Source organism: Emydura macquarii, unplaced genomic scaffold, assembly GCF_026122565.2.
Source record: "Emydura macquarii macquarii isolate MOO-44397 ecotype Brisbane River unplaced genomic scaffold, CSIRO-AGI_Emac_v2 contig_729, whole genome shotgun sequence".
Classification (NCBI taxonomy): domain Eukaryota; kingdom Metazoa; phylum Chordata; order Testudines; family Chelidae; genus Emydura; species Emydura macquarii.
The window spans coordinates 508,288-578,411 of NW_027130866.1; the positions used below are offsets into that span (position 1 = coordinate 508,288).

The window sequence follows — 70,124 nt, forward strand, 5'->3', positions numbered from 1 at the left end:
CCAGCCCAGGTACACAGTGTCACTCCTGTCTTACTTGTGAACTCAGTCCCGCTTGGCCTGCCGATAGGTATATTTGTTAATCACAGTCACTCAGATCCTGGTATGTCCATGTGTACTGACTGATTGTTTAACTCTCCCGTTACTTTGTAAGGTCCCACGTGCTTCCCTGGTGTACAGTACACAGTGGGTACCTCCTCCTCTGCCTCGTCTTCCCCCTCCAGGAGAAAGGCTGTCTGCTTCCATCCTTCTCTGTAATTAGGGGATTTAACTGCCTACCTTTGATACGCAGGTTGGTTGCCCCCTCTTCATTTCCTGGGTAAGTGTCCAACCTCGAGGCATTCATGACACTGGCCCATTGTATATTTACCAATTGATGCCAAATGAGCTCCCCCACAGCGGAAGCACCTGTCAGGAGCTTGAACCCCCTTTTGCTGCTTTGTGTTTTGTTTACAGAATCAGTTTGATTATCCTTGTCATCTTAATATAACTCCTGTGACCATTTCACTGCTACTTACATAACTGGTGCCAGTTCTACCGCTTTGGGCAGGTCACATTCCCTTCTGCTAGTAACTGCCTTTGCCTTTTTTCATCGTTAACACTGCAGACAAATCTGTCTCGCAGCATGTCCTCCAGGACGTTTTCAGATGAACAAGCTTCAGTTAGCTTTTTAACCTCTCGCCACGCACAGGGATACAGAGTCACCTGGCCTCCTCATCCGACTATGGAACTGCAATGTCCCAGAGCAATAGCGCTCAGTTACGATCCGTTGCAGTGCAGCTCTTCTAAACGGTCCTGTCCCGGTTTCTGAGGCTGTGACAAACTCCTTACAAGACAGCAGGATTCACTGCCGCAGTCACTGAGGGAAACCCAGAAAGCAACATTTCTCGTCTCTGATCCTCATTGGCGACACATTGCTGCCCACCCCCATTTTCAATGTTCCCATCAGCTGCCGTTCTACATGTTCTCCTCTTGGACGGCTGCGTGTCCCTTATCCTAGCAGTGAAACAAGATGTGGGCCCTCACGCTGGTGCCGGCTGCGTTGCTGCGGTCCAGAAACGGCTGCGGTGCATGGATTCACTGACCCAGGGCGCACAGAGCAGTGCTGACACGCTGCAGCAGCACATGGCTGGAGACAGGCCTGTCGCCCCTGAACACAGCGCCGTTCTAGCGCAGAAGGGGCTGGGCAGCCTGACCTTTTTTGGCAACGTAGCCTACTATTTGGATGAGTCGGGGCCACCACGGCCCGCCTTGGAGTAAGGCAGGATCCACGAATTCACAGCTCTGCCCCTGTAGCATGGACCGGGAAGGGAGCCAGACGTGCCATGAGCAGGGCAATTTATTGGCTTGTTGGGCTCCCTTTGGCGGGACTGGCTGTGGGCCCCGTTCAGTCTGAATCCCCACCCCCCCCCCCCCCCACACACACACACGCACTGCACCAACCCTCTGGGGCGCTGGGAAGGGGAGTCTGGCCAAGAAGCACACGGAGCACGGGAAACAAGCTCTGACTCTTCTGGGACCCTGCAAGCAGGACCTGGCGAGTCCCAGACATCAAAAAGCTGGAGGAAAGATCCTTCAGGGCAGCTCAGCCGGCCAGGAGGATGCAGCCTGCCCGGGAGGTGCGTAAGGAACGGAGAGAGAGAGAATCTGCCGCTCCCCAGCATGTGGAGAAGCGGAAACTCTGCAGTCCCAAATGGCAAACACCGGCTCTGCGCACATCTCCCAGCCCCACACAATGCACACAAAGGCAGGCCTGCCAGGAAGGTAAATAACCACCCCACCCCCCTTAGATGGGCTGATGGCCTTCCCAGAGGACAATGCCTTCTCAAGCCAGTGGGGGCCATTCCTGGGGGAGAGGAGATGGGTGTTTCCCCGGTGACGAAGCCTGCTATGGGGTGGGGGGAGGTTGTATTTACCCCAAGAGTGAGGATGTAAACACCTTTCTCCCCTAGCACAAAAGGGGTCTTTGCTGTAGTGTGGTCAGCTGGTAAAGCAAACAGGGGGGCCCTTCTCCTTCCCCGGCCTTGAAACAGCTTCCCCTCCTTTAGCCTGGAGATGCTGTGTGCTCCGACACCCTGCCCCTGAAACATGCAGCTCTCTGCTGCCTGGGACCCCTTCCCGTCAGTGCAACAGCTGCCCAGCACCTGCTGCTTCTTCCTCTTCCTCCGCGCACTCAGCCCCACCCTCGCTTCCCGTGCAAGCCTTGGCACCAGCAGCCCGGCCGCCGGGCCGGAGAGACGTTTCAGCAGCGCTTCCTCTGACGGGTGGGACAGGGCGACCCGGCCCCTGTGGCCCCGGCGCTGCCCTCGCTCCAGCTGGCATCAGACTCTGGAATGGGGAGTGCCTGGCTCCCAGCTGCTGCCGCACAGCCTCTGCCAGGGCAGCCAGGCGAGGCGGGCGAGCCGCTGATGCGGCGGATGACTCAGGCTGCACTGGGCACCAAGCCAAAGGTGCTTTTCTCGGTGGTGCCCCCCAGCATTCCCTCTCTAGCGCCCCTTTCCGCCGAGTTTGCAGGGGCCTTCCTGTCGCCAGGAGAGGGATCCCTCTCTAATCAACCCACACGCGTCCCCTCGAGGGCCCGGCAGTGTCTCCCCAGGCATTCACAGGAGGGGTCACACCGCTCTCCTTCCACCGCCTGCGCTCCCCAGCTCTGTGCAGCGGGGAGCAGAGGTGGCCGAGGCCCACACCCAGCCTCAGGTCTCTACATGGCCATAGGGGGTGTCTGGGCCCAGGGGCCTGGGCTGGCCATTGTGGGGAGAGAGGCCCAGCCACCCATCACACCCTGGGGTCAGGCGCGGCTCTCCCACGCTCGGGGCTGTCTGGGGCAGGCCCAAGCGACCCAAATTGCGTTGGAGCACAAGGCCCTGACGTCCTGCCCCCTCCAACTCCCCAGCTAACGGTGCTGCTGGTGCCCCCCGTCCTTGCAGCCATGCGCCCCCCACCCCCACCTGGCTGCAGCCCTGACTCCTGGCTCTGAGCGCTTGGGCTGGCCACACTGTATATTGGAAGCATTATCGTCAAAGGATGGGAGGGCTCATTGGATTGCGAACCGTGGTGTTCCCATGTCAAATAACGATGCGGTTTGTGTAAAACGTGCCTGTTACACACAGACCTTGGGAACAACACTCCCAGCTAGGGAACAAGAGAGCACACTTCCGCCTGCCGACACACTTAGAAAAGCCTACAAATACCACAACAGGCACATGGCTCCTGTGCTCTTAAGAGTTGGGGCGTTTCCTCAGCCCCTCTTGAGCCAGCACATCATCAGCGACTTCAATCTCCATCTCACCCGCCTGCACAAAGCTCGCAGTTTGCCCTGTCGCACTGGGGCTTGTTTTAAAATGCACCCTGGCCCTATGGCCTGGCTGAGTAGAAAAAACAGCAACTGTAAACAAAATCCCAACCTTCTCCTCTTCTGTTTGGCTAGCTCTCAGCGTCTGCCTTGCTCGAGCAATTTCATTGACTTCCTGCGATGGCTGGAAATATGTGACAAGCCAATTTTGCTTTATGCTAAAGAACAATAGCACCGTTGCTAAACCGAGCAGATCTCCTGTTCCGATTCAGAGCAATACGAAGCTGTAAGTGCTTCAGTGATCTCCGGAAAAGTAAATGTGATTTGCTGGGAATAAACCTTCTTTGTTTAGTTTTTCACTTAGTGGGGGAAGGCGCCTTAAGGGCCTGGAGGAGGTGATGACAGACGTGGAGAATAACTCCACTTCTGCGCCTCTCACAGCTGATGATTTGGTGTCTTCTGCTGGTGGCAAATTGGTTTTTCACTTTTAACAACAAAACAGCGACTTGTTGATAAAGGGCCAGCTGCAGCATAGACTAAGTGAGGATGAGGCAGCTGCCTAGGGACATAATATAATAAACTAAAATCATTTAAATGTGTCTTTGTAGAGCTCAGTCCTGGCCCATTAAAGTCAGTGGAAGTTTCATAACAGACCTCACTGGGCAGAGGTCATGGAACAGCAGCTTGCACTGTGAGTTGTGTCTAGCAGGGATGTACCTATTGCAACAGACCCATGGCCCCTCGGATTTCACTGTTGTCACTATGCTGCAATGCTTTGGCCACTGGGAACTTCCTGGCGACAGTAGGGCTAGAACCCAGACCGCTCATGCTCTGATAGTGCAGGCCCATAGCACTTGAGCTGTTAGCAGCATATCGTATAGCTAGAACCATGGCTATAGCTCTGTCCAGCAGAGAGCATGAGTGCACATCACACCAGCCAACACTACAAAGTCAACACAGACAATCATAAGTGACTTGCCCAAGTCCACCCAGAGAGTCTGTGGCAGAGCAAGTTCTGAACTCCAAGGCTCCTCACTTCCAGTCCTGTGCCCTAACCACCAGACCATCCTTTTCCTTAACACCCCAGAGTCAGCAGAGACTGGAAAGCAGGCAGGGTAGGCAGCAGCCTACCTACCCTGTTCTGAATCAGGTACAAACAGGTCTTTTTCCACTGCTGGTAGGGTTCTGAATGAACCTCCATCACATATATACAGACCGAGCACACAGTGTCCTTCAGCAGCAAACCACTGAGCCAGAGCCGCTGCTCCCAGCGCGGACACTGACTGGAGCACACTGCACTGCAACTAGAGCAACGCTCAGTCAGCACAGGGCCCTAGTGTTCCCATAGCATTCCTAGCCAGCCCCGGAGAAAGCCCAGTCTAGCAATGTAGACGTTTACTGTATGCTTCTGAGGTGCATATCCGAACAGAGCCTTTGGAGGCTGACAAACACTGTGATTCTGCCATGCATAGAACCGCTGCAGTCTTATGGGCGCTCATCAGGAGACCCTGTTAGAAAATATCTTCTCTGCTTCTCACTCGAGCTGGTCACATTTTTAAAACAATGGATTCCTGGATCCTTTTGCTAACCAGAGCACCGAGTTCTGCTCACTGTGAATACGGTGTGCTGCTTCAAGTCCAGACCGAGATGTCAGTAGAGGTGGTTTTGGAACAAAGTGTTAAATTAAACAGTAATAGGTCACTGGGACCAGATGAGATTCACCCAGTCGTTCTGAAGGAGCTCAGATACGAAATGGCAGAGCTACCAACTGTGGTATGTAACCTATCACCTAAATCAGCCTCTGCACCAGATGACTGGAGGGTAGCTAATGTAACGCCAATTTTTAAAAAAGGCTCCAGAGGCGATCCCAGCAATGACAGGTTGGTAAACCTAACGTCAGTACCTGGAAAACTGGGAGAAACTACTCTAAAAAAGAATTATCAGACATAGATAAACACAATATGTTGCGGAAGAATCAACACAGCTTTTGTGAAGGGAAATCATGCCTCACCAATCAGTCAGAATTCTTTGAGGGTGTCAACAAGGATGTGGACAAGGTGATCCAGTGGATGTAGTGTACTTGGGCTTTCAGAAAGCCTTTGACAAGGTTCCTCACCAAAGGCTCTTTAGCAAAGTAAGCAGTCATGAGAAGAGGGAAGCTCTTCTCCTGGCTCAGTAACTGGTTAAAAGACGAGAAACAAATGGAAGGAATAAATGGTCAGTTTTCACATTGGAGCGGTAAATTGGGATCCCCCAGGGGTCTGTACTGGGACCAGTGCTGTTCAACATATTCATAAATGATCTGGACAAGGGGGTGAACAGTGAGGTGGCAAAATTTGCAGAGGATAAAAAATTAAAATAGTTAAGTCCAAAGCTGATTGCAAAGGATCTCACAAAACTGGGCGACTGGGCAACAAAAATGGCAGATGAAATTCAATGATGATAAACACAAAGTAATGCATGTCAGAAAACATAATCCCATCTATACATATCAAATGGTGGGGATTAAATTAGCTGTTACCGCTCAGAAAAGAGATTGTGGAGTCATTGGGGACAGTTCTCTGAAAACATCCACTCAATGTGCAGTGGCAGTCAAAAAAGCTACCAGAATGTTAGGAATCATTAGGAAAGGGATAGATAATAGGACAGAAAATATCATAATACCACGATATACATCCATGGTACGGTGACACCTTGAATACTGCCTGCAGTTCTAGTCAGCTCATCTCAAAAAGATATTTTAGAATTGGAAAAAGTACAGAGAAGGGCAACAAAAATGCTTAGGGTTATGAAAACAGATTAAAAAGACTGGGACTGTTCGTCTTAGAAAAGAGATGACTAAGCGGGCGGGATATGGCAGAGGTCTATAAAATCATGGCTGGGGTGGAAAGTGACTAAGGAAGTGTTATTTACCCCTTCACATAACACATGAACCAGGGGGAAGTATTTCTTCATACAACACACAATCTGCCTGTCGAACTTATTGCCAGGGATGTTGTGAAAGCCAAAAATATAGCAGGGTTCACAAAAGTGCTAGATAAGTTCATGGAGAATAGGTCCATCAATGACAATTATCCAAGCTGGTTAGGGATGCAACCCCATGCTGGGGGGTCCTTGTACCTCTGACGGCGAGAAGGCGGAACTGGACGACAGGGGATGGATCACTGGATAACTGCCTGCTCTGACGCACTGGGTGCTGGCCACTCGGCAGACAGGATACTGGGCTAGCTGGTCAACTGGTCTGACCCCGAGTGGCCGTTGTCAAGTCCAGTCCCACACAGTCGATACTGCAGGCTGGTGGCGCTTTGGTGGCCTCAGTCCAGTCCCCAGCCGACAGAGGCTCACATCACACACCCTGCCGGCTCCCAGCTGGGGGCTGCCCGAACCCTCTCAGCCCTGGAGGCAGGAAGGGGCGGCAACTGTGCACGATGCCCAGCGGTGTCGGGGAGGGGGGACGCTGGCATTCCCGGGGCTGAGGGTGAATGGACAACTCTGTCCCCAGGGCTCCTCACCCTGAACCTTTCATCACAAGCACAAGATTCAAGCCTTCCCCGTCGCTGCCGGAGCCTGAGCCGCCTGCTCCCCGGGCGCGAGGCCGATCCCGCGCCCCCGGCAGCGACATCTCTCCACAGCGGCCTGTTTACCGCCCAGCTGGCTGATAACAAGGAATTAGATGTCAGATGAGAAGCAAGGCAGGGCAGGCAGCCAGCCATTCCTCACCCGCGCCAGCTGACAGAGGCAGGGCCCCCTCGCAGGCCTGCCCTGACCCGACCCTGTCAGTCAGCACACCCCCACCCCGCACAGGACCCCCTTCCCCCCCGCAGGCCAGACTGCACTCAGGGGCCCGCCCTGAGCAACGTGACACTTCCTGGCTGGGGCAGAAGGCCGGGGAGACACCGTGGCGCTGCCCTGGCTCAGCTCTCTCTGGGCAGGTCCAGCTCGGAGAGCTGGGGCAGCCCGACGGGTGAAATTACAGACAGGCCCGAACCAACCGTCCCAGCGCCTCACGGCTGAAGTAGGTGGGAGATTCCTGAAAGCTGAAGCCAGAATTCGATCCCGTGCTGCCAAATGCTCTCTATTTATAAAGGCCTGAGCCATGTGCCCTTTACCTTCAGGGCTTTGGGTCCTGGGCCCAGGTTTTACTGCCTTGAGCTGATCGCTAAGCGAAATGTCTTAGGGGGAAAGTACAGTTTTTCATTTGAAAAAGAGGAGTTAAGGAAGAGCAGGACAAGCTCTATGCACTCGAAAACATTCCCTGCAACGGAAATAAAAAGAATCCCTGTGAACGTGAAGTGTTCAGCGGCGCAGCCGGGGGGAAAAGAACTCAGCCCGGGAATGTTCCTTGTGACCTTCCCGCGGAATGCCACGTCCAGCAAACCTGCAGGCCAGCACACCCCAGTCTGGCATGGCTGGGCTGGGAGGGTGGGTCCTATCGGGCACTTTCACACACTCGAGTGAACTTACCATGACCGACAAGCCCCCCGGAGACGCAGGCAGACACGTTTGGAGCCATGTTGCTGATGTAGGTTAGGCACTTTCCTAAACGAAAACATGGCCAGCTAATAATGCCAAGCATGTCAGCCTGCATCTTAATGGGGCTTTTCAGTCGGGTCAGACTGAGGGACTGAAAACACCCCACCAAGACAGGTTCTGCTAGTGAGAGCGCGAGGCATCAATCCACAGCACGGCTCCAAACACTTCCGAGTGTTCAAAACCCACATCGGAGCCCTGCAACTTGATATGTCCGTGGGGCTCTCGGTCAGTCCAATCTCCACAGAGCCGCCTTCCATCCCTGTCGGCCTAAGGCAGCGCCCTTGGCCCCTCTGGGAGAGCTGCTGCCTAGCGACTGCGGCGGAGAGGAAATATTCGCTCAAAAATATTTTACAATGGCAAAATGGATTTTTGATGACAACTTTTTTTTCAAGACAGTATCTGCTTTCCACAGAAAGCACTCAGCTTTCATTTAAAGCTTTTTGCCCAACAACCAGACACTTCTGGGTTTTGGCAAAAAATATACATTTTTTTTTTTTTTTTTTTAAACAAAAGTGGAAATTTTCTACAGAAAATTTTGAAGAAAACAATTTTTTTCTCCATTTACATTGAAATTTTCTGCAGGAAAAAGCCCACCATTTTCCAAACAGCCCTCGTGGGCTGGGGGAGTGTCTGGGAAGCAGAGTGGTGTGCAGGACACACACCAGAGTTCTGCTGGTGTCTGGCCACTGCATAGCTGGCTGACACAACATTTGGCTTTGATATGTTCCCTTGAAAATAAACCCACATCCTCACCACCCGCCCCAACCAGCTGGCAGACACGACACCGTCAGCTGACTGGTCCTGGCAGGAACTATTATTTTGGCACACGGGTTTGAAGCAGAGCTGGGTCTGAGCCCCAAAACCTGGGGAAGGGTTGCTTGGTTCTGAGCCTTTAGCTCACCGCATCCGAGGGCAAGAAAGAGAGCTCCCAGGCAGGATGTTCGACTCAGGATCCGAACTTTCTCAAAGTCCCGGGGAGCTGCTTCCAGCTCATCTGTAGATTTAAAGCCTTTTTTTTTTCGGGTCTAACTTTTGTCTGTCTAGCTCAGAAATGGCAGGAAGTGAGATAACGTTACAGGTGCCAACAAAGCCCCCTGCAGAAGGTGCCCTGGAGTCATGGCTTCCCCTCCCTTGGCCAAGCAGAGCACACAGGGCCCCCTAGCCCATGGCTTCACACCCCCAGGACGACTTGCCCCATGGCATTTCTTTAAGAAGAACCGCTCCTCAAAGGGTCATTAAGAGCCGAAAGGCCAGTCCAGTGTCCAACGGAGGCCCCTAACCAAGCAGCCTGGAGCTTTTGGGCTGCTGCAAGAGAAGCAGTTTTGGACGTGTCCTTTCCCACTTCCTGAGTCTGAGAGCGCACATCCGACCAAGACACAGTCCCTTAGAACCGATGGGGGGCAGGGGGTGTCTCATCCTGCCCCGTTCAGGCAGGGGGTTGTTGGCACCAAGGCGCGGGGTTTGCCTGGTGAAGAAGAACGGAGAGACGATCTGAGCACGGCAGTGTTAATTCCGCTGCGCTCCAGTAAACGGCGGGGCCCTTTTCTCTCTTGAAATCTGTTGCTGCTTTTCCAAGCCAGGAGAAACAAACATTTAAATGAGAAAAATCTGCGGGCTGTGGGCAGCGGCGTGGCAGGGCCTGTTTCCCCCAGCAGAGGAGTAATCACTGCCTCTGGTTTCACAATGTCCTAAATGTCAAGTGGAGGAAGAGATTTTCTGAGCCGGGATTGCTGCAGCAGCAGCAGCAGCGTCTGGTCCTCGCAGAATCCCCAGCGTGGCATTTTGAGCTGTGCCGAGGTCTGCCAGCTGCCACGAGCGCGGTGGAAGATGCTGTGCACTTCCCCCCTTTAACCTATGGGCTTGCTTCAGATCTGTTGGCAGCCTCCTCCCAGGAGGGGCATGGCGGCAGGGGTTTATTTATTCAAATAGGAGGTTTGGGTCAAACAGTGTCATGTTCCTGGCTCCCAGTGTCTACGACAGGAAGCGACAGGCGAAGGCACACGTCATCCTACTCCCTCCCCACTAGACCTCTGGGCGCAGGCACACGTGGTATGTGACCTGTGGCACATCACCCCACGTTACAGGTGTGCGAAGCATTGAGCTGGGTTCAGGTTCTCCGCAATACCACCTTGGGCAGGTGTACGGCTGAAGGAAACCCCCTCCACACTGAAATTCTGGTGTGGAGCCAGATGCTTGCAAGCAGAGTCTCAGAAATAGGCTCCTAAGTGGGGCCCACAACATATTCAGTAACGGGGGGGTGAGGGGAAGGAGGGTACGACACTATATGGAAGCCACTGACCTCCCCTGGCTGGGACCAGAACTGTGCAGCTGTGTCTCATCGGCCCCAGGCAGATGCCAGGACTCTGTGCCGTGGGGCAGGAGCCGTTCTCACTCTGCTCTCTCTCGGCTATGCCAGGTGGCAGCGGACAGGTAACCAGAGAGGTGCTTTTCGAAACCTACATACATCAATCGATGGTGCACGCAAAGGAAAAGGCAGTTTTCTGCGTAGTGGCCATGGGTATCCGGGGGGATGAGTAACAGAAAACCCAGGCTGGAAATGTCACTGACCGTGAGTTTGCTGTTATTATTTATGCAGCGTCCTGTGGGTGCATAGTGCTTTGCTGGCACATAGAGGAAGCACAGCTCTCAGTCCTGATCTCGCTCCCCGGGAAATCCAAGCCAAACTCCCATCGACTTCAGTGGAAATAGGGTTGGGCCCACCCCCAGGTCCGTCAGAGTGCAGACCAGTCTCCCCCGTGCACAGTGGAAATCCCAGTGGCTGACTGGCACTGTGAGGATCTGTACTGCCTGGGGACAAGCCAGCAGGCCTCCTGTCTGTGCGATGGATGATACCCTGGTCAGTCCCTTTTTTCCATAGCGTAGCGTAAAGAAGGGGCTTGGTTTTCTAATCCAGCTGCCGGTTTGAAAAGGTTTCCCTAGGCTGCAGAGAGCGCTGTAAAGCCCCTGGAACTGGGGCTGTCCAGCGGGGCAGAGAATGAGCTCGGGCAGCCTGGCTCAGCGCAGTACAGCTGGTAGTACGGGCTGAATGGGCTGGGGCCCGAGCTGGCGTGGAGCTGCGCCGAGGCACGGCAGCTGAGGGTCTGGCTTGTGTGATGAACAGGGTCCCACGCTGAAATTCAGCCTGGTCTCCTCTGCCTGCCGGGCCTCTTGCCCTGTCAAACACGCTTCGCACCTGTGTCGCATGTCACACGGACAAGCCGTAACTGAGTCAGGAAGCAGCTGCTTGGCTCTGCCCCTGAGGAATTCCCCCGCTTCCCGGAGACCCTGCAGTCAGGAGGAGGAGACGCAGGTCACTGGGACCACAGCCACCTCTGGGGGAGAGCAGAGCCCACTTACCCTTTTCACCACCTCTGCAGCCCCCGCTGTGTCAGAGGGGCAGCTGCCAGCGGTGCCAGTGTGATCAGGGGGACAGGGGAGCCCCGCCCTGGTTTGCCGAGGGAGCTATGGAAGGAAGGACTTGGAACAGACCCTAGCAAAGTCCTTTTCTTCCTCCAGGGAACACCCGCCACTTGCCCGCCCAGAACGCGGGATGAGGGCCAGATGCAGAGCCACTCTGAGTGAGGCCCCCCCAGAACAAGAACCAGGGGCTAGTTAAGCAGGTGCCACTCCCTTGACTTCAGAGGAGTTGGACTTGTTCACCCTGAGCCTGAATTTGGCCCTTTCTAGTGCAGTTTGCTTAGGGCTACAGCACAGCACGTCACTGGGGACATGGCTGCATAGACACCGGCCTGATCCCGGGGCTGGGGTCTGAGGGAGGCCAAGTCCGGAGAAAAGGAGTCAATGGAAACCGGGATCCTGCAGTCGGGAAGGGGCAAAGAGCAGGATGTATCGCGAGGAGCAGCGACCGCTCCACATGCAGCCTGCGACCGGCAGCAGCCCATGCTCGCTGCAGGAGGAGCAGACGTGCCCATGACAAGAGCCAGCATCAGGCGGCAGTGCGAGGAGTGGAAGAGGCGCTCAGAGAAGGAGGACACACGCCCGCCCCCAGGCCCGAGCAGGACGTGCTGGAAAAGCTTAGACCATGCTGCTGGTTCTGATTAAACTGTCCCAATGGACCCCACTAGTCTGACGCCAGTTGCAGACTCTCAGTGCCTCTGTGAGTGTTGGTGGTTTTGACACCGTGGCACAAGGTCTCTAGCTGTTGTGGGACAGACTTGGAATGTGTTGCGGACTGCTTGTTTCAGACAGCGGAGGAAGCAGCCGGGCGGACAGCCCTTTTAGACTTGACTGTGACCAACGGGGAGGACGTGGTTGCAAATCCAAAGGTGGAAGGGAAGTTGGGTGACAGGGCGCATGAAATGGTAGATTTTGTGATGCTAAGGAAAGGAAGGAGCGAGAGCAGCAGCACTTTGGAGGACAGGATTAGAATTCAAAACAACCCTGGCAAATTGGAGAAGAGGTCTGAAATCAACTCGATGACATTCAATGAAGACAAGTGCAAAGTACTTCAGGTAGGAAGGAAAAATCGAACGCACAACGACAAAATGGGGAATAAGCGGCGAGGTGACCGTAGCGCTGGAAAGGACCCGGGTCTGCTGCTGGATCCCATATTAAATACGAGTCAACGAATGTGATGCAGCTGCAAAATCATTCTGGGGGGTTGTTATGGGGTCCACTCGCCCCAGGGCACCTCCTTCCGGCTGCAGTGGGGATTAGCTCCCTCCGGGTGCTGCACCCTCTTCTGGCAATGTCTCCACGCATCGTCGTCTTTCACCCTGCGGCCCCCCTCTCACTCCAGGAGCTGCAGCTTCCTCTTCGTGACTTGGCCCTCCAAGCCAGGTCATTATAGTCTTCCCCATCCTTTGGGGTATCAAAGTCTTTTGGGGTGAAGTGTCCCAGGCAGCCCGCTCTCCACTGCCTGGTCTGCACCACTTCCCCAGCAGCTGGTAGGAGAACCCGGGCGCATCCTGTACTCCAGATTCCAGCGCAAGGACCCGCTCGTCAGCAGCCAGTGTCCGCATTACCCCATAAGTTGCTGCTTTTCCCCAGAGCCTTTCCAATCTTTCTGGCTCTCTGGGTTTGCCAGACCAAACTCCCTCCTCCCAGGACATAACTGTAGGCTACCCTCTATAATCCCAAACACATCTCCATTCTCCCAGGGAGTGACCAGCTGTTCTCAGCTACTGGGCTTTAGACAGGCCTCTCCTGTTCCCATCCAGCTGAGCCTTGTCTAATTAATCCCTGCTCCCTGGCTCCTCCTCCAGGTGCAGCCAGGGCAGTTAATTAGTCCCGTTAACCACATTAACCCCTTCAGGGCTTGTGTGGGGTGGATACCCCATCACGGGTGTATTAACAGCAGTGTCGTATGTAAGTCACAGGAGGTCACTGCCCTCCCTACCCGGCACTGCTGAGGCCTTTGTTCAGTTCTGGGCACCCCACTGCAGAAAAGCTGTGGACAAATTGAAGAGTGTCCAGAGGAGGTTTCTCTCCCCAGTTACATGGCGCAGCTACACCCAGAGAGAGAGCCGACCTTTGCAGCAATAGTCATCGGCCAGTCTGGGAACAAACCTGCTGCACCGATGGCGACTCACCAGCACCAACGAAGAGTCGTCTATTCCCAGCAATACTCCTGCGGGGGGCAAGCAGAGACTAAAAACAGCAATGAAGGGAGTGGTCCCACGTGGCTACTGTCCATGGTGCCTGCCCTGTAGAAAGACCAGCCTGACTTCAAAAAGGCACCACCGATATCCCTCGAACCATACCCCAGAGGTTCTGTGTAAAGCCTTGTAGCACCTAGTCACCTGCCAGTCGGCCACCATCACGTTACACGCTCGACTAGGGCTCCCAGAGCTAATTCCATAAGCTTTAAGCACCAAGGTGGCAAGCATGCTTATGGGGGGACGATGCAATGCATTAGCTGGTTGCTCTGTTAATTAGCGATGTACATGGGGACTAGAATTCGCATTTCAGGTACTTGTGGCCTATGTTTCTGCGTGCCATTTATAGGGCCAGAATAACATGAGATATGGGGCCTAATTCTCATCTCATGTGCACTAATTTTACACAGGCTCTTTTGGCTCACTCCGGATTCACACAGCTGTAGGAATCCCATTAATTGTCTTTTCATCACACTGCAGCTCCTGCGTGGTGGAAACACCATGAGAAGACCAGATCTTCTGCTGTGTTAGCCCCATAAATGGCTCCCTGAGGCATTAGACACACCAACCAGTGGGAAAAAACACACAGCTGCAAATCCTGAGATATTAGGCCTGATCAGGTTTGCCCCAGTACATCTACAAGAGCTGATTGGCAAATCGAGCTGCCATCACATGGGAAGTTCTGACATTTTGAAATTCCTTTTTGTGTCCGATTGGGACAGAAAGTTGAAAATTCTACGCTGACTGCAGAATGGAAATTCCAAAATATTTCAACTCAGAAACATTGACATTACCTTATTGAAATATTTTGTTTTGATAATGTTGACACGTTTTGCTTTGATAACATTGAAACATTAATATAATACAATGCAGAATATTCGGTATATTAAATATTGTGTATAAACAAATGATTAAATATATAATACTATATCACAATTCAATTAGAAGCTTAAAAAGTTCGACAAATTAATTCAAAACAAAATGATAAACTCACAATGAAATATGCTACTTTGATTCAAGTTGTTTGAAAATTTTCAGCTAAAATTTTTGTTGAAATTGACCTGAAAAGTTTTTACTCCAATGTAACAGCATATTCTGACAGAAAAATGTTCCCTTGAAATATTTGTTTTGACCAGCTGCAACAACTATTTCCCCTGGGACCCAAATGAACACTTCTATTAGACAGACTGATAGAATTGTTTTTGAGATTTGCATTTGCGACATAAAACTCATCTTCCCAACACATTACGAAGTGCCTATGATTGCATAAATGCAACAGCATTAGCTAAAAAGGCATCTGCATTTGTTTTGTTTAGCAGAACTTCCTTAGAGTTAAAACAGTGGCTGCTAAACTGGAGGCCTTTGCATTTCCATTTCATAACTTTTGTTTACACTTCTGAAAAAATCTGTACAATTTTGCTGCATTTCACTCAAAAAATGGGTCCACTCACCCAGTGAAAATTACATTGTGATTAGTTTATACTCAGCATGGTAGTCAGAGTCATAATGTAGTTCTCCATTCATCACAGCACAACAGGAACAATAGAACACTAGGAATTTGAGTGGATATCTGGATGATACCCCTCTAATCAGTTTGAAATCCACACACAGGTTGGTAGAGGATTCAATATTTCCAGTTTGGGGCCATCACTAAATATTTATTGTGCATAAAAAAACAAAACAAAACAAAAAAACAACCCCAAGAGACGTACAAGAAAATTGCACACATATTTCCACCAAGACTGTGATTTCTTTACCAAATATTCCTCCTAAAGTTCCATAGGTTCAAAAATATAGCTGCTAGATTATAGTTCAGAAACCACAGAGGCGGCATAAAGCCTTGTTTTCCTTGCAGATAAGCAGCAGGTTTATAAAATAACCCAAGATTCTGCACAGCAGAGTGAGTTTGGAAGGTTATTTTCTGATTTTCTTTCTTTTCTTTGCCTTTTTTTTTTTTTTTTTAAACAGTCTTCTGAGAAAACATCTGCTGTGCCCCAGCCCTGAATAGGAGTTGAAGATCAAAATAAAGAACTTTTGTCTTTTTATTAAGTATTTTAGCAAAAGTGACTATTCCATTCATATTATATTTCCCTGTTTTGTACAAACACGTTTAAGTCGGTGCTAAGAGGATTACGTTTATTGGAATGCCAGTCTCCCTCCAAATGGGCTGTGTAAAGAAACTCTTGTTAAACAGTATTTTCTCTAATACCCATTGCTTTTCTTCCTCGCCTCAATATGCAGACATCTATCCAGGCTCCCTAAGTCCACCCTCCTCATAAACTTTCCGTTCAAGCTGCTCCTTCCCCCCGCCCCCCATTCTTTAATAAAGCTGAAGATGAACATTAGTGCTTGGTTCAACTGCACTGGAAAGGAAAAGGGCAGATTCATCAAAATCTTTCTGCCTCCGTAGACAAACGTAGCCTTTTGCCTTTCCTCGAGTGAATGCCTTTTCTAGAGGGGATTCATTAGGGGTTTGCTCTGTTTTTGCAGACAGCCCCACAGATGTTGACAGTTTTTTTCTTGGCTGGGTTAAGACGCCTTCTATAGGCTTTTATTCTTCATTTGTTACTTCTTTATTATCCAAGAGGGGTTTTTTCCTTCCCCAGGAGCTGACTCGGTTCTCTGAAGAGAGCAGTGGTAGCTGGGCTCATTATCATCTCAGGCCCTTTTTCATCCTCGCGGAAGGCAGGCCCTGGGACGTGGGCTCCATTGTCTGGAGCAGCAGGTAGCTGTGGCAAGGCAGGGTCACTGCTCCAACCAGCTTGGGGTCCCCTTTGTGCTCCCTTCTCTTGCTTGCTGCATGTTTGCCCGAGGATGGGAAAGGTCAGGAGCACGCCAAGGCTCCATACCTGAGCTTTTGTCTCTGGCCACTGGAGAGAGCTTATAGGAATAATTTGCTGGAAAGCAAGCGTAGGCCAAAAAGCGGCAGAGGGAGAGGGAATATGCTTAGCTTGTCCGCGTGGGGGTGATAACGCGCCCAGCTGAGCCAGGCCCCTCAGCAGAAAGGGCTCAGCTTCACAGCACATCCCACGGCGTTCCCGTCTGCTTGGCGGGAGCAGGCCTGTGTGGAGAGGCAAAGGCGAGGGGGATCAGGAGTTCTGGGTTCTGTTCTTGGTTCTTCAGCCTGACCCCCCCTGATCTCAGTGCCTAGCTCTCACAGAGATCGGTCCTTCAGAGACAAGGATGGATGGATGGACAGATGGACTAACCAGCAGGCTTTCGGCAAGTCACCTCACCTCTCAGAGTCCCCACCTACCTCACAGGCTCTGGCCCAGTCCAGTCCAGCCCAGCCAGGCTCAATGACCTTCAGGACATGCTGCGAGGTGCATCTCCTAAGGAGGACTGCTGACGGAGCTACAGTTGCTCGTTATTTCACCAGCCCGCATCTTCCCGTGTCCCTCGGACACTTCAGGGTGCTGAAAACAATTAACAGCAACTCCTACTCCAACAGCGGCTTATTTATACTACCGGCCAGCCAGGGGATCCTCCAGCCACAGGTTGGCCAGACTGATTCCCTGAGTTCGTTGCATCCCTCTCTCTGCAAAGAGCATTTCCAGTGCTGCCAGGAAGCTATTAAGGACTCTCAGCTTCACACCGCTGTGAAAACTCTGTGCTTTGGACAGGTTAAGACTCAGACCTTCGAATGTCAAGAATGCAGATTTCCAAAACTCCAAACCTTGCTCGTGTTTGGTTCAGCCAATTGTGGAGTCAGATCTGCACTGCAAAATTCAGATGCAGGTTCTGAACACACGCACTTCCCGAAGTCAGGCGGGCTGGAGCCAGCATTCTGATCCGGACCCATCTCCATCACCATGTGAATTGCTCGCAGTTCATTTGGACACCCACTCACGTACCCAACCTACCTAAATATTCCTTCCCAGGGGGTCAATAGCCCAGATATTTCAGCTCCGATCCTCAAAAGGAAATCAATCAATCATTCACCCCCAGAGCTTGCTCACTAAAATATTGTTTTAATGGACTTGCACCTCAGAATGGGCATCATAATTTAAGAGGAACTTCAGGACCTGTCCAAACAAAAAACTGAGTCACAAATTCCAGTCTAGACACAATTGGCCACATTGTGCTGCTGCTATTGCCACTGCACTCAGTGTATTATCTAGGAGAAAAGAATAGCCTGCTCTCTCCCCGTCCATTCCGCAGCTACCTCTAAAGGACAGGCTTCAGAAGCAGCATGGTGCTAACTCGAAGCGATCTCTCAGCGGGAGAGAGCAGGGAGGCCGGGCAGAGGTTACAGGTACTTTTCATCCAGCCACGCAGGAGAGCTCCAACTTCCTGCTGCTAGAAATTTGCCTGCAATTTTTTTCTCATTGAAAAGAGTGACGGGGCCCACTGGCACAGACATTGGTTGATATGATAACTTGATTAAGACCAGGGACAGTTGACATGGAGTCGCAGAGCCAGCTCAAAGGAAGCTGTGCTCCCAGCCCTTAACCTCTCCTCAGGAGCCTACACATTTTATGTAGTAATTGGTCCATTGTCCGTCTGCCAAGGAGTTCCCAGAAGCAGAGAAATAACTCTAAGGCAGCCTCATTGTTCATGATAGTTTTAAAGTTTTTCACAATCAAGTTCTGTCATCAAGGAATGAAAGTATCTGTGCAATGCAGGACACAGTGTGGGGTGGTCTTAAAGCCTAAAATGATTCCAAATGGATCCCAATTAGTGTGTGCCTACTAGATCACACGCAATACACGTTGGGAAGGGCAATCCCTATCCGATAAAGTTAGCAATGTAAACATCGTAACCTAACTTTCCAGACATTGCTTTCTCCGCTGTTTGAGGACTTACACTGGATACTAGCAGGCTTACCAAAACTTGTAAGAGTTTTTCTAACATGGCAAATGGCTGCCATGTTTCATCTTAGAGGTGATTGCATGTCACTGCTCAGTGAAACAATTCCAATAGTCTGTAAAGTGTTCGGTATTAAAGGCACCGTATCCCGGATCAGATCACAGCCCTGACGTGAGATCCACGTGCAATAGAAACAGATCGTCAGTATGACTGTGTTTCTAAAATCGATCATAATTATGAATTCATATTATGACAAAGCAGGATAGCTCTGGGTCAAACTGTGAGCTCCGTTTTGTCCTGTAACCTCCAGGTGATGAACACCGTGTCCCAGGCAGTTTATTGTAATACACTCCAGACAGGTGCCCGGCCCAGGAAAGCTGCTGGACACCTGGACCTACTTGAATGACTACGGCCGAGACGCTACCACACAGCAATCCAGAGCCATCCAATTTGATTGGGTTATCTGCTGGCTCACCCCATGGAACCAGGGACTCTCTACGCAGAAGCCTGAGAGGGGGGAAGGGCTGGAGTTTTTCAGCCTGGGTACATGGCAAAAAGGGATAGAGATTGTAGTCCATCTACAGCGCTTACCTGGCCCTAGTCACCAGAGTATCTGAGCACCTCACAACCTTAAAGTCATTCTCCTCACAGCAGCCTCCTAAGGCCGGTCAGTACAAGAAAACCCACTGTACAGACAGGGAGCAGAGGCACACAGAGACTAACGTCCAGATCCTCAAAGATATTTAGGTACCTAACCCCTATTGAAATCAGTGGGAGTTAGGCCCCTATTTGAGACTGGGCCTAAGTGACTTGCTATGGTCACACAGGGAGTGTTCGGCACAGCGGGGATTCTAACCCAGGTCTCATGTCCTAGGCTAGTGCCCCAATCACTGGACAATGCTGCTCTGTATTTGGGGGGAGGCGGTTCTTTGTGGAGTGGAGCTGTCCACCACCACATGCAAAAAGAGCTGGCTGGAGGGAGAGCAGGCAGGAGCGACCTGGCCCAGACTGAGGCACTGACACAACTTCGGCTTCAGAGAAGGGGTGAACTCAGACTCGTGGTGTCTCAGGGTTTATCATCTTGCAAAGATCTGTAACTCTCTAGTGCTTTTTAAAGAGTAAAGTGTCTGTGGTTAAGAAAGCCCTTGGCTGAGCCTATGCTCCTTGCCTTCCAGACACATTGTCCCCAAAGGGGTTAAACTAGAAACCCAGAGTGCCCATAGCTAGGTGGAGGTCAGGAGGAGAATAAGTGATGGGGGTTGGGGGGAAGGTCTACAGCACTGGCCCCAGGGCCTGGGGACAGCTGGTCTGTGAAGTCCCACATCCCAAGGAAGGGCTCAGAAAACGGGTCTGAGTCTGGGCCTGGGTCTGGGCCCTAGAGACCCAGAGCAAGGGACATTGAGCTGGCACTGCCCAAAGCCTTGGCTTAGAGGCATGTGAGGACCAGTGGTTGGGTCCACTCACAACAGACTGGTGTCTCAGAGGAGGCCGTGCCAGGTTGTGACACGTGTTATCCAAGGGTCTGCGTCACAACAGTCAGACCTAGATGTGGATTTCAAACACCCCCGAGTTTGCCTCTGTTTGGATACAGGGTCTTGCATAGATTTGTTCAATTTTCCCTTCCCAGGCTCCTTCTCTCTTATCCTCCTTCACCTACAGTCCTGAAGAAATTTTCTCCATTGCAACCTCCTGTGTCATCCCAGTCCAGGAGCCCAGCTCTTCCCCACTGGAAGTTATAACCACTGCAAAAAGAAAGATTGAAAGAAAGAAAATAAAATCCTGCTGTCAAGATAAGATCGTCTTGCTAAAAGCTGTAGGCATTTCCCCCTTTTTCATCACTTTAGTAGGCCACCTTAAACTGAGTAACCTCTTTACACATCACTCTTGGGGCAATCCTTTCACTAGGTGTATGGCTATTGCATTATACCATGGGGACAAACATGCTTTTGATCATTTATGCCAGAGAATAATTCCCCTGGTAATAATGATCAAACCAGAAGACACATCATCACCCAGCTACAGAGTAAAGGACTATTTGATACGAGTAAGCAGGACAGGATCTGGTCCATTGAACGCAATGATTCAACCCTTCTAAAAAAAAAAAAAAAAAAATGTCCTTGGGAGTCAACTTCATATTCCCATCTGCCCAGGTATGGAATCCCCCTACATTCCTTCAAGCCTCAGCAATCTTTGACACTAGACATGGTCCTGTCTGTGTCTGCCCAGAACAACTGCTTTCAGAAAAGCAACTGTTGCAAAAGTTGACTAATGGCATTTTGCATCACGGCTGCTCTTTTTAATTTTTTTAAATTCGGTCCTTTGTTTTCTGTTGAGCATTTCTGAACATGGCACATCTTAGACACATTAATACACACACTAGAGATGCCAGATAACCTTAGTCACAGGATTCTGCTGTGTTCACATGAACATTACAAGCACTGAGGTTTATAACCCAGAAAATCTCAGCCACAAAGGTCTCTGTATAGAAGGGGGGAAGGGGCGTTCCATTCTGCCCAGAGTTACTTTTATTCCATTGTGCCTTTTCCGAGTTGCATTAATGAAGCCAAAGAAGGGGGATTTTTAATGGTTCCAAAGGAACAAAGCCAGAACATTCTGCCCGGCTTCATTACAGAATCATCTGAAACGTTTCCCACTAATTATCATAAATAGCTGAAAAAAATCTTTCATGCCGAAAGCAGGTTCCATCTGCGGTTCTGTGTTTTCCCACCTCAGCTTCAAACAGCATGACACTCCCCCAGCACAATGAAGGGACTTTATATACTCTGCTCGCACATGGACATTCTAAAGCAATACAAACAGGCAGCGGACTGACATCACGCGCCTGCACCTTAAACAAATAGGCAACTTCCGCTCCTCTGGGCTCCCATTTCCTGACGTGGGACTTGCTGTTGCTCTCTCTTGCTTTTCACAGGCTGCTGAATGTGGGACTAAAGAGAGGAGTGAGACACACAGCTGCAAATGACAACACAATCACAGAATCAGAGAAGATTACGGTTGGAAGGAACCACAGGAGGCATCTAGTCCAACCGCCAGCTCACAGCAGGACCAACCCCAACTAAACCATCCCAGCCAGGACTTTGTCAAGCCGGGCCTTAAAAACCTCTAAGGATGGAGATTCCACCACCTCCCTAGGTAACCCATTCCAGTGCTTCACCACCCTCCTAGGGAAAAACTTTTTCCTAACATCCAACCTAGACCTCCCGCCCTGCAACTTGAGACCATTGCTCCTTGTTCTGCCATCTACCACCACTGAGAACAGCCTAGCTCCATCCTCCCTGGAACCCCCCCTTTAGGTAGTTGAAGGCTGCTACCAAATCTCCCCTCACTCTTCTCTTCTGCAAACTAAAAAGCCCAGTTCCCTCAGCCTCTCCTCACAAGTGATGTGCTCCAGCCCCCTAATCACATAAGGTGTGAAGCAGGCAGGACCCAGCTGACAGGGCCATCAGTCTGGCGCCCATCCCTAGCAGTAACACCACATTCAATCTGGATTTTCTTTCACTCACCCCATTGTTACACTGGTGCAATTTCATTGACACCAGTGGAGCTACTCCTGCTTCACACTGGTGTGACCGAGCAAAACAAGACCCCTCCGTTTTATAAAAATAACCAATCAATTCACAGACGTCAAGGTCAGAAGAGACCATTATGATCATCTATTTCTGACCTCCATCATCACCCAGGGCAGAGAACCTCGCCACCGATCCTGCACCCAGCCCAGAACATCTGGCTGAGCTCACACAGATCTGCCAGGTGCACAGCCAGGCTTGACTAGTGCATGCCGGAAAGCCGAATGCTGCATTGCCGTGGAATTCCACCTCCAAGCGCAAGCAGGGAGGACTGGCAGAATGGAGAGCCAGCCGGAGCGCAGGATGGAATACAAGGAGTCAGTTAGCGTTAACGTCAGAGCTGCAAGTCTGTGTAAGACGTGACACCAGCTGAGGATCTAGCCCACTTCCTTCCAGAAAGCGAGGCAGAACCATGGCGAGCGAACGAAACAGCCGTGCACCGGCACGGAAAGGAAGGAGGCTGTGGTGGGAAATCACGAGGCTTGCTCTTGCCAGCCACCTGCTCCCTGCTGCTCCCAGTGCCAGGCGGCACTGAGTGGTCTGGAGAGGGGGCAGGAGCCAAACCGTGAGTGGTAACACCAGCAATCGGCGCTGAGAAAGGCCAGGAGACAGCTGGATCTTTGACGTTCCCCATTTACCGGCAGGAATCATTGATATGCTGCTGGCGGCTCATGCCTGGGTTTATGGCCTGGGATTCATTCTGCTGCCTGTATTCGCACGCAGACACCGGGGCTTGGAGACTATCGTGGGAGCATTAAAAAACGCCCAAGACAGACAGACGGACACTATCAACAGCTAATTGATTATGAGTCCATCCCAGTATTTACGTCTGCCTCAGGCCACCCTGACACCCCAGGGGCTGGGTGTACAGCGTGGGGCATTACCAGAGTGGCAGACAGGCCAGCGTGTGGGGGGTGGGATAGCTGGCTTTGGCGTTGCGCTGTGACATAACACGCTCTGCGCCTGGGTGAAATGGTAGCGGAAGCAGCACCTCTCTGTCCGGGGCTTGGACACGTCACAACTGCAGCCTGTCTGTTACTCCGTGACAGTGCCTCTCCCCAGCGGCTGGAGACAAAGCCCCCAAACTTCTTCCTCCCATCTCAGAGAGCCCCCACTGCCCTTCCCTTCCCGGTCGCCCAGCCCCACACACCCCACTGCCCCACACACCCCCCTTCCCTTCCCGGTCGCCCAGCCCCACACACCCCACTGCCCTTCCCTTCCCGGTCGCCCAGCCCCACACACCCCACTGCCCTTCCCTTCCCGGTCGCCCAGCCCCACACACCCCACTGCCCTTCCCTTCCCGGTCGCCCAGCCCCACACACCCCACTGCCCTTCCATTCCCGGTCGCCCAGCCCCACACCCCACTGCCCTTCCATTCCCGGTCGCCCAGCCCCACACACCCCACTGCCCCCACACCCCACTGCCCTTCCATTCCCGGTCGCCCAGCCCCACACCCCACTGCCCTTCCATTCCCGGTCGCCCAGCCCCACACCCCACTGCACATTCCCCTCCGGCTGGTGGCACCAGGCTCCCAGGCTGACTCCTCTCTGCCGCAGTGGCAGTGCTGGGGGCAGCGAGGTGAGTTCAACCGGCCAAGGCCATCGTTGCAGCCATCAGCCTGGCCACCCATCAGAGCTGCGGAGGGCCGCACAGCCCGCCTGCCATTTGTCCATGGGCCACCCGGCAGCAGGGCGCCGTGAGAGCGTGGCGACCCGAGGGGCCGACAGCACGTCTGTCAAGGCGCTGCCGTGGCCAGCCCGGGAACACAGACGAGCCTCTCTAGTAAACATCCCGTCCACCCAGCCGCCCCCGCACCGGCCTCGCTGCAGAGTGGCAGAGGGTTACAGGCTCAGCGCGAAGCAGCACCACAACCACATCAGGCAGCCGGGGAGATGCCGCCTGCCATCAGCCAGGCACATCTGTGTCAGATTTTTATAAGCCTGTGAGCAGACCACTCGGAAAGGAAGCCAAGGCAGCGAGAGGCTGTGATGGGGAGGGTAAGGTGGGGGGGGGAGGAGATACTTGCTTGGTAAAGACCTGGGTTTACAAGCCACTCGGGGGCTCGCTCAGGTTTATTTTAAAATCTCCACTTGCAGGTGTTCAACCCACCTCGATCAGCCACAAGAAAGGCCTGTTATTTCATAGCCTCCGGAGCGTGCAGGAGGCTGCCGTGCAGCACCAGTCACACCCGCCGACTCCGGTGTGGCAGGAAGCAGCCAGAAGGCAGCTGGCAGGACCTGCACGGGGGGCCCTTTGTCACCGACAGGGCCCTGGGGCACCATCAATGGCCTGGCTCCCAGGAGCGGCCAAGTGCCATTCAGCACAGGGCCCCAGAGCGTGAGTGCTGGGGAGAGCAAAGCGGCTGTTTTCCCCCTTCATCCTCCTCGCTCCGGGAGCTGACCATCGGCCCGTTCGTCTCCTAGCACAATTCAGAGCAGCCCCAAGCGCCAGCTCTCCAGCATCGGTTTGGCAGCTGGGGATCTCTGGAGGGCAGCAATTCTCTGGCTACACGCAGAGGCCCTGTGCCGGGGCTCCCAGGGGTGTGACGTAGCTGAGCCAGCTCTGACCAATGGAGGATTCCTCTGTGCCCAGGGAATCCCCAGCGAGCCACTTGGGGCAGCTTTATGTCTGCCAACGGGCCCCCGTGCTGCTCCAGAGGGACCGATGAGGCGTCCAGGCTTGTCGCTAGCCAGTGCTGGGCTCCTCAGCGGAGATTACCAGCCCAGGCACCAGTTAGGAAAGCACAGTTGCCGATCAGTGTGACAAGGAGGCGGGAGGAGCCCACCGAGACAGGCCGCCCAAATAGACTTCAGACAGAAACAACATTCAGTCTGGGATGGATGGAAACTGGCAGCCCAGGCGTGCAAGGCTCTGTGAGCCACTGCCAGGCCTCTGCGCGCCCCGGTCCTTGGCCGGCCAGCGTGAACAGGTAGGGGGTGGAATGGGCCCGAGGGGCAGAACCTTACTGAGACAAAAGAAACCAAGAAGCACAGGCCAGAGCAAACACCCCCCGTCCCGCCCCGCCCCGCCCCGCCAGCAGCATGATTTGGGGCACTCTGGCATCCCAGCAGCGGTGACACAGACTGTAGGATAAGGCCTTCGTCAGCAGTGCCTGGCCCTCCCCGTTCGGACCCTGGGCATTAGCCCAGTGGGATCCGACCCGGCTGCGCTGAAGGGGAAGCCCCCTTTCCTCCACCCGGACCTGAGGCAGCTGAACCCAAGCCGACTAGCCTGCCCAGACAGGCTTTGCCCTGACTGCAGGGAGTCCCCCTGTGCCCAAGGAGCAGAGATGTCAGCCACGGTCTTCACCCCGGAGCTTCAGGCTCTTTCCCATACCCAGGGCCCAGGCCCGGAGCCCCAGCAGCCCAGGACTGAGACCGTGAACTGGGCTCTCTGGGAAGCCAGCGCAGGGAGCAGAGGATTGGTGTGAGGGCTCGTAGCAGCCCGTGGAGCAGAGGGGAGGCGCTGCAGCAGTCTGTGTAGTTGCGCTCATTAAGGGTGTTGCTTTGCACAAACCCTTGGATGGGAGAATACTCTATGGAAAGGGCAAGTTTAAACTCACAGAGCCATGTCCTCCGCCGGTATAAACTGGTCCAACGACATTTAATTCAACGGAGCCGCCCGATCAACAGCAGCTAGGATCCATAAACAACAACAGGTGCAATTTCCAAAAGCTCCAAGTGCTCCAAGGACTCCACATCACAGGGGTTTTCAGTGGGACTTTCAGCAGCACTTGGGTGCCTAATTCACTTGGTCACCTAGGGAAATTCTCCCCTTCTTGATTTAAGAGGTAATATTCATGGCCTAGCAGAACTGGAGACAAACAGCACATGCCATCCAAAGGGGTAGGTGGTGCCTACCTATAAAGCACCTGTTTTAGCACTAATGAGTCTTCAGATCCATGAGCCCTTACGCCCATGGTTGGTCCCATCCTTAACAGGTCCAACCTACGCGGATTTCAGAATGACAAACTTTTCCAGATTCACCTAGAAACAGACACAAAACACATTATTTTAGGAAAGTCAGAACGGTTCATTTCGGTGATGTCTAAATGCCCCAGAAAGCCTGCCCCTGCTGAGTCTGTGGGGAATCCAGCTGAGCCAAAGGCCTAGGAACCGGGGCGCTAGCACTCCCAGGGATGGCAGGCTCTCGACTCCCCTGCAGCGTGCCTGGCAGGCTGCAGGGGCGCTGGGAAGCACTGGCTGAGCCAGGAGTGGGTGCTCCTCGGGGCTTTGATCCCCAGTAGCTTGCCGGGCAGAAGAGCCAGGTGGGTGACCGGGCAGGAAACCAGGCAGGCAGGGTTCTGCTGGAGCGTCATCAAAATCAAATCCTCACTGGGACGTGTTCTGATTCCAAGTAATCTGCATCCTCTGACGGAAAACAAGTCTGGTTGGGAATTTCTGACCAGCTCTCGTGAGGACAAAGCATGGTAAACTGACAACAGGACCATTCGGAACCGCTGACGGCTGCTATCCAAAGACGGCGCTATCGACCCCCAGCCAGATCCGATTTCAGTGCAGCAAGTCACGTGCTCACCACCTGCACCGCTGCGAGAACGGCTCCCAACAAACAATGTGTTCAGGACCATTGCGCTTCGTCCAGTTGTGCTCCTTATTTACCATTGTTCAGTCAGCAGCATGTTTACCCGCTGGACTGTTCACGAACTGATCACAAGAACTATTGGCACTCTGATTGGTAAGGGGGATTAACGGATGTGATTCCCACAAACGTGAAAATGCTTCTCTGCTGTGTTCCCGGAGCGTTAGTCACAGGTGAGCACATACTGCTACTGGCGGGCTCAGTCCCTCACAGTCAGGGACATGTGAAACATGTTCTTCCAGTTACTCGTTCCCTTGATGAAGTATAAAACAGAGACTTACCTTGCTATGCAGAAATCATGCAGCAATTCTGGGATCTCAGAGATTCGTCAGATTTCACGGGGACTCACAACAGCTGCTTAATGCATCAGACTTTGATTAGACCCTGCCTCCCAGCTAACGCCTGTAAAATTCACATCTGGTTATAACAACGAGAGTCCTGTAGCACCTTAAAGACTAACAAATTCCTGCGGGCATAAGCTTTTGTGGGCTGCAACCCACTTTGTCACATCTGGTTACATTGCTCCATTAGACTGACTCGCTGGGTTAACATTACATTAGGAGCCAAGGTACAGATGTGTTCTTAGACTGATAAAGCAACATCTTTCTTTGTCTGAAGGGGCGCGGCATAGATTAGAGAAGGAAAGTGTAAGAATCATTTAAGCAGCCCTTTCACCCAAGGATCTCAAGGCACTTTATAAACACAAATTAACTGAGCCCCACAGCCCCATGGGGTGTAGATGTTGCTGTAAAGGAGAGGAGCAGAGGGCTAAGTAACTCATCCAGGGTGGAGATGGAAACGGAGCTCCTGACTGCCAGTCCACTGCTCTAACCACTAGCACCACCCCTACCTTTTAAGAGGAACACTCTAGGCTGAATTGTCAGTGTAAATTGACAATCAGTCACAGCAGGGAGGGCCCTGGCTAGGAATGCCCTCGCCATGAGCATGTTACAGCATCCAAAACTGTGCTGGGCACTTGAGTGAATGCTCAGACAGACCTGGCCCTTTCAGGGTGTAGTAAGGGGCGATATCTTTCAAGGCTGCTCCGGGAATGCTGGCCATTTAGTTTCAGAACTAGGACTGATGCCCTTCGAGAGGATCCTTAGTACAGCATTGAGAAAACGCTGCAAAGGTTTTGCTCAGTTGCTGAACGGTGTAAGGGGACACTCGTGCCTCTGACAAGCACACAGATCTGCAGGAAAGGGCAGTCCGTGTGCCCCAGACTGTGCACCTGGAGCCGCCGTCCGGACTGCGTGAATAAGAAGCGATGAGTAAGAAGGGAGGCCATGCTGTGTGTCTCTAAACGTCCCTAACGATGTGATTACGCGGCGCTGCTCTCACCCTGGTGAAAGTGCACTGGGCCAGCCACTGTCGGAAAGGGAAAAAGTCACTCTTCCCTGGTAAACGGCCAGGGTTCTGCTCCCCAGAAGCCTTTAAAATCCCACCCCTTTCTAACGGTTGATTAAGCAGAGTACCTCTGAACTGCCAGGAAAAACACACAGGCCCCCACATCTGTCTCTCATTACCCTGAGTGCTGGGCCTGACCTTGGCTCCAGTTCCCTCTCTCCCACACAGATGTGCTGCTGCCCCCCTGCCACAGACATGCCCAGGACTCCAGCGAGCAGCTGCAGGTCCTGAAACGCGACACAAGCTCTCAGCAGAGTCAGGGCCAGTGAACTAACAAGAGCAGCTCTCTGTTCCTTCTGGAGCATTTCCTCCACATTGCTGAGGGCAGGCAAGTGCCACCACTGGGGCCTTGGCTAGTGGGAAATGTCCCGGCTACCTTCCAGCAGCAACGCAGTGCACCAGTGCACGGCACGGGATAAGCACTAGTCCCGTGTAATTATCGCTGCTGCTCAGTGCTGGCGCACACCAAACCCTGAGGGTGACAGCGGCGTGGCAGGTGTGCCACGGCTTGGGGCAAGCACTGGAGCACTTCAGCCCTGGGCCATGTGGCGGTGCCAACAGCCACTCAGACAGCGGCTGAGGGAAAGGCTGTTTCACGAGGGCTGGCAGGAAAGGGCAGGTTGCAGATATCCCAGGTACAGTTCAAAGTGAGCAATAGCGGCTCCTGGGGTCCCTGGAGCAGCACAGTCAAGAGTTAGGGCTCTTCTGTCTAGAGCCTGGGGTGCCCTCTCCAGCCAGTCTCTAGTCAAGCAATCAGCATCGGTGGGTTTCCAAGCCAGGCTCAGTCACTCTGTCATTGGGACCCCTTAGCACTGGCTCCCTGCCCAGCCGCTGCAGCTCCCCTATGAGTGCCGCACAGACTTGCACCCAGCTGTGATGTCCGGCCATCACACCCTGTTCCACAGGCAGCTCTGTGCACAGTTCCTGGGGCTCCTCTCGGCATCCCGCGTCTCTGCAGTTCCCAGCAAGCCATGCAGCCACCACTTCCCCAAAGTAGCCAGTCACTTCCCGATTCAGGATCCTTCCCCTTACTTGGCCAGGGGAAAGGGAAGTCCAGTGGGGAGGGGTGAGGTGGGTAACATGGTCCTTGCTCAGCAGATGCCTCGCACTAGCATATCAGCTAAAGCCTGCACCTGGAGTACCTTAGCCCTCCACCATCGCTAACACAGGCTGAGCGGCCCCAGTGCTAAGCAAATGGTGTTAAGTCCAAATGGGGGCAAGGCCTTGGTCATCAGAAAGCCAGGCGCAGGTCACAGCAAGGGAGGGTGCTGTGCGTGGTCATTTCGCAGCCAACACGATCTGCTGTACTGCCCGGGTCAGGAGAGTTTTCATCTCTCACTACCATGTTCTCAAGGTATAAAGGACCGTGGGAAAGACGCATCCAATTCAATCTAGAGATGGAGTCAGGCTGCCACATTCAGATCACATGAATCTCGAACATCCCAGCCCTCCGGCCGTTCGGAGCTAGGGAACCAGATCACGAACACGGAGTTTAACTGCACTTGTGCATGAAAACGGGCCTGAGCTGAGAAGTTTGGGGTTGGTTCCAATTCTGGATCCAGACTTATCCAAAGCTCAAGGATGTAAAGATCTGGGGTTTTGGTTCATCTCGTTAAAAAGGGGGGGGGTGTCAATGGATCAAACATCCCCAATATTCAGTGGTGTCCCCCCAAAACTAAGAGTTTTGGTCTAGGCCCATTTCTTTCTCCTGCAGTCTAACACTAAGCACTGCAGGTCTCTGGGTACCTAGGAGCTGTGTTCTCAGTACCCTGTCCTGCTCAGAAAGTGGAATGAGTATTTACAGCGTCTCCTCTCCCCGCCACGTAACCCCAAAGACAGTGGGGAAAGCAGGCTATTCTTCCCTCAATATTTGGCTAGCCGGGCTTGTTTTCTCCTGCTGTGTATCTTCTTCGCTATCCCCCCATTGGGATGACATTTCAGGAAGCTGCAGAAACTTTTCAACCGCGCTGCTAAAACCTGGATGCAAAGCAAATGGTGAGGGAACCTCTCAAAAGTTTAGAGCTGTGGCTCAATTTGAATTAGATGAGAAAACGTCACCAGATTTTCCTTTTCCTGCACAAACAGCAAAGAGGTACTTTCAGTCAGAATGATCTATTTTAAACGGGGAACACAAGGACAAGAAAGAACAAAAACAATGTTGCCAATGACAAGCATTCAAATAACCAGTCATGTCCCGAAAAGTCATGAGATTTTTTAAAATAGTGTATTTTCAGTCCTTTGATTTGCCTTCTGGTTTGAACCTTTAAGGCTCACGTCCTCAAGCTTTTCTTTGCGATCATGAGGGCTAGAAATTTACATTTGTTTTGGTTTTCAAAAGCAACCTGAGATTCTCACATACTCATCTCACTCCAGCTATTGTGAGACGTATGATAAAATCGTGAGCGTTAGCAACATGGACATCTCCAGGGGAGGACACACAATGTGTTTCTCCCGTGTGACAGGCTGCATTGGACTGAACAAAACACCGGCCCCCTGCCCCTGCAAGCATCACAGCTCTTGGCGAGTTAAGGTGCAGGACACTGAACAGGAAGGCATACCAGCTGAGAGCTAAGATCCTTATCCAAAGCGTATCAGTTCTACCTGAACCCGTGTGTCAGCAGCTGCTGGACTAACAGTCTCATGGGAACAACTTCCTAGTGACAGCTGTGCAGCTTCCTGCTCGGAGGACAGCCACGACGACAGGATCGTTGTCGTTTGGCACTCACCCCTCTGCAGTGAGTTGGGGCCCAGCGCTACTGAGGCAGGGACACCTCAACAACCAGGAGAGCAGGAAAGCTAGCCAGCCTTGTTCTGAAGTTCAGAAGAGCGTTGGAATGATGTAGGGTTTCGGGTGAAGATTCTGGTCAGCTGGTGTATCTGAACAAACTGCCCATCCCCAGCCCAGCTCTGCAGCTCCAGCCTGCACGCTGGGCCACGCAGCATTTCACAGAGGTGCGGTGTGTGTTTCTTTGTCTGGGGAGTAATTTAATGAAAAAGGTGCTCGCTCACTCACTCACTCACTCACTCACTCTCTGCTGCCGTCTGAGGGGACATTTCTCCCCCAGGGGCGCACATAGCTTTCGGCCAGCAAGCTCTGGTTTAGGACCCCAGCACGCAGGCAGAAGACAAGGAAGAGGAACCCACTGCAGGAGGTTATCATGAGAAAAACCTTGGGAGACAAGCGTTCATCTTGTCACCGGGTTAACACCAGGGAGAGGCATACAAGGAAGACTTTCCTATCGGCGATGAGGAAATTGAGGCAAGAGAGAGCGCGAGGAACTCAGACATGCAAGTATTGATCTGTCTTGTACCACAGCAAGGGAAGTGACACAGGATACCCAATCCTCTGGGGTTTGCTGTGAATGTGGAGCCGCCTTGAGGCATGGTTATTTGCATATTACACTGGTTTGCAACCTTTCTTCCATTTCCAGACCCCCTCAAAAATTCAAATGGCGGTGCAGACGCCTTTGGAAATCTTACAATAGTCTGCAGGCCTCCAGAGGTCCGGGGACCACAGGGTGAAAAACCACTGGCAGAATGCACACTTGAAATCTGCCAGTCACCAAAAGGAAACCCAGACAACAACAAGCCTCTCAAGGCACTGGAGGCAGGACTGAGCCCTGTGCACGCCTGTCCCTTGGACATTTCATTGTCAGACTCAAAGAAGACAAACCACTTCGTCAGAAACAGCACAAACCGAATGTAACAGGGCAATGCACTTCCCTGATTCTGGGCAGACGCACAACCATCCTCCATTGGCTGTCTCAGGCAAACGCAGCTTAGAAATGAAGGAAAAAGACAGGAGATAAAAATGGACAAAGGCCCCTCAGTGCCAAGCTCAGCACCAGCCTCCCTTCATGCCACGCTGCATGGCATAAACCCAGCCTGTTCCACACGCGCGATGCCCTCCATTTTCCCCACCGTCCCCAGCACCAGCTTTGCCCTACGGGGAAACATTTCTTCACAGACTCAGCTGTGGCAAGTAGCTTAACACTTTGCACGTGGTAGCGAAACCCAAAGAGTTGTCCTTATTCTTGTGCAATCCCTGGCTGGTGGATCGGACTTCCAGAGTCGCTACCTTCTATTTCCAGCTACTGCAGCCATGCAGTCTACCGGCTGCTAAACGAAATGCATGGTGCCGGGTAAAGCAAGGAGCTGACACGTGAAATCTTCAGTAGCCATGGCCGGGCACGAAGCATGGTCACTGGCTGTCTTCTGGTGCCATCTAGCGACGCTTGGCAGAAAGCCCTGTTCGGAGATTTCCCGTCCCAGCAAATCTGTGTTTGACATCAACTGGGAATGGTTTTTCTCAACCCCTTGGCCAGTTCTCTCAGTGATGGGGTGACTGGCTGCACACACACGCGCTGGGGCAGAGGGTCCTTCTCCTCCGGGAGCCACAATTTCTGCCTTTCACCCCCTCCGCTCCCAAAGAGCCATCACTGTCACGGGAGACCCTGGGCGAGAGAAGCTAGCAGCAGCAGGGGTGCCGGGTGAATGGCACCTGCAGCCCCCCGGGTTCTGCTAACCCTGCAAAAGGGGGGAGGGGCCCATACACACAGCCCCCGCCAGAGGGACCCCACCAGGATGGTCAGCATGAGGAGGATAGAGCAGATGGACTCGATTCCCAGAGACCAAGATGGGCACAGCCACCCCTCTGCTGTGTCACCCAGAGCCTGAGGCGATGTTTCAGGGGTAACTGTGCCTGAGCTGCCCCGGCTCTCTCGCATGCTAGGGCCTGGCCCCGCTGATGGAGCAGGCCGGGGTCTGCAGGAGACAGGCTCCCGGCCCTGGGCTGAGCTGGTGATTGACACGCTTGTGATCGGTGTAATGCTGCTGCTGCTGCTGCTGCGGCCCTGTGCAACGTCCAGCCCAGCTCCTCTGGACCCCCCCAAGACCAAGCACAGCCTGTGTCAGTGTCTGCTGCTGGGGCCCAGCCAGCCTGGTGCCGGGGCAGCGAGCAGGGTGGGGAGGGGAAGGGGACAGCATAGGGAGAGAGGGGCTCCCCTTGAACCGCTGTTCCCCTGTGGAACTTGCAGGCGCTCGGTCCCCAGGCTGTAGCAGTGCGTGGGATGCTTCTGTCCTGGTTGCAGGACTCCGCACTCGTCCTGGTTGCATCTCATCAGATTTCTTTTGGCCCAACCGTGCAGTTAGTCTCTGTCCCTCTGTGTCCTGTCCCTGATCTAGCGTCTCTCACACGTGAGCAGGAGCCGAGCTCATTCGCTTTTCCGGAAGCGAGGCCCGAGGTTGCACGGGCTGACCACGGCCCGGCTCAGGGCCCCACTGCCCCGGGGAGACGCAGGAAGTGGCTGTCACATGGCAGCTGTGACGACATCGACTTGTAACCATCCCAAAGCCAGGAGTAGCAGCCCCAGCCCCGCCACACCGTGGGACCAGTGGTGGGGACTGAAAGCAGGGCTCCAGCCCCCTCAGCGCAGGCCTCGACCTCCTCTGCTCAGGAAGCAGCAGCTCCGGCTGGCGCTCCACCCAGCCAGGGGCCGGCCGTGCTGTTCCCGCCGAGCGTGCGAGCGGCTGTAATTGGGGCGCTGGAGGGAAGGGGAAAGCGAGTGGTGCCTATGGCAAAGCATGGAGGGCTCGTGGCAGCAGCGGCGGGAAAGCTGGGGAGCAGCTGGCGCCACCACAGCACCCATGCGAGAGCACGAAGCGGACCCGGGCTGGGCTGGGAGCAGAGAGCGGGGGCGGGAGGCCCGGGCTAGTTAGCTCCAGGGGCTGAGCTGAGGAGCTCTCCGGCCTGCCCGGGGAGAGGTCAGGCACACGGAGCCTTGACAACGCGGCTGAAAGACACGCGTGGACTCGAAGGTGGGCTCACGACTGCTCAGCTACGCGGCGAGTCCTGGGGGTTCTGGAGTCTCTGCCATCAGCCCCTCGGGCAACAGCCTGGGGCACTGGGCAGAACGTCTGTGTTATCGCCGCTGTAGCGAGCCCCCTCCCCACACACAGCGCCATGCACGAGGGACTCACAATGGCGTCGCTACGGAGAGAGGGAGCCTGCCGGTGCCGGCTGTTGGCTACGTGCGGCGGTGGGTTCTCCGCAGAGCGAGGCTGGCACCGGAGAGCAGCAAGGCTAAGCCAGAGACACAGCAGGCCTTGGCCACCTCCTCGCTGAGTCGCCAGCCAGACAAGGGGCGGCAGGTGTAGCAAGGCGGCGTCGAGTCGTTTCACTCACGCACGCTCCCCTGACGCTGGCAAACAGCGTCGGAGTCTGTCTCCAGCACCGGCCCAAGACAGTTGGGTTGGTCTAGACTTGCCCTGGTGCCCCTCTGAAGTGTGCCTCATTTCAGGGACCATCACTCGGTGTCAGCCCAGAGTTCCCTACGTGCATCACAAATTTGGTCCCCGCCCTCCCGCCATTCCAAATGTTAATTACGAAGAAAAATTGAATCTGTTCTGATCTCTTCCCAGTTTAGAGTCCACGAAATCACTGGCTTATCAATGTCGTTAAACCACTGATTCTCTCTGCCTCCAGACCCAGAAGTAGTGCTAGAGGTTACCCCCTGGGTTTGTGTCACTCACTTGTCAAGGGGACAGAGGGGGAATGTGGACAGGAAAAGCAGCCAGCCGGAGAGTTCAGTGCATGTCTCACTCCAGGACAGACTAGCACTGCTAGCACCTCTCCAGCCCCTCCCCTGAATGCTGCTGATCACAGTTCACAGATGTGTAACCTGCACTGCCAGGACACCAGCTCAGACCCCGTCCAGAGAACACGCCTTTCGAGCGAGCAATGGCGACACACCCAGAAACACTGCCAGTAGCAACATCTCTTCTGCATAGGGCAGGGAAGAACTGAAACCACTAGCAGCATAACTCCACATGGGGATGCTCTGATTCTGCAATAAGGATTTTTTCCAGTTCATCTAAGTTTGCTCTGGAAGGGGTTTAAATGACACCAGAACACGTCACTCCTGTGCCGAATGTGCGTGTCCCCGCCGAGCATCCTGCTGCTGTGACCACGGCAGTTTAACTCGTGATACAATTATACCCGGGTCCCCAGGGAGTCTGCATGGCCCCAGCACCCTGCAGGCCTGCTTGGGGGGGGGAAGGGGGTAGTGGGGGCTGTCCACCAGCCGGCTCCCTTCTCTCCTCCTCCCTGGGCAGTGGAGAAGGAACTGGGGGAGACGCACGACATTGGGCGAGTATAAAAACAGCTTTTCCTCTAGCCGGAGGTTGCTGGCTTCTCTCCCATCTGTGGGGATGTCATCTGGGTGCTGAGCGGCCATGGGGCAGTCCAGGTCTCTATAAACTTTACCATCTTTGTCTTTATTTCAGCACGCACGCACACAAGATGGCACTGCAGCGTAGGCCCCTGAATAACTTTCCTCTTAAATTCCCACCCTGCCTTCATCTGAGCCGACTTTCCAGTGCAGACCAGCATCTCGGACCTCAGGGTGGGCGGGATCCAGGTTGCAGGGGCACACTCCCCGCAGGCTTGGGTGTCACTTGGCAGGGCTTCAGGCTGCAGAGGGCTAGGGCAGCAGCCAGGAAACTGGAAACAGGAGCTCAATAAAGCGCAGTTGGGCTCATCAGAAACGGACCTGCCGACAAACCGCACAGCCCAGCCAGGGCTGGAAACGGGCCGGGGATATGAGCCAGGAGCAGCTGAACAGGAGCGGGGCACGCACGACTCCTCTCAGTGTGGTGCAGTGAGACCCGGCGCCAGGCTCTGGGCGCACAGGGCCAGACAGCCCAGGACTGTCACACACAAACAGGATCCTTTGAAAAATCCTTCTGTGAACGTGGAGCTGGTGCAGGGAGTGGGGCTGGCGGCCCTGGCAACCGGAGAACCCCAGCCACAGGGTGGGCAGCAACAGCGCGCAAGACACCCCTTCAGGCGCCCGTGCGCCGGTCTGCAGGCTCGCTCAGTCTCCATAGCCCGGTCAGTCCCTGTCCCCTTTGTGCACGGAGGGATGTTGCTGTTTTTAGCATGCTCGGCCTGGGTAAAGCTAGCATGAGTGGCTCTACGGGGCTGCGGGCACACCTTGGACTGCAGGGCAGACATGCCCGCCCTGGCCGTTTCAGGCAGCCAGTGCAGTGCAGGAGGCGGAAGAGGGGATTATTGTTATTATCTATTATCATAGTGCGCAGGAGCCCGTGGTGTTAGGTGCTGTACAAACACAGACACAGAACAAAGAAGAACAAAGAGCCAGGCCCCGCCCCAGAGAGCTTGTAGCGTTCACTAATGCGTTAAACAAAGCCCTGTGCAGAGGGCGGGATGCCCAGGCCAGGCTCGGTGCAGGTTCCTCGCCCCCGGGACGGTTCTGGACAGATCCCAGACGCAGATTTCCTGAGCGAGGGGGGCCCTGCCCAGCGAAGGAGCCAGACTCTCTCTCGAATAGCCCCGGGTACGAAGGCCACACTGAGCGCGTGCACTCGTTGGGTCCCCCCCCTACAGATTGCTCTGGTGTCCGCTGCTCCCCCGCACAGCCAGCCACAGCCCCGGGCGCGACCTCGCCCAAGGGAAGGCACCCGGAGGGGGGCACGCTTCTGAACGGCCAAGCGCGACATCGATGCCGTGACAGACACCTGGCCAGATCCCGCACAGCGCCCCAGCCCCCTCCTCGCCCCCCACCCATGCTCAGGGAAGGTGGAATGGCAAAGAGGCTCCCTGCCCCCCCATCTGCCAGGCAGAGGCAGGTGAGGAGCTGGGTGCCATGGCACCGATCGCTGGCACCGGGCACCGGCACGCCAGGCCCGCACAGCGAGAGACACGGGGCGATCCTCTGGGTGCACAGCCTGCCGCAGGGACAGAGCGTGGCCTGCATCCCGCAGAAGGGAAGTCACTGCTGCACTACGGCGAGCTGCGCCGCGTGCCCCAAATACACCGCCCCCCGCCCTGGGCTGCCAGCTCACACCAAGGCCCCCGGCCTCCCTGAACACGGACAAAGGCATAGCTGGAACTAGGCCGGCTCACCTGCGTGTCAGCATCGTCGCAGGCAGGATTAGACAGGCAGCTGATAACACGGACGCATTCCGTGTTCATGAAATGATTGGAGGATGCTGCACGTCTTGGTCTCGCTCGGAAGGGCTGCAGCCCATGGTGGCGTTATGTGGCGTGTTCGCTCTGTAATCGTGTGCTCACCACAGAGGGGAAGAAGCATTAGCTAAGGTAAGGGGCTCGGCCTGCGTACAAGATGGCCCATGGAAGGCAGCTGAGGTATTGCGTAGCATCGAAGGAGAGAGGCCCCTGGATTGCCTTCCTAACTCCCTCCAGGAGGGAGAGAGCAGTGCATGAACTCATCCCATCAGTTTGGACTCGGGAAGGGAGGGGATAAAAATAAGCAGCAGGATCTTTTATGCTGGCGGGACTAGGCAGGGCAAAGATTCCTAAACACAAGCAAAGAGATCCGCTGGTGCTTGGCACGGGCTAGCCCCGAAAGAGATTTTGAACTGCCAGATGACAACAACTCTGTCACCTTTTGACTCTGAGGCTTGGTCTACACCACCAACGCATGTCGGTGTAAGTACAGCGCTTGGGGGCTGGAAAATCCACCAGTTACACCCACCTAACCCCCAGTGCAGGCAGCGCTATGTCAACAGGAACGCTTCCCCGCCTCTCGGAGAGCTGGATTAACTACACCGACGGGAGAAGCTCTCCTATGGGCTTAGGTGGCGTCTTCGCTAAGTCCTACAGCGGGGCAGGTGCACAACTCAGCGCACCAAGTGCAGACAAGCCCACAGACTGACACTCAGTTGTGTACATGCTTGTTGCTTCAACCCCTAACTAGCTCGCTCATTTCTTTATGGTCGTTCGTTTATTACAGGACGGGCGACAACGCGGGTTGTCTGTGGTGCGAGATGGAAGGTACAACGTGACCGGCGCTCAGTGACTGGGAGCAACCTGAATGTTGTGCGGTCTCCAGTGCAGGTGACCGTGTATCACCAAGTGTTGCCTGGATGGCGAGGCAGACTGCACTGCCCATGGGGATTGTCACAGTGCGTCAGGAGTTCCCCTTGGGGACTGGGCCACTGCAGTCTGACTGCAGAGCAAAGCGCCAGGCTGGGGTGGGTGCGAACTGCTCCAGACAGCGTGACACCCCTACTCACTGGGGGGCCTCTGTGGCACAGCTGGAGACCTGGGCCGGATTTCCTGCGGTGCTGAGCAGAAGGAGAGGAGGATTGCTCACTGAACCCCCACATCTCTGTCCCCACTCCACCCCCAGCGTGCTCTGGCGTTCGTCCCTGCCGGCTTACGGCTGGTGTAGACCACAAACACCCTGGTGCCCCTGGAGCTAGTGCCTTGAGCCTGGCTATGCGGTACATCACTCCGAATCGACACCAGTGAAAGGGAGGTCAGAGTCAGACCCCCTCCCTGCTTGTATGCGGAGATCCCCCGGCTAGCTACAGCCCTGCCCGGGTCGGCTTTACAGCCATGCCTTAGGAAGCAGAGTCGCCCTGGGAGCAGCTGCACTCCCTTTACTGTGGGAAGCTTTCACCCAGGAATAGCATTTGTTTGATGACACTGGAGAGACAAGGGCTACATGCAGCTGTATTTAAATCGGGAACAAGGCCTGGCTCTCAGCTGGCGACAATAAATGCAGGGGACAAACAAGATGAAGAATTGCTCTGGTTGTGACTTTCAATGGCACCACCCATGGGAGCGCTCCGGTCTAGGGCTCAGGATGGATCTTGGGAGGAGGAGCATCCTCCTCCCGCCCTGCCCCTCCTTGCTCCGCACGGATGGTGACCCAGACCCTCACCGTGCCGCAGCCGGAGTTCAGGACCCAGGTGCTATTGCGTGCCAGTCCCCCTTCTGGGGGGAGATGAACAGTTAGCTGGTGGCAAGCAGCTGGGTCACAGGCGAGCTGCACGGTGCCTTCGGGGTTACTGTAGGTGCACGGGGCCAGGGCTGTCCCTGCCTCTCCCCGGGCAGAGGAGGAGGCTGGCGGGTCTGGCTCAGCCGGGCACACCAGCTGCTCTGGCGGTACAGCGAGGAGGGCCCAGCCCTTCAAGTAGTCAGGGCTTGCGCAGAAGGCCTGAGCGTTCAGGAGCGTGGCCGAGGTCTGCACCCAGTCGGCGAGATAGGCCAGCCGGCAGTCGCACGCCCAGGGGTTGTCGTTGAGGGCGGCGGTGAGCCAATAGCTAGCGGAGTCAAAGATGCCCTCGGGCAGCGCCTGCAGGCGGTTCCCGCTGAGGTCCAGCACGCTCAGGCGGCTGAGGTTGTGGAAGGCGTCCCCGGCCAGGGCCGTGAGGTGGTTGTGAGCCAGCTGCAGCGTGGTGAGGCTGGAGAGGCGGTGGAAGGCCCCGGCAGGCAGGTGCGTGAGCTGGTTTTGCGAGAGCACGAGCGTGCGCACCTGGACCAGGCTGCTGAAGATCCCTTCAGGGAGGGTCTGGAGCCGGTTGGAGGCCGCAAAGAACTGGCTCAGCTTGGGGGTGCCCCGGAGGAGGCCGGCGGGCAGCGCAGAGAGGCGGTTGCCCTCCAGGTTTAGGGACTCCAGGTTCAGCAGGGGGGCGAAGATGGCGGGGGGCAGGCTCGTGAGGGCGTTGTGCTGCAGGTGCAGCCTCCGCAGGCCGGTGAGCTTGCAGAAGGCCCCGGGGGGCAGCTCCGCCAGGGCGTTCCTGTCCAAGGAGAGCTCTTGGAGGTGCGTCAGGTGCCGCAAGGCGCCGCGCGGGAGGCGGGTGAGGCTGATGTTGCTCAGCGTCAGGACTTGGAGCAGGGCGAGCGGGTCGAACAGCCTCTCGGGCACCTCGCCAAGGGGGTTGTGAGACAGGTCAAGCGCCTGCAGCTCCGCCAGCGGGTGAAAGACGTTGGGGGGCAGGGCCGTTATCCTGTTCCCTTGCAGGTGAAGGGCTTCCAGGCCGGGGCTGTGGGTGAAGAGGCCCGGCTCCAGGGCTTGCAGGGCGTTGAAGCTGAAGAGGAGTTTGCGGAGCGCCGGCAGGCTGCGGAAGGCCTCGCTGCTCAGGGCTGACAAAGGGCAGCCCGAGACCTCGAGCTCCACCAGGCTGGACCGCTCCCCAAAGGCACCGGCTTCCAGCGCCTGCTGCGGGTTGTTCAGGAAGACCAGCCTGGTGAGGTTGCTGCTGTTGCTGAAGGCGCCGCTCCTGACGGCGGCAAGGGAGGTCTCCACAAAGAAGATCTGAGTGGCATTGCCTGGCAGGCCCTCTGGGATGTCCCGGATCTCCGCCCCAGAGCAGAACACCTTCGTTCCATCGTAGCACTGGCAGGGGGGCGGGCAGAGGTGGGCAAACCTGTCCAGCAGCAGGGCATGGAGACACAGCAGCAGGGGTCTGGGAAACATCATCCCGCCCTGGAGAAAAACACACAGATCAATAGCCCCTTACACGGCCTCTCTCCAGATGGACGTGGCCGCGTCCAGCTCTGCAGCAATGCCCCTGATTCCGGGGCATGGGCCGGAAAAGTCACAGAAGCCAGCAGCTCACCAGAGGCTGCAGCGTTTCCTTTACGGCAAACGTTGCTCTGGGTAACAGCTGTCTGGTGGGGCAAGCACCTGGGATCTCTACTGGGGTCCCATGGCTACCGCCATGAGCAATGGCTTCTCCCCTGCAATCCCTGCCGCAGGAGAGCTGGGATTGGGGGATCTCCCGGCTTTACCCGCAAAATCTCCCCCCCGCGCAGGCAAACGCTGGGTGCCCCGCCCCTGCATGAGCTCCCAAGTCAAAATCCTGCACAGCCACCCCCACCCGAGTGCTCCCACGGCAGGCAGCTCCTGCCAGCCGGGTGGGGGAGCGGCAGGATTTGGGGGTGCAGGCCTGGGTCCCGATAGGACGTTACAGACAGGTGCTGACAAAGACATTCCGAGAAGTGACACGGTTCCCGGCCAGGCAGCAGCGAGAGGCAGGGGTAGGAGCACGCCGAGGTTCCACTCCCGGCTCCACCACGGAGCCATTGCACGGTCTTTCCCAAGGGACAAAGGCTGGAGTGGGTCCAGGTGGGGGCTGTGTGATCCCAGCCGTGTAAGTGGCCCAGTTCTCAGCCGTGCCGAGTGTTCACACGGAAGCCAGGATCAGGGCCAGGGTTTAGCAGAGAGCTCTGAGCAGCTCGCACAACTGGTGCCATAAACATCCAAGTATTCGTCGGATTATCACCTTTATGTGCAGCAGCCGGCACCCGTGTGTGTCCACAAGGGCTGAGATTCAGTGCCCAGGACCCCGCCCCAGGCCCTAGGCCTCCCTTCTCCTCCAAGCAGCGGCGTTGGTCTCTGCCACGTCTCCTTGGCCGCCTGCTCGCGCAGTGTTTGTTATTAGAGCCATGTGCGAGCTTGCAGCAGAACCACAGCCGGGCTCGGGGCCAAGCGGAGAGAATGAGCCTCAGCTTACTGCTGACAGGGCCAGACGCGGCTCTCAAGGGAATTACGCTGGCGTCACGCCCAGTCAGCCGCCTTCCTTCGGATTTACACCGCTGCGCCAGAGCTGTGCCTGGCCCCATGAGGATGGACTTGCTGTTGGGCTTTGAGAGGAGTGTGGAAGAGTGTTTCGGCCTCCTGGCTCGTGAACACGCATGTCTGGGGAGCCGGCGGGAAGGGGGGAGTCACAGGCGCTAAAGTAAACGCGTAAGTGCTGGACCTGGGGCGCTGCCGCACTCCCTGGCCTGACCTGGTTTCCTTCCTATCCAGGGTTGACAGTTCGGTTCAATGGCTCTCAGCGCCCCAAGTAAACGTCTAACTGGGGCTCATTACACACCCGGGGCAGACCCAGTGAGACACTTCATACGTTCTGACTTACCTCTTCTGTGACAAGGCACCTGCCGCTCTGAAGTACGTGATTTCATCACCCTACCCTTAGCAAAAGGGACGCTGTGTAGAATTGATCTACTCTGGAGTGTCTGCCGAACCTCCAGGGACAGGGAGCCAGGTGTAAATGAGTGTAGCTCCACTGACTTTAACGGAGAGATGCCGACCTCTGCCTCGTTAGGCCTGGTTTTACGTAAACAGGTCTCCGTGCATGGCCCACATTCAGGGATGCGCCTGCTTTGTGTCAGGACCCTTGTATGTGCAGGTGGAAATTCGTGGTTTGCTGGCACACCAGGCACTTATTTAGCCAGGCGTGTGCACAGATCAGAACACCCGGGTAGCAGTGTGTGCGCAAAGTAGGTGCACAATTCTGCAGACACAGGCTCGCAGGTACATACCTGAAAGCTAAGCCCAGACAGACTGGGAAAGGTCTGTCACAGAACGATACACTAGACGGATTTTTGGTGAAGTGGCTGTGCGACCCTTCTATGCACACGTCAGAGTCAAACGTGTCGGGAGATTGTCAGGGTGTATCTGTGCACAGGCAAAGTGGCCTAACTTTGTACGTGCGCTGCCAGGAGTGCTAGCACCAGCCCTGACTTGCACACGCATCTGGCTGGTTAGCTAGCAGTACACACACATCCGTCCCGTAGCACACGTACAAACACACACCTGCACTCCTGTGGCTCCCTAGCCCTCAGGGCTACAACGCCCAGCTGGAAAGAGGGATGCTCACACTTGCCCTAGGAAGCGCTTTTCACACTGACAGAAACCAGTTAACATTGAAGACAAAACCACCAACCATTTCACATTTTCCCCAAGCTGTGGGTACATGGTGGGCCCTGAGCCGCCTTTCCCTTCCCCAGACAATGGTGGCTGAGCTGAATAGCTGCGGCCAATATCGGGAGATATTTGACTTTCCCGATGCCTATTCCTAGTCTGTACAGAATCTGACAGCGCCGGAGATTTCCGACCCCTGAGCAATGAGTAGCCTCCAGAACACAGCTGTTATCTGCAGTATCCCAAAGCATGCATTAGTTACACGGACGAGATTCCGCTCTCCACTGCGCTGATGTCAACCTGGAGTGATGCCACTGATTTTATCAGGGAGACTCTGGATTTTCACCAGTGCAACACAGCTGAATTTGACCCACCCTTTGTAGCTCCGTTACCCAAGTTGTTTTTCATGCAAAGCCAAAAGCAGCTGCAAAAGTTCCCATTGCTGCCAACAAACCCCAGAGCCCGTGCACCTGGACAGGAGTAACAATGCAGACACCCACCGTCGAGCCAGGCCAGGCAGCAGGAGCGATTCCGCAGGTTCCCCGCAGGATGGATTTACATATGGGAAGCCCCTTCAAATAGCAGCGTGTTTACTGAACCGGACATGGAAACAGCTGAGCGAGCAGTTCCTCATTGTGCGGGGCCAGCGATTTCTGCTTAGCCTGGACATCTTGTGCCCCCAGAGTGCAATGAAGAGACTCAGCGTGGCGGCAGGAGCCGAGATCAGTGCAGTGCGTCTCAGGAAACCAAAGAGCGTCATGATGATTCTGACCCAACATGTCCAGAGACAGGGTCAAGCTGCTGTAACAGCCCGTATCAGCCCTTCTTAAAACACTAGTGTGCTTGTTAGTGGCAACCAGGAACACCTTTCCATTCCCCCGTGACTTCAAGGAAGCTCACTCAAGAATGAGCCAGGCAAAGTGGGTAGAATATAAAAATCTGATGCATATGTAGCACCTTTCAGCTGGGAGGATCTCAAAGCTTTTTTTTTTTACAAACTGCCTGCACAATAAAGGGATCACGTCACCCATCCCCAAAATGCAGCCATCCCTGGGGTGGAACGCAGCAGCTGCTTGACACAAGAACACTGCCCAGCGGTTTAGGAGCGAGGGTGACCAATGACTTCTGCTGTTGATACCGAAGGGGAAATGAGAGGGATGCAGAATGTAATGGCTAGAGACAAACTGCACCTCCCGCACACCCTGGAGAAGCTCAGATCCAGACCACACCCCAGTTTCTCTGCTAAGACCTTTTAACCAGCTGCACAGCTTGGCCCCATCGCCAGGCATTAGGAGGGAGGCCAGAACCCAGCACTAACACTGATGATCTTGCAGAAAGTTCCATGGGCTTCTTAATAAACCACCGGGGTTTAAGGGTTTGGTTTCACATCCTCTCCAGCAGTGCCAGGCTGGGCTCTCGGCCAGAGTTCAGAAAGACACAGGCTGTCCCCTGAGCAGCCAGCGCTGCTTCCTGCAGCCCTCCGGGTCCCCTGTCTACAGTCTAGTCTCACATCCAGCTCCCAGGCCGGAGTGGCGTGAGAGAGTGGAGGAGCTCTTGGCCGGCGAGCGCCTGTCCTCCCGGCCACCCGTGAGTTCTCGCTCAAGGGAGCCCCTTCAAGGGCCAAGAAAAATCGGTTGCCTAAAGTAGCGGGATGGAGTTGTATTGAGTAAAGCTGGGAAAAGGTCACACACCTGAGGAAGTTATCAGGTAAGGGTGGAACGCTTGGACAGGAGCCACCTGATGGCCGGGTGCCCAAAAGCTAATGTACAAAACGTGTCATTTTCACTGACCTCTGCCATAGTCACGTAAGACGCTAACCCTCCGCAGCTGGCTTGCTAGATCCAGAGTCAGCCCCGGCCCCGTTGGGCTGTGTTGAAGGGCCGCTTAGCGCCTGTTCTTTGAGGAATGAGACTGGGCCATGGAAGGTGGGACGCGTCTCTCGCTGCAGAGGGAGAGAAGGAACAGCCACATTCAGTGCTTTGTCAGGGGAGCTCACGCGAAGCAGCCAATTCCTATCAGCTCTGATGGGCTCAGTGAAAGTTCTGCCCCTGTGGACTCCGCCCAGCCCCATGTCATATGATGGGTCAGTTCCCGGGGTGGGGGGCGAAGGGGATAGCGGACGAAAGGTCTAAGAAGCGCCAGTGCAGCGGAGTCCCCTCCGCTCAGACAGGTGGGAGTCAGCGGTAGTGCCACGGACGGCAAAGGAACGACTCCAGGGCGACAGGGGTGCAAGCGAAAGGCAATGAAAGTCTCCATCGGGCCTGGCACCGCGGTCTCCAGCCCATTTCACGCCCACTCACCCCCGTCACATAGCAATGGGGTGCTGTCAGCTCGACATGACACGGTCCTGCTTCCCTCACCAAGGCCCTGGGTCAGCCAGGCCCCCGGCACCTGAGTTTCTTTAACACTAATCTCCTCCCTCGCCTGTTTTAGACGCTGCAGGCAGCCCCTCAGCTGGCCCAGCCCAGTATGTCCCCACTGCCGTCAGTGGCTCACCAGGCTGCAGAGGGATTGCACAGAGCCACAGCAGCTCAGCAGCTGGCCCTGGGCGGGTGGGGAGCGCGCTTGGCTAAGAAACAGAAAATAGTTCAGCACTTACATAAGCAGCTTTACATTCAGCTTATTACCACGTGCGACCAGCTCTGAGAGTGACCAGGCCAGTCACACGTTAACAGGAGAGGTGATAGCGCACACCAGGCCGGCATTGAACCGCCAGACAGGGAGCATGTTCCCGCGGGTGTCCATGCCCAAGTGAAAACCAGGGCCTCTGAATAAGAACAGAAGGGCAGGTCTGCGGGAGGAATCACCACGTGAATGTTGTACGTGCACCAGAGCTACAGGGACTGCGACAAGGGCGCCTTACAACCCTCACCGGCTGGCCGTTCTCCAACACCGCCTCTTCCAGTCTGCGCCCTAGCGTGTCCAGGGACGCCCATGGCTAGTCTGACAGCAGCTCAGGGCAAGCAAACCCACAGGCGGGGTCTGGGTCTCCTTTTCATGAAGAAATGTCCCCTTCTCTTACACCAGTTTTAAATCCCCAGGTAACTGGGCCAAGCCCAGCGGCGGGGTGGGGGGGGGAAGAGGTGTCACTCCTGATTGACACCAGTGTGTGTGTGTAGAAGGGGGAAATCTGGCCCTTTATATTTTAGTACCTGCCATAGAGCCCATCAGCACGTGTGCGCGCTCACACACACACACACACTCTCCTGCTGGCACACACACAGGCCACCAGGAGCTGGGGTTTGCTGTGGCACAAAGGGGGGCACCCGCAAGCAGCCAGCAGAACCCCAGAGCTGGCCGGGAGAGCTGGGCTTTGACCTGCTCAGCGCCCCCATCACCCCCGTTCCTGTGCAGCCTCCGCCAGCAGAGCCCGCGTGGAGGCCTGGCAGCGTACGGGGCTGCCCGGCCGTGCTGGGGGAACAACGCTAGGAGAGCCACCTGCCGTCCCGGGGCGACGCCCTCTGCATGCAGCGGGTCTTGCTGACCCAGGTCTCTGCCATGGTGCCGCCGCGTCGGCATAGCTGGGCTCGCTTCTCCCAGCAGGCTGCCACTGCGCTAGGGACACACCGATGGGCGCCACTGTCCTGTCGTGACAGCCAGGGGCCTGACGCCGCTGGGAGAGACCCGGGCGCTGAACCCCAGCGAATAAGCGATCGAATCACCCGACCGGCCACAATATCACTTACCGCAAACATGTATCGAGTAACGCATCACATGAAAACTGGGGTCTTGCTGCGCCTGCTGTCACTGCGTGACGGCCGCACGGCTGGGCTGGAAGAGTGTGTGTGTGTGTGTGTGTGTTTTGGAGGCAGTGGGCACACACACCTCACCTAGACAAAGGAACGTTGGTTCGTCTGGTTGCCTGCGTCTTCCACGTTGCTTGTGCACAGCGACACTGGAAGAACCTTTGCATCTAAGGTGAACAGTGCCTAAGCCACCCGGAGGAGCAAATTCACCGGCCAGGGAGGGAGACAGCATAGGGTCTGCACAGATAGCCGGGGACAACCTGCTATCAAGGGAACCCCTCAGCAAGAGCCGCCCACTGGTCTATGAAAAGCTGGGGGTGGGAACCCGCCTCCCCGGTCCCCTGGGGACAGCCCCCTGCCATAGCGGATCCTCCCCTGCTGGGAGGGCAGAAAGATGCAGGTGACTGGATGGAAGCGATGAAGCTGTTGAGGGAAGATTGTAGCTTGCTCCAGTGAAGACTTAGAAACAGCAACTGGTTACAAATAAAATAAAATAAAACAAAACATGCTCTTTTCAGTGTCTGTTATCTCTGCTTAGAGACACTTCAATCTCTGCGCTTTAGCGATAAAGGTGTTAGTTTTACTGTCATCCGTCTCGGTGCTGTGACAGTGAAGTAACGCGTGAGTCCTCAGTGACCCTCACATGCTGGGGGTGCGTGTGTGTGTGTGCAGTCTCTCTGGCGACAGCGGCAGTGGTTAATTTCTGTGGGACCACAGAGAGCAGAGCGGCGTCTCTAGGGAGCTCGGTTCACTGAATGTTACCAGCAAGGTTTCAGCTGGCCGAGTCCCGAGGAGTTTGCTGGGGTGGCAGCCAGCCTGTGGTAGCAGGGAGCGGACACACAGGTAAGTCCCGGCAAAGCTTGCGCTTGCTGAAACAAAGAGGTAACACTGGCTTACGGTTCCGGGCATCCTAGCAGAGCGCCACACCTATCTTGAGTGGAGGGGAGTCAGGGAAACCCTGGTCCATGTCACCCAGCTCACGGCCAATGCTTTCGAGTCAGCCAGCCCCCCCGCCCCCACCAGCATTTCAGCCATACCTAGGGTTTGGGGGAGGGAATCTGGCTTTGAAACAAAACTCACTGGTCTCCTCAGGGGAGTTGTGTGTAACGAGCTGCAGAGGAGCTGGCGAGCAGCATGTGAGCAGGGCGGGAATCACCGCGAGCATTTATGTGCAGCATAGTACGGGGCTGCGTTCTCGTTAGCCACACCGGGCACCCGCCCTGCAGAGCTTCCATGCAGCTTGGACAGTGGCAACAGGAACGCCAGGCTCACTCAGCGTACGTGGCTGGGGGCAGCCCTGGGGAGGAGAATCAGCCGCGGGAAGTGACAGCAGGGCCTGTTATTCGGAGCAGCTCCCCCCTCCTTTGCTAGCTGAACAGAGCCAGCCCAGCACCGAGCTACGAACACGAGGAGGAACGCCAGCAAAGCGGGCGGATGGCCTGACAGGACGCAGGGCTGTGGTCTGTGAAATGAAGAATCTGGCATGGTCCAAGAGGCTCAGCCAGAGCATAAGGAGGAGAAACTGAGGCAGGCCCAAACTGGCGAGAAGCTGTTCCAAAGGAGGGCCCTGGCAGAGCAACGGGCATGGACAGGAGCCCAGCTGTCGTGTTACGCTGCTGGCTGGAAGGTCACGCCCAGCCCCACTCTGGGGCAGCGCCAGCCGTCAGCCTGGGCTCTTCCCCAGCATCTTCTTGCCACTAACACATCTGTTGGAGTAAACGCCCACGGCAGACACAGTGCATGTCAGACTTTGACCCGGAGGGGCAGACTCTGGCCTCAGTGACTCTGGTGTAAATCCAGAGTGAATGCAGTAAGGTCCGTGGGGTTACCTGGGACTTACAGTCAGCAGCACCACTGTCCCATTCTGGGCCTAGCTTTCTAAACACTGCTCCTGGAGGTTTTGCTTCCGTGGTTCTTTCCCAGTTTACACCAACCCCCCGCAGCTCTCCTGAGAACATCAGACAGATAGCGGAGTCTGTGACCAAGGACCAGACCAGTCACTCTGTGCGTGCGGGGTAGACAGAGCTGCCTGGTTCTCACGGCACAGGTTGTGAGAGGAGATGTTAGCGATTCGCACATTCTTGCTGTTCACAGACAGAGGAGAGTTTGGTTGGTTCAGTGATATTTTATTGTTACTTATTCTTTGTATTGCTGTAGCACCTAGGAACCCCAGCCATGGGCCAGGACCCCATTGCGCAAGGCACTGTACAAATGCAGAGCAAACAGAGGGTCCCTGCCCCAAGGGGCTCACACTCTAAGTATCTGTCAAGAGAGGACAGGTGGATACAGACGGGTGAATGAGAGAGAACAAGGAACCACTGAGCCCATCCTGGTCAGGATGATGGGCAGGTGTCAGCACTCCAGCTATGGATGGGGAGATGGCGCTAACTGTGCATGTCTAGTGTGGTAGATGAGGGGCTCCAGCCCGTACTGGAAATGGGGGGACAGCAGCATGGGGAGTGTAGTGCTATGGTGATCTGGGGAGACGCAGACACCGGGCCCTGCCTTGGGCTAGTCTATGCTCCATAACGAACAGCCTGTGGTGCGGTTGCACAGGGAAACACCCCCTTACAGCACAGCAGACATGCGCCGAGCCAGCCGAGGTGTCGGGCCGCAGCATTGCTGGGACACCAGGCGCTTGGTTTTTGCCACGTTTTTCCTGAGTTTCCGGGCGGTACGATGGCATGCCCGTTCTGCAGGCCGGCTCTGCCCCGGGGCCGACAGGCGCGTGAGCGGAGGAGGGAGGGGGGCACTCCCGCTGCCTGTCCCAGGAGGGCCGGGCGCCAGCCCCAATGGAGTCGGCTGGGGGCCTCAGCCGGGCTGCCATTGCTAGGCAGCAAACTGAAAAGGGAAAGTGGTTCTGCAGGAGGGTCCATGCCCCTCAGCCACCGCCCCCAACCCGGGGAACAAGGCCCAGGAGCAAAGGAGTCCCACACAGCCCCGGGGTTCACGCAGCTCCGACTCGCTCGGCCCTAGAGACGGAGCCCACCAGGAGCAGCCCTGGATGCTGATGTCGCGGTTTCCCTCTGTCTATGGGGTCAACCCCGAAGCCTGGCTGGAGCAGCCCGGGCCCTGGGGGAGCGAGGCGCTGGGTAGCGGGAAGGGTTTCACCCTCCTCCTCCTCCTCCCTTCAGGGGCCACGCACGCCGCACCCCCCTTCCCGCCGTGACTGAGCGCCGCACTAGCCGCCGAGCCCAGCTGGCCGCACACACCCGGTCCGCAAAGCTCTGGGGCCACACGGCCTGGGAGTGGGGGCGGCTCGCTGCCTGCCCTGGCCCTGACGGCAGGCTGGGGCTATCAGACCCCGGGGGCGTGGAACTGGGGGGAGCTCAGAGACTGGGGGCGTCAGGTCGGCCCTGCTTGGCGCCGGCCCATGGACCTTCCCCAGTGGAGCCCTGGTCCCTCGCAGGTGACGGAGCTGGGAGCTCAGGACAAGCGGGACGAAGGGCCAGGGACCGACTACGCCAACCCCCCTCGCCCGCCCTGCGGCAGAGCTGCTGGAGAAGCCAGCGTTCAATGCGTCTAGCCAACGCCCCACGCACAGCGCCAAGGGGGAGCTGCTCGTGGGGATGGCAGGCCAGGGGGAGCCCGTGCCGGGGCTGGGCCCATGGGCATCATGGGGCAAGGGTGACGCAGCGGGGCCACGGGGCGGGGTGAGGGGTTTGGGTTAGCCCTTGAGGAAGGCGATTTAGCCTCAGTCGCTGTGTTGGGTGTCAGGCCCGCTGGCAGCGTATGGACTGAAATCCTCCCCCTCTCCCAGCCCCACACCCGCTGGCCGTGCCTTGAGGGGGCAGGGCAGGGCAGGGCAGGGGGTGGCTCTGCAATGCCAACGCAATCCCCACAGAGCTTCGCGGTGCCTGACCTAGGCCTTGTTCTGCCCAGTCTTTCTCCTCAGGACGACCCGGCTCCTCCGCTTACGGCTGCAGGCCACCAGCCCCGCCAGCGTGCAGAGCACGGCCAGGCAGCCCAGTGCAATGACCGCGATCACCACCCCGCTCTGCGGGCGCGTCAGGCCCCACAGCCCCTTCCCCTGGGTGACACCAGGGCTGGCCGGCGGCCGGGTCGGGGACCCGCTCTCCGTCCCTGCACCTGGCTGGCCGGCCAGCGAGGGGCTGAAGGCTGTGGGCGACCCTTTCTCTGGAGCCGGCTCTGACGGAGGGGCGGTGGGCGGCGTTTCCGGGCGGCCGGTAGATGTGGGCTGCGGCCCGTACGTCGGGGCTGCAGGAGGGGTCTCCGGAGAGACGTGCCCTTCGTCAAACCACGCGACGGGGGCCCCCCTGACGAGGAGCGGCAGGGCGCACACGGGGGGGCTGTCCCCCACCTTGAGCCGATTGGCTCGGAGCCAGGCCTGGAGCGAACGGATGCTGTCGTCACAGCGCCAGGGGTTGTCGTGCAGCTTCACGTCGCGCAGCTGGGCCAGAGGGTCGAAGAGGCCGGCAGGGAGGGTCTCCAAGGAGTTGTTCTGCAAGTGCACACTCAGCAGCCCGGGGGCGTGTCGGAACAGCTGCCCCGGCAGGCCCTGCAGCCTGTTGTTCTGCAGGGAGATGTTCTGCAGCTTGGGCAGGCCGCGGAGCAGCTCTGCGTCCAAGGCCTGCAGCGCGTTGCTGTGCAGAGACAGCTCCAGGAGCTCGCCCAGGCCCTGGAAGGCGAAGGGGGAGATGGCGCGAAGCTGGTTCCTGCTCAGAACCAGCAGCTGCAGCTGGGTGAGGTTGCTGAAGAGAGAGGCCGGCAGGGCGGCGAGCTGGTTATCGTAGAGCCACAGCTCCCGCAGCTGGGGCATGGGCCCGAACGCCCCGGGGGCGATCTCTCTCAGCGCGTTCCCGTGCAGCGTCAGCTTGGCGAGCTCGGGCAGGCGCAGGAAGATCCCCTGGGGCAAAGCTGCCAGGAAGTTGTTGGACAGGTAGAGCTTCTGCAGGCGGCCGTTGTGCGCGAAGAGCCCTGCCGACAGGCGCCTGAGCTGGTTCTGGTGCAGGCCGAGCTCCTGCAGCTCCAGGAGCCTGTCGAAGGCGCCGGCCGGGATCTCGCGCAGCTGGTTCTCGTACAGCCGGAGCACCTGCAGCTTCCGCAGCCTCCTCAGCGCCTTGGCCGGGAGGGCGGCGATGCTGTTCTTGGCGAGGTTGAGCTTGGTGAGACTGGTCAGCGGGTCGAAGAGCCCCTCGGGCAGCGACTGCAGGCTGTTCCCGTGCAGCTGCAGCTCTTTGAGGTTGCCGAGCTGGGCGAAGTGGGAGGGCTGGATGTGCCGGAGCTGGTTGCCCGAGAGCAGCAGAGATTCTAGCCGCCCCAAGGTTTGGAAGAGCTCCGCGGGCAGCTCCTGCAGCTTGTTGCTCGACAGGCTGAGGTAGCGCAGGGCAGCGAGGCTTTGGAAAGCTCTGGGGCTGATCCGGGACAGGTCGTTCTTCTCGATTCTCAGCGCGATCAGCACGGACGCGTTGCCGAAGGGCGACTCCCCCAGCGCAGCGATGCGGGTGTTCACGATCTGCAGGCTCATGGCGTTCCCCGGGATGGGGCTGGGCAGCTGGGTGATGCCGGCGCCTGAACACTCCACTTGGGCGGATTTGGAGCACTGACATTCTTCGGGACACTGGCCAAATGCCAGGCCGATGACATGAAGCCCCACGAGCAGCGGGACCCAACCTCTCGGCTCCATGGGCCCTGGAGTCAAAACAGACAAAGAGCATTCAACCTCCGCGCTGCCCCATCGACGGCAAGCAGGCTGCAGGCTGCCAGTGCCAGGACAGGACAGGCCAGGCCAGCGGAGCTTGCAGCGTGATGGATGCAACAGCTTCTTAACGTGCAATGTACAGAATAGCCCAGGGAAACCCAGGGCCAGGCGGGAAAGTAGCGTTCAAGCAGAGATGCCAAGCGCTGGCTGGTGAGACAGGCGGGATCCCCAGAGACACATTTGTACTCACAAGGAGTGACCGCCCTTTGGGGCTAGCGCACATCCTCAGGTCTGCAGTGCTCTACAGACGGGGGCATGGTTACCCCCACTGCACAGATGGGGGCTGGGGGGGGGTGTGACTGGCACAAGGGCCCAGCAGGTCAGTGTGAGCACCGTGGTGCCCAGCCCAGTCCCCGCTCTAACCATTAGAGCATGCTACTTCCTTTAACTTCTCACAATGGCCCCAGTCACAGCTGCCCTGCCTGTGAACGGCCCATCTCCCCAGTGCGCAGGGACGACGCGGCGGGTGACGCTACAGGGATTCTGCGCCGGCTGGAATGGGGTCTTTGGGCAGAGAAGACGCTGGATTCCCCTCTCCCCGGGTGACAACACACCAGGAGCCGCTCGCCCACAGCAAAGGCCAGGACTCCCCCGGTCACAGCCTGGGTTCAATGGGAGGATGCTAATAGCCACATGGCAGCTGCCACGCAGGCTCAGATCAGTGGCCCAGCTAGCCCGGTGGCCGCTGAGCGTGCCCAAGGACAGATGCTTCCCCAGGATGCATGACATCCCCATGATGCATCTGGAGTGCGCACAGCTGCAGCGTGGGAGTTGCGCGGTCAGAAATGCAGTGCCCAGAGGCGTAGCTGGCTGGGGACGGGGCGGGAGGATCCTCGTTATGCTCTGCTCTGAGCTACAGATTTTGTATATGTTACTAAAAACAGCTACAATTCCTTCCCGGAGCCAGCCCCTTTCCCCCGAGAAGATTCCAGCTGGAGGGCTCGACCTCCCCGCTGACGTCCCACCAAGCCGAGGGATGGGAAAGGGCTCTCGTGGGGGCCTGGGAGCCTCCGTGTCAGGCTGGGCCAATAAAGGGCCGACTGGAACAAAACGGGAGCAAAGCCAGCGAGCGTCTTGGGAAGCCCGGCAGCCCCTGCCCCACAGCAGAGCTCTTCGCTGCACTCCCAGCCTCCCCGCAGCACAACTCAACGCTGCTCCGGTTTCCTGTGCTCCAGCAGAGCAGCATTCAGGAGCTGGTCCAGCTGGAAGCAGCTTTTGAATGTCTCCGAAGCAGAGCCCAGTGGAAAACTCAACCCAGCAATTGCTGGCATCTAATCGGGGTTTAGAAATTCAGCCAAGCCCCGGGACTGTTGGAGGAGCAAAGCCGCTAATGCTAATACATGACACTTACGGAGCGCGGCAGCACCACACGAGGGTTAGTGGAGCTGAGCTCATTACAGCCCCTGGCCCTGCCAGAACAGAGTCATTAATTGCACCGTCCAGCAGCTTCCCCACTGGAACGGGCCTGCAGCATCCGCTGCCCCAAAAGCCTCTCCGAGCGGCACTGAGCAGGCGGGAGCAGCGGTGCTGGGCACGGCCCCCAGGCCTGCAGGCTTGCTCGCAGCACACGGAGGTGGTTAGGGTAATGACTGGAAATGTTGAGCCAGGGCTGCTGAGCCGGCATAATTCCAGCCGGAGCAGCGCAGCAAACCCAGCCCCGGGTCTGAGCCGGGCACTGCCCAGCCACTGCTCGCTAGGCAGCCCTGCTGGCTCAGCACGCCAGGCGCCCAGCAGATGCCAACACAGACTCGTCACAGCCCTGCCACAGGCTGGGAACAGGAGCCTACGGGCACTGTGCTGCCCGGGCCAGGCGCGTTGACACACACCCTACAACACGTCAGTACACGCCAGGCTCCGTGCGACTCTTGCTGACATTCCCACACAGCACCCCTGTGTTCAGGGTTCACCACTGGGGGAGCCAAGTTCTTTGGCTGGCCCTGGGCTGCGGGGGGGGATCTGGCATCTGAGCCCCCAAGAGCAGGCCATGCCCCACCCCGCCCCACATGCACCCCCAGTGCAGGGGCTGAGCAGCGAGCCCCCAGCCTGTGGTGAGCCGGGGGGCCCAACTCCCCACCCACGCACACACAGGGGCTCCCCGCACTGGGCCAGCGGCCCGGCCCCAGCTCAGCGGCTCTGGAGCGGCTGGAGCTGTGGGTCTGCCCGTTCTGGATGGAGGGGCCAGCCCCGGCGTGCAGAGCCGGTGGGGGAACCCTCCCAGATGGGGCTGGGTGTGGGCCCGGAGGCCCCTTCCCAAAGGGCCAGTGCCCAGCACAACGACCAGGAGCCAGGCCCCCAGTGCCTGGCAGGGGCTCTGGAGGGGGGCAGCCGGCGGTGGCTCCCGCCAGGTGGGCTCTGAAGCCTGCAGCTAGCCGGGCAGGACAGGCAGAAGGAGGCTGGCCGGCTTCTCCGTACCCACCCGGGGAGAGCGGCCAGTGATCCCAGGCAGCCCGTCCCAGCGGCTGCAGCCGATCACTGCGGGGCCTGGCCCAGACAGAGCCTTCGCTCAGCCCCTGCTCCGGGGGCGGGGGGCCGGGGTTGTAGAAGGAAGGCCGGACACGTTGGCGTGCTGCCAGCGTCGGGCTGCCTCGGGATCGGGGTGGGGCGCGGGTGCCAGCGCTGGGATAATGAAAGCACCGCTTGGCACTTCTCTAGCGCCTCCTGACTCCAGGGGGCCGGAGACCCTGGGCAAACCCTGCCCCAGGGACAAAAGGTGTGTGTGTGCATCAGGCTGGCAGCAGCTGGCTCGCTGCCCCTTGGCTAAGGGGAGCTGGGGGAGCCCCCCACTTCTCAGCCCCAGGGGATCTGCAGAGCTGCAGCATCCGCTCAGAGCCCCCAGCCGCCCACACTTGGCTCCTGACCTTTACTGCCGCTGTTCCCACCTGTCCCTGGGCAGAGCCAGGCCCCAACTCTCTGACAGCCGGACCCAACCTCCCCTCCGTCCAGAACGTGACTTCACGGCGCTAGTCCGCACAGCGTAGAATGGAAACGTGCCCTTTCCTCGCCTCCCCTGCTGCACAGCACTCAATCTCCAGCCCTTGGCAGCTCCTCAGGGGTCTGCACTGACTCCAGAAACTCCAATGGACGCTTTGGCAAACACCCCAGTTACCTGCCTAAGTGCTGGGTCAGCGTCCCAGCCTGGACGGGGAGGGCTTGCTCGCTGGACTCTGTATCACTGCCTGGGAAAATATTTGCTTCCAAGAGGGAAAAAGTCCCTTAAAGCCTGTAACATTTTTTTGGTTTACATATGGAAACAGTTTGCATCTGAGAACAATTTAGTTTACATCAAGCAGCCTATAAACATAACCGAGCACTCTGCACATCAAACGGGCTGTTCATGTCACACCCTTTAAAGTGAACGTGAAAGATTCATGCACCAGCTAATTAAAACCAGCTGGAAACTATTATATTCCTTTGTCTTGGTCAGGAAGAGAACTTACCACAATAGAAACAAAGTGCCTGAACATCTCTCTCTCTCTCTCTCTCTCTCTCTCTCTCTCACACACACACACACACACACACACACACACACGCCCCCTTCCCCTTTAACAATCAACCAGGCTGAAACTTTTACTTTACTTTTTCTTCCCACACATTCTTTATGGACCATTATCTGAGGCTTTGGTTTTCACTTCTCCTCTCTAGGTACGTCTGTTCTCACAATCATTTGGTGGAATCGGTTTGCTGGATGAGAACAAAACTTTGTCCTAAGGAACTGGAAGATGGGCTGAACGCCCTGACGTCCCTCAGCTGCGTCCCTGAAAAGCCGCACTGAGTCTGGGGTGAGCGCGCTCCGCACAGTAAAAGAAAAAGAAACTTACCAGCCCTGTGTCTTGCTGCTCAGATCTGGCAGAGCAAGGGAGCTGTTGAGCTGCAGAAACCTCAGTGCTGCAGTGGGAGCCGAGCGTGGCTGCTATGTCCCCTCCCAGTATTTAAACTGGCTGAATCAATGAATCAGCAACGGGGCAGCGTAGGAGGCTGGAGAAATCATTGGAATAAAAAAAAAAAAACAAACCTTGGGACTCTTTCTTCTGCTGTTTGCAACATGAACACAACATTTGTCGCAAGAGCTGGAACCCTCTATTGTTCTTCCTTGCGAGTCCCGAGTGCTTGTGTTTAGGGGGAAGCAGTGAGCCCTGAGAAAGGGGGTGTTACGAGGGCCAGGTCACTAGGGGGAGAGCACCCCGCTGCCCCGTGTATCACACAGGCCTCTAGGGAGGAGCCGAAACATTTTTGCTCCTACGAGCAGACGAACCATTTCAGAGCCTACAAACCTGGGAAGGGGGGGGAGCTGGACCGCCGATTAGCAAAGTCTCCTGCCGCCTAGATAGCACCGTTCCCCACCGCTCACAGCATGCTGGGTGGGGACAGGGGGCTGCACTTCTCCGAGGGGGCACTGAGGCACAGGGAAGTTAAGTGACTTGCCCGAGGTCACACAGGGAGCTACAGAGACAGCTGGGAACAGAGCCCAGGGCTCCTGCCTCCCAGCTATAACCACCACAGCGCGCTGCCCGCCCCCTCCGGCTGCTCGGACACAGGGTGTGCCCCACTCGGGAATAGCAGGAGAAGAAAGACTTACCGAGCACCAGCCCGGGCTGCGCTGCCTTCAGAAGCAGGGCCAGCCCCCCGCAGGCAGCTTGTGGGCGCCGTGCCACGAGCCAAGCCGTGGGAAGTGACCCCCTCTGACCTGCCAAAGCCAGCCAGCTTCATGCCACTTCCACACAAGCCCCAGCCTGGCTCGCCCGCCAAGGGATCCTGGGGTCAGGGCTGGGTCTTTATGGGCCTAGAACAACCCCAGCAGACACCTGGCCCTGGGCCCGCAGTCTCTGGTGGCTACCCCCCCGCCCCCCCCGTAGCAGGAAGCCACTAGGGAACGCCATGACAGCCCCTCTGCCTGGGGCGGGTGGGGGTGAGGGCCAGAGCTGCGGCAGCTGGGAGGCTGGGCCAGGATCTGGGGGAGCAGAGCCACTTGGGGTCACGCACCGTCTGTGGCACAGGCCTACGGCCACACCTGGCTTTCGAGGAGCTGCTTCGGAGTAAGTTCGGGGCTAAGTGCCAACTCCCTGCTGCAGCCGGAGCCGCTGGAGGGGCAACGCTGGAGGCCCTGGGCTCGGCCAGCCCCGCTCACGCAGCACCGCTCCTGCGAAGGGGCCCTGCCAGGGGAAGGGACCCCTCAACCACGCAGCGAGCGTCAGCCCTCGAGCCCAGCTGCGCTTCGCGGAGCGACGGGACGGGACGAGCCGCGTGGGGCGAGCTCCCCGGGCTGATCCGCAAGCTCTGCCCGTGGGTCCGCCCAGGCGTTCCCGGCTCAGTCCAGCCAGGCTCCTCTCCGAGCACACGGGCGATGGGCTAGCAGGACGAGGCGCTTCCAGCTGGGACAGGAAGTCAGCTGTAAGCGTGCGCCTCGCCTGGAGCTGGTGTGCCATCCCGGCGTGTAGCAGAGGCGTGGCCACCGCCTGGGCCCACCCCAGGATGCCATGACGGGACGTCGCACGGGGAGCCGGGAACACGCCGTGACGGATAACAACGGCCCCTGCTCAGGCCTGCGTGAGGGTCTCGCTTCTTTCCTTGGCGTGGGGTGGTCACAAGCGCTAATCCGGGTGCTCCACGTGGACAGCTCGCTGCATTGTCTACACGTAGCACACGTGTGCTCTGCAGACAGACAAACGGATGGGGACAGGAGCGGTAGGGGAAGGGAGAGCTGCATGAAGAGAAATGGGACCCAGGGCAGGAAAACCGAAGGAGGGGAAAGAACTAGTCAAACTCCGGCAGAAACTGAAAAGTACAGGAGAGCCCAGAGCGTTTGTAGCTGAAGAAACGTGCGCTGGGGTTGGAAGGCAGAGCTCGGGAGAACAGCAGAGCCAGAATCACTGCAGGAGACGTGGAAACCCGGACCCTGCACAATGGACTGAGCGTGTTAGTCACGGGCAATGGCTGGGCTTTGTGCAGAGCAAGGGGGGGGGGGGATGCAGACAGACACAGGGAACAAGCGTCAGACCTGTATCAGACTGTCCCTGCCCCAACGGAACGGGCAGAATTGCACGGGTTAGTGTCCTGAGCACAGGACTGGGGGCCTGGAGCTCTATGCCCCCCTCTGACAGACTCCTGTGGCCTAGAGTGTGGCCTCATCCTTCTCTGGGCCTGAAGAGCTGACCAAAGCATGCGCCAGGCGGGGGAGGAGACCATGGACCAGCTTCGAAGGGGGGCTCTTTGGCAAAGGAATTTCCCAAGCTGTTTTAGGTTTTGTTTTTACAGGCTTCTTCCTGTTTTCCTGGCCCAGCGAGGACGGCCAGGTGGGCTATTGCAATCATCAGAGCCTCACACTCCACCCCTTGGAAGAGCACACAGGCTTCACGAGGAAGTGGTGGGACATGATTTCCCCATGCACACTGCATCGGCGCCCCCCACTGAGGGGAAGTGACCCCGCGGCCTTTCCCGTCATCCATGACTAACGAGACGCTAACGGGAGCAAGGCAAAGACCACCAGGCAGTTGTTTTTAAGCCGTGTTCTGCAGGGGAAGAGCCGCTTGGCAGAGACAGACGCTTTCCCGGAGAGCGCAGTTCACGGAGCCAGACACAGCTCTTCTGGCCAGCGAAGGGTTTGCCACGGCGCCGGTGCCGCAGAGGGCAGCTGAGCCCCCATCTCCTGACCACGCAGCCAGGAAAGCTCACCAGGCGTTTCTTCAGGAGCTGGTGCGGTGGAACTCTTGTTGGAAATACCTGCTGCCCCTGCCATGCCGATGGGCCTCCGCAACCCCTGCTCGGCCCGTCGAGCCCTGCCGTGCGCCGTGCGCCAGAGGGGGCTGTGTCCCGCGCAGGTGGCTGTGCTCCAGGCAGGGCCCTGCTGGATCAATGGCACGAGGCATCCCCAAGCTGCTGGGCTGGGCGGCCCGCAGGCTGACTTTCACTGTGGATATAAACCAAAGGCCACGTCACCTGACAGGGAAATGCAGCAGGCTGCTCTTCACCCCGTGGAACAAACCAGCCCACAGAAACAGCCATCCACCACGGCCACTGCCCTCCCCAATGCCTCGCAGTGTGGCCGGGCGGCCCAGGGGGAAGGATTCCAAAGCCAGGGCCCTGAGAGGGAGATCAGGGAGGAGTTCGGGTTCCTGGACTCCATGGCCAGAAGGGACCATTGTGATCACCGTATCTGCAAACGTCATCGGTGATGATTTTACGTTTCCTTCCAGGTCACTGATAAAAACGTTCAGTAGTGCAGGGCCAAGAACCGATCGCCGCTGGCCCCACTATTAACACACCTGTTCCGTGATCACTCCCCTTTTACAGGTACATTGTGAGACCCGGCAGTTGGCCAACTTTAAATCTATTTCATGGGAGCCATGTTCATTTTATATCGTTTCAGTGTTTTAACCAACATGCCGTGTGGTGCCAAGTCACACGCCTGACCGGAGTCTAAGTACGTTACAGCAACATCATTGCCTTTAGCAACCAAATCTGTAATCTCATCCAATCAGGCACCAAGTTAGTTTGACAGGATTTATAGTCCATAAACCCATGATGATTGGCACTAATTATACTCTGCTCCTCTAATTCTTCATTAATCGAGTCTTGTGGCAGCCGCTCCATTATCTTGCCCAGGATCGACGTCAGGCTGACAGGCCTATAATTACCTGGGTCATCCCATTTATCCTTTTAAAATATTGGCACAACATTAGCTTTCTTCCAGTCTCCTAGCACTTCCCTGGGGTTCCAAGGCTTATTGAAAAATCAACATTAACAGTCCAGCAAGCTCCTCAGCCAGCTCTTTTAAAACTCTTGGATGGTCAGCACCAGGAGCTGGTTACTGGGCAGAGGTTTCTTTAAGAACAACTGGGCCCCTTTGGGAACATTGACCATGCCTGCTACCAGGAACCTACTTCTGGCTGCACCCATTGGTCTGACAAGCCAGTGCAAACATGGGTCTAACCTACAGACTGGAGTCTAGCACCTCCAGACCCCCCGTGAGTAGCACTGGCTGAAATTCAAGCAGAGGAGGCTCTGTGTTGGCCCCCGAGACACTGCTCCATCCCAATCCAAAGCTCTTCACAGCCAGGAAGTCACAACTCTGCCTCTGCCCCCCAGGAGCATGCGGCTGTGCAGGACTTTGCTGGCGCTATGGCAGAGATAAAGACCCTCCCTTTGCACTGCATGGAGCGACGCAGGGCCAGACTGACAGCTAGCGCATCGGTGGCTGCCTTCACGCTCAGGCTGTCTCTCGGCCAGGTCAGCTGTGAGCCGTGGGGAGCAGCAGGACCCAGCTGGCACCGTGGGGTCACTGGGGGGGCAAAGGAGGGTGGAGGAGAGCGCTCTGCAGATGGCTTGGCCGAGGTCTGTCGGGGAGCAAAGCTCTCACTGACGGCTGCCTGAAATCTTGGGGTCACTGGTGCCATCACCCCTGGAGGGCCAAGCAGCCGCCAAGTCTCTAGCCCAGTTGAGAAGGGAGCTCAGGGGAATCACAGACACCCGCAGGTGACAGACCATCTGATGCCACGACTGGATGGGTCTGAGAGAGGACCTCTCCCCCCGTCCAGCCTGACCTGTGAGTGCCCCATCCTCAGAGCAAAGACGACTAACGCCAGGCCAGGACAGCAGGCTCCCAGCCTCCACCCCTGGCCAAACACCAGGTCACAGCGCGCCAGCCTTTGGAGAGGGGACAACACCCAGGTAGGACCCAGCCGTGACGCTGTACCTACGCAGCACACCAGTGATTGCTCACCCTGAGAACCTGACCGTGGCACCGGGCTGCGTCTGGAATGAGACAAAGCGAAACAGAGACGGTCGTTAAAAGTGGGTGCGGGTCCGTTCCCGCGGCCCTGACTCAGGCAGAACTCGCTAGTGAGTTCGGCTTAATTACCCTTTTCGGCTGAGACTCCCGAACTGCTTACGTGGTGCAGAAACTGAGCAGCCTTTACACGCTTTACCTGGCAGCTGGGCGTGTCCTGCTGCACAATTCCTTCAAACAAAGAAGGTTCCTCTTACTTGAGGCCGGGGCTGATTCTGTATCTACCCGGCCCCCGACTGGAATCCCAGACCTGGCACATGAATGAATGGGGCTGAGTTTCCAACACTGCCCAGCAGCGAATGACAGAGGTGGGCTTGCTTTAGTGCACATGCAAAACCATGCACGGACAGACGTGTACACCAGAGAGGAAAACGCTTCCCTCTTAACACCTTCTGCAGCCCCTTTCCCTACCCTGTGCCGCTGCATTCGGGCACTCTCCCATGCAGACATTCTTGCACAAGGGGTTCGCTGCAAAAGCAGCACAGTCATTTCCCTCCTATCCTTTTAATAGAAGGAAGGTCAGATTTGACTGACTGCAGAGTCATGGGTCCAGCCATCCACCCTTCAACACAGTAATACTCATCCATTGCTGGCCCTGCCTGTCAGGCATCCCCTCATGACACGCCTGTGGCTCATGTCCCGCCAGCCGAGCTCTGCTGTGTTAGACAAATGCCTGCAGGTAGAGGCGAGTTCGGAAATGTGAAACAACTAACCTGGGTTCCTCCTCATTTGAAGCCTTTCCTTTAAATCCGGGCTGGATGTTCTGCTCGATCTCGACTGGAAATTCTGGCTGGATGCAGGAATCCCTGGGTGAGGGTCTCTGGTCTGTTCTGGGTCGTTTCTTACACCACACTTATCACCATAGGATCTGAATGCCTTTCCGTCATGCATTAAGCACTGCAACTAAAAGCTGACGCATGCCTGCCCTGTCCGGGAGACGTGTGTGCAGGGGAGTGCTTGGAGGGAAAGAGGGGGGCTTGGTTCCTGGGGATGTTCCTTCCACAGGCTGGGACCAGCCCTCAGAAAACGATCTCCTGCACACACATGAGTTTTACCCTGCCTATATAAAGCCCCACTGGGCCAGAGGAGCAGAGCTGTTGTCCAAAATCTCCAACCCAGAGCTTCTGTCGATCCTTTAGATACCAGGGGCCTAGGTCATTGGTCCCTTAAAGATCAGGGCTGAGACCATGAACTTGATTCGCTCTTCTATGTGCAGCTGGTGGAGAGTGGAGGACAGGGGTGATGTCAAATTACAAAGGATGAATATATAAAAAAAACAAACAAACCCACAAGCACATAGGGACAAACTTAGAAAGGCCAAGGCACAAAATGAGATTAAACTAGCTAGGGACATAAAGGGTAACAGGAAAATATTTTACAAATACGTTAGAAGCAAAAAAATGACCAAGGAGAGGGTCGGCCCATTACTCAATGAGGAGAAAGGCAGACAAAGAAAAGGCAGCAATGGGCAAAGTGTTAAATGCCTTTTTTGTTTCAGTTTCCGCCAAAAAGGTGAGCAGTGATTGGCTGCCTTAACCTACCGAACATCTGTGTAAACGGGGGTAGAATCTGAGGCTAAAAGAACACGTTAAGAATTACTTCGACAGGTTAAACGTCTTGAAGTTGGCAGGGCTTGACAAAATACACCCTAGAATACTTAAGGAAGTGGCTAGAGAGATCTCTGAGCCATTAGCGATTATCTCTGAGAACTTGTGGAGGACGGGAGAGATCCCAGAGGACTGGAAAAAGGCAAACCTAGAACTTCTCTATAAAAAGGGGAATCAGAGCGACCCAGGGAATTACAGATTTTGGTACCTGGAAAGATCATGAGCAAACAATCCATTTGTAAGCACCTAGACGATATGAAGGTGATAAACAATGAAATGGATTTGTCCAGAACAAATCACGTCAAACCAACTTAATATCCTTTGACAGGGTAACAAGTCTTGTCGATAGAGAGGAAGCGGTCGATGTGGTATTTCTCAACTTTAATAAGACTTTCGATACTGTCTCACATGACCGTCTCATAAACAAACTAGGGAAATGTAGCCCAGATGAACCTACTGCAAGGTGAATGAACACCTGGTTGGAAAACCATAGCCAGAGAGCATTTATCGATGGTTCACAGTCAAGCTGGAAGGGCACATTGAGTGGGGTCCGGAGGATCTATTCTGGATCCAGCTCTATTCAAAATCTTCATAAATTATTTGGATAATGCCAGAGAGCGTATACTTATAAAGCGTGCAGAATGAGACCACGCTGGGAGGGGTTGCAAGCACTTCAGAGGTCAGGATTACAATTCAAAATGATCTTGACGAACTGGAGAAATGGTCTGAAATAAACAGGATGAAATTCAATAAGAACAATGCAAAGTACTAGGCTTAGGAAGGAACAACCAGTTGCATACATATGAAATGGGAAATGACTAGGAAGGAGCACTGAAGAAAAGAATCCGGAGGTTATAGTTGATCACACACTGAATATGAGTCAATCCTGTAACACTGTTGCAAGAAAAGCTAACATCATTCTAGGATGTATTAACGGAAGTGTTGTAAGCAAGACACGAAAAGTAATTCTTCCACTCTTCCCCAGCTGAGGCCTTATCAGTGCTGAGTATTGTGTCCAGTTCTGGTGACCACACTTCGGGAAAGATGTGGATAAACTGGAGAAAGCCCAGAGAAGAGCAACAAAAATGATTAAAGGTCTAGAAAACATGAGCTGCGAGGGCAGATTGAAACAATTGGGTCTGTGTAGTTTGGAGAAGAGAAGACGGGGGGAGAGGGAGAGGGGAGGGGAGTTATCAAAGACAGTAACTGTCTTTGAGTACGTAAAAGTTTGTTATAAAGAGGAGGGTGAAACTTGTTCTCTTTATCCACCGAGGACAGGAGAAGTAGCAATGGGCTTAAACTGCAGCACGAGAGATTTTGGTTGGACATGAGGAAAAGCTGCCTAGCTGTCAGGGGAGTTAAGCAGTGCAATAAATTGCCCAGGGAGGTTGTGGAATCCTGGTCATTGGAGGTTTTAAAGAACAGGTTAGGGCCTGTCAGGGAAAGTCCAGGCAACACGCAGTCCTGCCTCCGTGCAGGGGACTAGACTAGATGACCTACTGAGGCCCCTTCCAGTCCTACATTTCTATGGTTCAGTGGCAAAGGAGCGGGGCGCCGGCAGAGATGGCTGCAGAAGTTCTTTGAACATAAGGCGCTGGGTGGGCGTTACGATGGGGCGGGAGCTCGGATTCCTGCACACCCTGGCCCCTGGCTTGGTGCAGCAGCTCAGGCTGCATCCCGCTGAATCCGTCCAGACAGAATGGGGCTCAGAGCAAAGGTCCCCCGTGGTTTGTTTGCGGCCTGGCATGCAGGTGCTCTGTGTTGGCGTGCAGGGAACACGCTCCACATCTATGGCTGTGTCTACACGAGGCTTTCCCCCGACGGCCCCACCCCCACAGGCGCTGACCAGCGGGAGGTGAACACTGGCGGCAGCAGGGCTCCTACAGCCGCCGGCAGTTTGACCACCCTTCTGCCTGCCTCTGCTCCCTGCAGTCTAGAGAGCAACGGACCAAGCCCAGCAGCCGCCAGCACTCGGGCTTCATGTTAGCGCTGCCCTGGGGCTACCGCTGGCGACGCTGCGGCAGTGCCGGCGGGAGACCTTCGGGTTAAACACGGCTTGTGACACGGGGGCTCTTCTGCAGCCGGGAGACCATTCCGCTTTCACACCCGAGTCCGTTTCCAGTTCGGGATCTGCGCGCCAGGCACCGTCTGTAATCGGGGGCTGATGGAGGAGCCACAACGAGCAGCCAAAGACTCTTCGCCTGATTCTGTGGCTCTCCCTCCGGGGCACTGTAGCATCCGTGCATGTTTGCAAAGAATTATCACTCAGCCAAAATAATGAACTCTCCTCCCCCACACGCAGATCCCCCAGCACTGCCCTCTGGGGCCTGTTCGCACTGCTCTGTGTCAGTAAGCAGCATTTTGTACCTCCAACACCCTTTTCAAACCGCAGCTGGTTCAGTTTCACACAACAGCCCGGGAGGCAGGTAGGTAAATGCTGTTAAACCCATTTTACAGGCGGGAAAATGGAGCGAGAAGGCAAGTGACTTGCTCTCGGCTACCCACCACCAAGGCAACAGCCGAGGCAGCAAGTGAATTCGGGAGACGCCAGCCCCCAGGCCTGAGCTCGCTGCACAAGCCGGCCCTGCCCCGGGATGCTCTCGGAGACTGACGTGGAATGTGCTCAGCACGGCTGGAAAGCAAAGGCAGCTCCGAGCAGGAACGGACAGACAGAGTTCAGGACGAGATAAACATTTTTCAGAGTGCATCTGTGTTGTGTAATGCTGTGAACCGCCTGTTTGAGAGGATAAGTCCAAGTATGCCTAAAACAACATGCCTAAAATAACCTATTCCGGTGGTTATTTCCCTCATCCAGTTGGAATTCTGGAAATGGGGTGAAATCCTGAGGCCCTGACTCAGTTTTTCTCAGACTTCAGCTCCTGCAGAATTCCCACTGCCGCCCGTGGAACCTGGGCTGAGATCGGGCTAGCCCCGTGTACCGTAGCCTGCACTCACTCGCTGCAGCTCACTTCGGGAAGGCACGACGGAGAACGTCTTTGTGCTGTGCTGGAAAGCAGGCCGAGCGCCGAGACGCGACTGTGGAGTGCAGGGATAACGACTTCCTCTCTGGCCAGGCCAGGACAATGCCGAACAAGTCGGTCAGGAAATGGCAGTGCATTAAGATCGACAGACTCTGTCCCAGGAGATTCACCAGGCTACAAAGCGCAGGCAGCCTCGCCGCTGTCTGGTTCAGGGGGTTTGCAGCCACCCTGCATCAGCCCCCAGACGTCCTGCTGCCTCTCCACACCCACGGCCTGTGCCGAGCCAGAGCAGCTCCAGCCTCAGCCTGGCCGCGCAGCACACGGCCCTCCCTCATCACCAGCCTCTTTGGGAGAGCAGCCCCGTCCCTAGGGCTGGGGCCCGCCCGGACCCCCACCGTCCCTGGACAACCATTAACAACAGTAATGCCACAAGACAGCACCAGTCACCCGGGAGTTGCCGTGCGCCTGTCACAGGGGAAGCTCCTCCAGCCTGTCCCGTGGCAGGTGCAGGGACCTCTGGGATTTCCTAGGTAAGCAGGCCTTGCAACCACTGGCACCTTGAACCATGGGAGCGGCCCAGTCTCTGGGCCCAGGGCAGCACCCAGCAATGCTACGGCCCTGGTTTAACAGAGGCTGGTCCGTGTCCTGGGCAAGTCACAGCTTCACTCTCGCGCCCCTGCTAGCTCTTCCCCTGCATTCGGGAGTAACAAAACCACCCCCCGGCTCCCTCGGTCCCGGCAGGGCGGGGACAGGACAGGAGCGCTAGGGCCAAGGCCCCAGGGCACCATCTGGAGATTGTCTGGCTGGAAAAGCAGAGTCACGGCTAAAATTAGCAGCTCTGTGGGCTTGGCCCTGGCCCCAGTTTATTACTCAGCTGCGAAGCAGCCGGCAGTGCTCGTCCGCATTACTGGCTGAGCAGAGCCATCCACGCGAGACGGCGCGCAGCGAGACAGCCCCGTCTGCTGGAACCACAGCCAGCCGGAGCAAGGGCGAGCGTCTCGGCCTCGCTATCGGGGCGAGCGAGGACACCAGCCGCCGAGGGATTGATTAATCACAGCTCTGATCTCGCAGCTCGATCCCACGCAGAGGAAATGGGCTGCATGTCCTCCTGCACCCTGGGAGGGGATGGCCCAGGCCGTAGGAAACTCCAGCCAGCACGGAGCCCAGCACCACGTCTCCTATGCAACACCCGCTACCACCAACGCACCAGACCCGGCCGCTCCCTACCCCGGCTCCCCGGAGAGCAGTGACTCAGGCTCAAGGGCTCGGCCCAGAGCTTCCAGGCGCTCCCATGCAGCGAACAGAGCGTCCTCGCGAGCCGCTCCCAGCCTGAGGATGATCTCTCCCAGGACCTATGGACCACCCCAAACCTCCCACCTTCCGCTCCATGTGCCAGGCGCATTTCTCCCATCGGCCTTCAAACCCGGTGCGGCGTGGACGTCTACGGGATACTCACACCCACCCCGACTGCACACACTTCTCCGAAGCACAGCCCTCCCCAGCCTTGCACGAGGCTGCAGCAACTCGCCCTCCAGACGGGGAGGTGCTCAGACACTGCGGCAAGGGGGCCATGCAGACCTCAGATAAACCGAAAACTCTCAGGCGCTCTCTGCCCCGTTAACTAGACAGACACCCGCCTGCTGCTCCCCAGTGCCTGGCCTGTGGCTGTGCCTGAGCGTGGCTGGTTCCTGCACGAGTGCGAGGGTGCCAAGATGCAGCCACAACGGTGCTCTCTGCGCCCCCCTGCACACGACACTCCAGTCAGAGCTGCCTGGCTGCTGTGGGGAGCACGAGCTATGGGGCGATGCACTGGGGACAGACCCAGTGCCTCCCAGTGTTCCCACCAAGGCATGCCTCATCCCCGCCCAGCATGGGGTATAAGCCACCACCAGTGGCAGGGAGCACATCACCCTGTGTGTCTCCCCTAGCACCAGGACACTGCCGCTGCTTAACCACTAGCGCTCCCCCGCCGAAGGGACCAGTGCCTCGGCTGTAGGGCGATGGCAGCAGAGAACTTGCCACAGCTCCATGGGGCCGGACCGCGACGGCTGAGCAGAACAGCTCTTAGTAACAGCCACGGGCGGAAGGGAGCAACGCCAGCCCAATGCGATGACTACATCCAGATTAGCGAGACAGCTGCAGTCTGCTCCCCGCCAGCCGGCCATCCGCTGCCCAGACGGGGAGAGAACTGCACAGAGTTCAGAGGAGGAAAGTGACTCCACATAGAAAGTCCAAACCTTTGTGTTTGCCGCACGAGCGGGAATGCCCTGGTTATGGCACCTCCACCCAAGGCCCCTCCTGGAAAAGCGCTGACAGCCCCGGGGAAAGGAACGGAGGGGACCTTGCAGCAGCAGCAGCAACCCAGGGCTTTGGCCAGGGCCCCAGAGCCGTGTTCACCGTGGCAGGACTCCAGGAAGCCCAGCCAAGTCATGTTGCAGAGATAATCCCAAGCGGAAGGACATGCTCAGGGCTGCAGAGAGGATGAATGGAAAAGTGGATTGCAGGAGGGCTGGTGGACCTCGGGCCTGCTCCTGGACTGGGAGCATAGGAAGCAGGGCGCGCCACCGGAGTTCTGCCAGCCCAGCATTTGTTTCACATCGGCTTTTCCCTGCCCCACCAAAGAGGGTGGGCATTTACAGCTCAGCCGCCCCCCTCCAACCTGTAACCACCACAGCCAGCAGACCACACGGCCTGACAATACGCTGCCCCACCCCGGCCCTGCCTCCAGCTCCTGAATTGCTACCCCCCCCCCCTTTTCCAGATGGGAAGCACCCAGGAGGGGAGCCCACGGCCACAGAGCAAGCCAGCGTCTGAGCCCAGATCAGGCCCCAGGAGGTACCGGCTCCCAGCCCTCTAGCCAGAGACCACAGAGCGAGTGGAGAGTAGTCCCCCAGCCCGCGAGACGACAGCGCCCAAGGCAGGAGAGCACAGACTGGGATGAGGAGCGGGACTGTAGCTGGGATGGTTCAGGTGATGCTGGCAGCCACTAGAAATAAGTGCCCTTCCCACAACCACCGAACCTGTGTCACCGCCACACGCCAGCCACAGCCCGGCACTCACACCGCACGTCTCACCTGCAAAGTGCTTTGCAAAGTCACCCAGCGGCGGGCGGGAAACCCTAGTTTTAGATGTTGAAACCGAGGCACCAAGTGTTAAAGTGACGCTCCCCAGGCCTGTGCAGGCAGCTGGGGGAGCAGGGATTAGAGCGCAGGAGTCCCTGGCCCGGGTCCCTCTCGCATCGTCTTCCCGAGCGTTTTCAGTTTATAAACAGTAAGAAACTGACCCTTGGCTGCACCTGCTCCATCGGCTCTTCCCAGGCCGTTACCACCAGGAAATGCCTGGGCTCCTGAATTGCTCGTGCTGTTGAAGCAACTTCCTCAGGAGAGAGGCCCTGGCACCGAGCCCAGAGCCATCGCACGTCTAGTCCTTCACCACCTGCCTGGTCAGTTCTGCAGCTCTTTACACCTCACCTCCTGCCAGGCAGTCGGCAGCAGCGAGGGCCGGTTCTAGGTCTAGGGTCCGTCAGTGATACACCAAACCGGCTCCAGCCCCCCCCAGTCAGCTGGGAAATCTCACACTGCCCCCGGGGCGCCCCCAAGGGCAATCCTGCCCCTCTCCCAGGCAGAGTCGGAGTGCAGACAGCCGCTCTTTAACAAGAGAAGGAAATAGCACAGCACTGGTTTGGGAACAGTGCAAACAGAATTCATGAACACGATGGGCAGAACCCACCCGAGTACGTGGGGCGTGTCCGTCCCTCTCCCGTTGCCCGTTCTCATGCCCCACCGACCGGCACAGCTGCACTGTCCACCTGCTGGACCAGGGCTCGAGCAGCCCCCTCCGCTGGCTACCAGCCTCTCGAAGTCTCCCCGGTCCTTCAGCGAGTGCAGCTCGTGAGCTGAGCGTCCAGCGAGTGCAGCTCTGCTGCCACAGGAGCCACGTCCCTGCTTTTAGCAGACAGAGGAATCCGAGAGGAACCGTTAATTCTACCTTTTAACAGGGGGAGACCAGCCACCCAGGCTTGAGGGCGGCCCTTGGTGAGGACTAGTGCAGCCTCAGCAGGGGAGTCCCCTCCGCTCCCTGCTGATTTGCCAGTCTCCGTGCGGAGTTCTGGGCAGATGAGAGTGAATCTTCCCCAGAACAGGCTCAGCCCAGCTCTGCTGGGACAAGGTTTCATTCCCCGGCCATCAGCACTAAGGTGATTTGTGACCCAACACCAGCCAGACGGACCATTTCCCATCACGCTGAGCACCGAGGTGTGCTCCTGCAGAACGGAGCCGAGGCAAACCAAGTGCCCCCTTTCAGCCGGCTGAGCCGGGGAGGGCCACTCAGACCTCGCTTACACACAGCCCCAGCGTTAATACCGGCCAACACATTCGCATCTTCCGCGGTTGCTGGGCCTGTTCCTTGCTACGTCCTCCTAAGGACTGGAGAGCGTCAGCGTTACCCAACGGCTGTGCAGTGTCCGAGGATGGCAGCAGAGATGTAGCCGATGGAGAGGGTGACTGTGGCAGGGAACTGCATGGCCCAGGGTGCTCATTGTGTCACGTAACTTAACCAAAAAGCTCAGCACTGAATGCCTTGGGGTAGGCGGGAGGAAAGTGCGAGCAGCGTTAGGTGTGATGTGTGTTATTACCCCTCGGGGCTGCACCAAGACACTGCTGATAGGCACTGTTCTGAGAACCTAGCCAGACGGGTCAAAGATTCAGCTAACACCCAGGCCAGGCCATGCCACTGCTGTACCGCACACGGCACTGTCAACTTTGCTTCAACTCCCGAGTTCAGGCCAGCTCTGGCACAAGCCCTCCGCCTGCTTCTCAGTCCCTCACCGTTCGTATGCGGGTCACGGTGCTTTAGAGACAAGAAGGAGCTGCCTGAGGAGTCTGCCAGAGACATGGCACGTGTGGAGCACAGCATAGCTCTGCTCCTTCAGAGACGATCTACGGGGCAGGTGTGGGAGGGAC

At 56.4% G+C, this 70,124-nt stretch overlaps 2 protein-coding genes across 2 annotated transcripts; both read right to left on the reverse strand.

Annotated features, from left to right (window-relative positions):
* Nucleotides 1-38,334: 38,334 nt before the first annotated feature.
* CPN2 (carboxypeptidase N subunit 2) lies at nucleotides 38,335-42,854 on the reverse strand. The gene is made up of 2 exons (XM_067542861.1): nucleotides 42,826-42,854; nucleotides 38,335-40,102 (listed from the first exon to the last, which is right to left on the reverse strand). Exon 2 carries the CDS (start codon nucleotides 40,094-40,096, stop codon nucleotides 38,465-38,467), a length of 1,632 nt encoding a protein of 543 aa, XP_067398962.1. The 5' UTR covers nucleotides 40,097-40,102; nucleotides 42,826-42,854; the 3' UTR covers nucleotides 38,335-38,464.
* Nucleotides 42,855-48,190: 5,336 nt separating this feature from the next.
* Nucleotides 48,191-55,677, reverse strand: LRRC15 (leucine rich repeat containing 15). Its single transcript, XM_067542862.1, has 2 exons — nucleotides 55,612-55,677; nucleotides 48,191-51,723 (listed from the first exon to the last, which is right to left on the reverse strand). The coding sequence occupies exon 2, from the start codon at nucleotides 51,716-51,718 to the stop codon at nucleotides 49,934-49,936; it is 1,785 nt and encodes a 594-aa protein (XP_067398963.1). The 5' UTR covers nucleotides 51,719-51,723; nucleotides 55,612-55,677; the 3' UTR covers nucleotides 48,191-49,933.
* Between the last annotated feature and the right edge of the window lie 14,447 nt (nucleotides 55,678-70,124).

What these genes read in the sequence shown, in the direction of transcription:
- LRRC15 (XM_067542862.1), bottom strand. Translation starts at nt 51,718, where the DNA reads ATGGAGCCGAGAGGTTGGGTCCCGCTGCTCGTGGGGCTTCATGTCATC.
- CPN2 (XM_067542861.1), bottom strand. Translation starts at nt 40,096, where the DNA reads ATGATGTTTCCCAGACCCCTGCTGCTGTGTCTCCATGCCCTGCTGCTG.